A 70525-nucleotide genomic window follows, 5' to 3' on the forward strand; every position below is an offset into this window, starting at 1 on the left:
ATATCTGGGGGCAGAACACAGCAAAGGGGAAGAGTCAGTGCAAAGATCACTTGGACGGAGAAAGGTAGAGGGAAGAGGGGAAAGTGATTCCAAAAGAGCTCCCTGCCTGGATGTCTCATCCCTGTCCCCTGGGCCAGTGTCCTGCTGATTAATGGTGGCCATGTGGACCCTGTGACTGGGAGCCAAGGAGGGGTTTGGGGGCCCTCAGGCTTACTGTATCCTACTTTTTGCTCACTGTCCTGGGTGGCCCTATCTAGGGCTACTGTGAGGACGACTCTGGGTGCTCTAGTCATATGTACTCCATTTCCTTGTGCCAATCCAATTTCCACTCTTGCTCCTTTCTTTTTTTTTTTTTTAATTTTTTAATTTTTTTAAAGATTTTTTTTTTTTTTTAATTTGACAGACAGAGACCACAAGTAGGCAGAGAGGCAGGCAGAGAGAGAAGAGGAGGAGGAAGCAGGCTCCCCTCCGAGCAGAGAGCCCAATGCGGGGCTTGATCCCAGGATCCTGGGATCATGACCTGAGCCAAAGGCAGAGGCTTTAACCCACTGAGCCACCCAGCCACCCCCCTTTTTAAAAAAATAAATATTTTATTTATTTATTTGACAGAGATCACAAGTAGGCAGAGAGGCAGGCAGAGAGAGGGGAGGAAGCAGACTCTCTGCTGAGCAGAGAGCCCAATGGGGCTCGATCACAGAACCCTGGGATCATGACCTGGGCCGAAGGCAGAGGCTTTAACCCACTGAGCCACCCAGGCACCCCTCTTCACCCTTTTCTTGATTGGCTGATGGACACACCCACTTTGGAACAATCAGGACAGCCAGCAATGAAGACTCCAGGTTCAGGAATATAGAATTTCATGCAGCAAGTGTCCAAGGTTCCATCCCATCCAGCTAAGAAGATGGCAATCGCTGGATGTTACCCTGCCAAGCTGTCCTATCCTCACCCATGGGTGTTGCGTGGGCACCAAGAATTTTCTGGGCAGGTTCCACTCAGCAATGCTGGGAGGGCTCCAGTGCTTGGATGCCAAGATCTGAGATGCATATGTCTGAGACCCTCAAATGTCCAGAAGTGGGGCCCTGGCATCTGATCCTGACTTGGAATGAGCCAGAGCACTGGGCTGGTCCAAAGGCAGGCCAGTGGCTCCGGCTAAGAGGTGGACAGCAAGAAACTCACCCAGGCTGGCAGCACATGCAGGGACAGCGAGGATGCCAAAGAGCCCAGCATTATGTGTAGCCCAGCTACTCAGTCTCCCAAATGCAAGTCCCTAAGTTCTCAGGAGATAGCAAAGCATGATTGTTCAAAGCTTGGGAGTTTTGGTCAGTTGCCCTGGGCTCAAAGCCCACTTCGGTTATTTCCTTTCTGCTGGCAAGGTTTTCCCTCTGGGAATAGTTTCCTTATCTGTAGAATGGGTTTACCTCCTTAGGTCATCATAAGGATTTAGAGAAACAGAGCCTGTCATCAGTCCCTGTGTGGAAGTAATGATTGCTGCCCAGCTATCTAGTATTTGCTCCCAGGGGCCTAAGACCCAGAGCTCTTGCCTTCCTTTCCCTTTCTAGCTTCATTCTTGTTCTTTGGAACAGCCATCCAGGGCATGTGGACCCTCCCAATGGCACGATCATGCTAGCCCAGGGTAACATTCAACAGTTGAGTCAGTGGGGGGATGTTTTTAATGTAGGGCATAGGTTTTCTTGGGGTGTCTATGTAGTGCCATCCCAAGAAGAGGGTGAGACCACCTTGACCCTCAAGAGCCCTTTTATCCTGGCAACTCTATGAATTCACAAATTCCGTATTACTGTCATCGCAAGGCTATCACTGGCAGCTTCAAAACGAGCAAGTTCCTTGCAGGGAGATGTGCGGTACAGGCAGCACATACCACCAGGGGGCGCTGCCTGGCCGCTCTCCCGCGCACGCTCGCGCGCGCTCTCTCTCTCTCTCCCACACACATACATTTTCCAAAGACGCTGAGGGAAGGCAGAATCAGGAGCCTTGGGATGCAAGTTTACCCTGAGGCTGGGGGTCTATGGGCAGCTAGCCTGGGCCTTGAAGATCAGCCACCTGGTGGGCTGGGAATGACATTAACAGGGACCCTCCGCATCACTTGGGCCCTTTACAGTTTGCCTCCTGTTCCTGTTCCATTCCTGTTCCTGTTACAGTTCCTGCCTCCTGTTCCATTCCATCTTATGACGCATTCCATCTTATGACTAAGGGGATAATGCCCAGAAAATGAGCATCATGGGATTCCAGCGATCTTCTCTAGTTTAGAAGACAGCCGGTGAGGAGCTCAGGCAGCATGAGTGGAGCCCTCGATACTCAGCCAACATAGGTGCTTTTCCTAGAGCACAGCCTGATTTTTCAGTCCTGCCAGTGACTTCCAAGCTAGCCACCCCAACTAGCTATAGACACTCCAGCCTGCAACTGTTCCCTGAGTCTGGGGACAGATGCTGGGATGCAAGGAGCCCAGTCGGTCTGCAAACAGGAGATGCCTAAGGCCACTGCTTACTCTACACGGTCACTATGGGTAAAGCTGTACCCACAGCCTCATGTAAGCCCCGTGACTGCCCTATGAGGCACGATAGCATGATCTCTATTTTGTAGGTGAGGACTCTGAGGCTTAGAGAGCACCCCTACAGCTCTGGGTGAGGGTGGGGTGCCTGGTTTTGCTCCCATGTCTGCCATCGACTGACTAGACGCACAAGGAAAGGGCAAGCACGGATCTTAGCCTCTGCTTGAGTTCTGGAGAATGTAAAGGACAGGAGAGCTGGCTGTCCTCCAGCAAAGGTCTCCTGAGCACCAACTCTTGAAGACAGGGAGGAAGGAGACTGTGGGCTTCCAGGAGCTCACAAACTAGGGGGTCAGCCAGGTCCTCAATGGAGGACAGATTGCAGTCAGACTTGTGAGCGAGACTGTGCAGAGGCCAGGAAGGGCGACAGGGGGCTCTGAGGGTCGGCCCAGGTTTACAGGAGGAGGGGACACTGCAGCCAGTCATCAAAGGGTGAGGAAGAGCGTGCTCCACAGAGGGGAGATGTGGGAGACCTGTGAGCAAAAGCCAAGGTGTTAGGGTCCCGGGACTGGGTGGGGAGACAGCAGATGAACAAGGGCTCCTCTCTGGGGCAAGGTGCGGGAAGATGCTGGGTGTGCATGGAGGGGCGTGCCTCAGGAGGCACATGCATTATGAAGAGTCTTCTTAGTGGAAAGAATGAGGTTCAGGATTTACTATAGTCAGAAAACTGCTTGCCTCCGTGAGTGTGAATGTGTACACATGAGCATGCCTTTGAAGCCCTAGGTCAAAGTCATTTTAAATCTCCAATCTCTTTTTACTTTTCCAACTACCCTGAGAGGTTGGCTGGACAGAAATATCCTTAAGGACAGAGGAGAAAACAGAACTGAGAGTGATGAAATGTCTGGCCTATGGTCATGAGGCTCAATGGTTGAAAAGCCAAGGTCTATCATGGGCTCCTGGTCCCAGCTCTATGCTCCTGCCCCAGACTTCTGCCTGGACTACCATCCTATCTCCCAGGACCCTCCATGCCACAGGCCACCACGCCACCTGCCCCCTCCTGCATTTTCACAGGAGAAGCCCCACCAGGGAGCAGGAGTGAAGGACTGAAACAGAAAGATGAGGTCCCACTGGCTGCACAGGCCAGAGCCCAAGACCAGGGTAGAGGGTCCATCTTCTTCTCCCAAACTGCTCCATGTACCCATCATGGCCTTTAGGAGGAACTGCCGCAGAGAAGGGACCCAGGAGGGGTGAGGCCCCTGTGCTGGTCCTCCAGGACAGACTTGGGGAAATGGGCCTTGAGTAAGAGCTCCCTAGTTTGACCTCTTCTTTCCAGAATCTCCAGGGGGCTGGCACTGAAGATTGAAGGTCTGGGAAGTGGACATCTGCTCCCTGTCCATGCTAGTGGGCATGTGCAAATCTCTCCCTTAGCACCAGGCCCGGCTCTGAGCGTTGACACACATACTCTCAATTTCCACCCCCCTCCAGGGAAAGGTTTGATTGTTACCACCCTTTTACAGCCAAGAAAAGGGAGGCACAGAGAGGTGAAGTGACTTGCCCAAGATCACTCAGTTTGTAAGTGGCAGAGCTGGGGTTGAACCTAGGAAATCTGCCTCTAGGAGCTACTCTGTCCCTGTTATTAGTAACATTCATAAGCAGAGCAGTCATTTGACCAGTACCTCCTGTGTGCCTGGGCCTGGGACTTGGGCGCTATCCTCTGCACACTTCTCATTTCATAGATGAGCAAATCCAGGCTTAGCAGGCGGCCTGGGTGAGGTGCCTTCAGAATCTCACGGATGCCAGGTCTACCTGAATCCAAAGTGTCTACCCTCCCCAGCCTCTCTGACTCGCAGTGTGAGTGGGGAAACACATGCCTTTTCTGAGCCTCAATTTCCCTAGAGCCTAGGCCTTCTGCTCCCGGCCTCCCTGCTCCAGCAAGTGACCAGTGGGTGGGGTTGTGGAGCTGTGGCAGTGAGGGTCAGGGCAACTCAGGGCCTTTCCCTTCCCCCAGCAGGCCCCCTCATCTTCCCCCTCGCAGAAGTCCCTGCTCCATTTTTTGTTTTTGTTTTTTTCTCAGTTGGTCATTTGGGACGGGGAGGTGCTGGGTGCAGAAGGTCCCTCAGAGGTCAGCTAGGCTGGGTAGAGAAGGCCCAGCTCGGATCAGGGGAAGGGCCGAAGGGCCCAGAAAGCCACGTGCTCGGGGTAGTTCTGCGGGGGAGCGGACGGTCCTCTGGGGAAAAGAGCAGCGCCCCGGACTTGAGGAGGGGCGGGGAGGGAGAGTCAGAGGAGGCAGGTTCTGGACAGAAGGGATGGGGGTGGGGGGAGGTAGAGAGGACGCGGACAAAGGAGGCGGCCGGCAGCCCAGCTGTTTTGAAAAATGCTTCCTGTTTCTTTAAAGGCGCTCGCGGCTCGGGCGGCCGGGGCTGGGGAGGCGGCGGCGGCGGGAGCTGCCTCCTCTCCGGGCGGCGGCGCTGACTGATCTCGCGAACTGGGCTTCTGTGTAAACTGAGGCTAAACAAACACAGATGGAGCGCAGCGGGCGTTCTCCAGAAATGCTGGCAAGGCGGCAGCGACTTCAGATGACACTCTGAGCGCTCCGGGAACGGACAGCCCGGCGGCTTCGCGGAGCCGGCGGCGCAGCTGCCCCGGGCGAGGGGGAGAAAGGGAGGGAGGAGGGCGGCGCGAGCAGGGGGAGAGCCCGAGACTCCCAGGCGCTGAGCGCGGCGGCCGCCCGGGCAGAGCCGGCGCGCAGCGTGCAGAGCGAGCGCGGCGGGCGCGCGGCCCGGGCAGCCCCACGCCCCTGCCTCGCGCGCTGCCCGCGCCATGAAGCACATCCCGGTTCTCGAGGACGGGCCGTGGAAGACCGTGTGCGTGAAGGAACTGAACGGCCTCAAGAAGCTCAAGCGGAAAGGCAAGGAGCCGGCGAGGCGCGCGAACGGCTATAAAACTTTCCGATTGGACTTGGAAGCGCCGGAGCACGGCGCCACCGCCACCAACGGGCTGCGCGACAGGACCCAGAGGCTGCAGCCGGTCGCGGCCCCGGTGCCAGCCCAGCTGGCGCCGGCTGTTCCCTCAGGTGGGGGCGCGGACCCGGCTGGGGAGCGCCGGGGCGCTCGGGCGCCGGAGGTCTCCGACGCGCGGAAGCGCGGCTTCGCCCTGGGCGCAGTGGGGCCGGGACTCCCCACGCCGCCGCCGCCACCACCCCCGCCGCCGCCGCCGCCGCCGCCTCCGGCACCCCAGGGCCAAGTACCCGGGGGTCCCGAGGCGCAACCTTTCCGGGAGCCCGGCCTTCGTCCCCGTATCTTGTTGTGCGCACCGCCTGCACGCCCCACGCCATCAGCGCCCCCTGCGCCCCCGGAGTCTTCCGTGCGCCCCGCGCCCCCCACGCGCCCCGGGGAAAGTTCTTACTCGTCAATTTCACACGTAATTTACAATAACCACCCGGATTCCTCCGCGTCGCCTAGGAAACGGCCGGGCGAAGCGACCACCGCTGCCTCGGAGATCAAAGCCCTGCAGCAGACCCGGAGGCTCCTAGCGAACGCCAGGGAGCGGACGCGGGTGCACACGATCAGTGCAGCCTTCGAGGCGCTCAGGAAGCAGGTACCGGCTGCCAGCCGCACACCCTCACTGAGCCCGGGCACGGTTGCTGGAGTGGGTGGGTGAGTGGTGGGGAGATTTTAGGGAGGATGAGGGTGTGTGCGAAGAGCAAGTTATTCCCGCCCGGTCGGCCCAAGAGTCCAGACGGGTTTGAGCCCTCCTAGGGCAGTAACCCTCTCCACAGCTTTGGTACGGATCTTAGGGTGCAAAGTAGGGGCAAAGGGTTGAGATCTCTGGCCCAGGCACGACCAAGTTCTCCCGCCAACCCCCGGCGCGACCCTTCTGCACGTCTGACTTTAGCCCTCATAGTTCACTTTTATGGCAACAAGTATTTGTCTTCCTGAGTCCCTTGGGTTCGGTGAGGAGTGGCGAGAGGGAATGTGGGAATCTTGTCTTCAGGGAGGAAGCGGTGGGCCGGGGGGTACACTTCGTCTTCAGGCATTTAGCGTGGTCTGGGTTTTGGGAGGCCTAAGATGCTGCAGAGGGGTGGCCCTGGTTTTGCCAGCCCCCCTTCAGCCTCTACCTCCCAGAAGGATGCCCCTACACCCAGGCTGCTTTGGGGGATCTGCAGCCCATCCCCTGGTATCCTTAAGGATCTGGGTTACAAGCCTACATCCCCTCCCCAGGGTCAGCCTCAGGAGCTGGCTGGTGAGAGCCTTCCCAGGGGATTCTCCCCTGCTGCCTTTCATCTCATGGTGAAGCACCAGGGTCTACTGACAAGACCGGTGGATTGGGGGACCTTCAGAGACTAGTTCCGTGGTGGGTCAGGGCTTCTCAGTTCGGGGCTGGTGGGTGCTGCCCTCACCAGACAGCGTCCTCTAGGGGGTTGGAGAAGAACATTTATCTGAGAATTACCCGCAATGGGGAGGGGCAGGTTTTGCAATCACATTTTAAACAAGGCTGGGACTGCCCTGGGGTTCTAGACTTCTCATTTTCTTAGAGAGAAGGGAAATCTAAGAAGAAGGTAGTACGTGCCCACTGCCTCCACCCCCAAAGGGAATGGGGAAGGAGTGGTGTGGATGTGACAGGTTTGGATGGTCAGGTTTTTGCTTACTCTACAGCTGACTTCCTGTGTGACTCCAGAAAAGTTACTCAACCTCTCTGGCTTTAGCCAACAGCAAAGCGTTTTAGAAAACTGGTTCTTCTTTCTGGATCCCACTTTCTTTTTCCTTCAGTGGGCAGAATGGACAGATGCATGTGTCCATCCATGGGAAGGGAGTTGAGCTCCTGGGAGGAAAGAGACTCTATGACTTGGGCCAAAGTGTCTTGCTTGGGTTTGGGTAAGATGCTTGGTCAGGGAGGTGGCTAGCCATACCGGTTGGGACCCTGGGCAGTGGGCCAAGTGGAACATTCAGGCTTACTCTTGGGCAACAGCTCTGTGTCTGAATGCTTGGGGAGGGCAGCCTATAGAGCATCAGGCCACCCACGCCCAGGATGGAAGGCTGACAGCCTAGGCAGAAAGATGCCTTTCCACTAGCTTACCTTGCAACTAGGGAAGACTGGGGAGGCTACAAGCCAACAGCATCACAGCTGGTGGGTAGCCGGGTAAGGCTGACACCTAGGTCCTCTGACTGCCAGTTCAGGGCCCCTTTTGTCCCTCTGGCTGCCTCTTTCATTTCCGAGAAAGTGTCCTGGTCTCTGCGTAGTCAGCTCCACTAAACATCTCATTTACCCAGTGGTTTCTGCTTCTTTCAGTCATATTCTACCTTGCTTGATCTTAACATCCCGTCAGGTTGAATCACCCCAGTTAATGGAATGGAAAACTGAGGCCCACAGAAAGAAGAAAGAAGACTTGTCCAAGATCACCTAGTGGGTTAGGGAAGATGACAGCAGTTTCTGGAATGCCTGTCTGGCCAATTGTGTCCCACAGTGCCCTCTGTATCTGTCATGTTTATTAACAATCAGAAGCTGGTTTACCCATGACTGGATCCGAGAGGAAATTATTTAAATCCTGGTCTCCTTTCACTTCTCCCCTTTCTGTGGGGCAGTTCGACATAAAAAGGACAGATTCGGGGACGTACCTATGCCTGTACACGTGGTCATTACCCATGCCCAAGAGCACACACAGCACATGGCCACAGAGGGGCCTGCCCCCGTTTGTTTCCTCCTTGCTCATTCTGTTCCTTCCCTGGAAAGCTGCTGCGTCAGAGTGGGCATCTGCCTGCTGTCTGCCATGGAAGGAAATGTAGGTAGGGCACTGGTGATCTCCAAGCTGGGGGCTGAGGCCACACCAACCACAGCTCCCATCCATGGAGAAAATCCTCTGTCCTGAAGGAGCTCCTTCCTCCTCTGCGCCTCTGTTTCCCGCACATTTAAGAGGCACTTGCGAGTACACGTGTGTGTGCACACATACACGCTCACACACCCCAATCCAGACAACGTGTAGCCCTGGATCTAGATTCAAGTTTGACTGTTTGAAATGGGCCCTTAGCAGAGAATGGAAAAGCAGAAGGACGATTCTGAAATGAAGGCCTGACCATCATGGCACCAAGATCAGTTCTGGGATTGAAACTCTGGTCCAGGGTTTTGTTTCCCTGAGCAGCTTCCTGATGGGGTTAAAAGAGCACTGGGCAAGGAGTCCAGAGGGCAGGGTTTGAGTCATGGCTCTGTTGCCTCCTTTCTGCCTAACCAGGAAAAGTCACTTTTCCTCTCTGGGGCTTCAGTTGCTAAAGCTGGAAAATCACCATAAGTCTTACCCCCCACCCCCAACCAATAGCTTCTTTGCAAAGAGCAAACGAAGAATGGAATTGGGGCTGTAGGAGGAATGAATATTCCTTGAGCATTCGTAGTGTCCACAGTGCCAGGCAAGGCCTTGAGCGATGTGGAAATAAACATTCTGTAATCATTTTAATAACAATCATAGGAACTACCGTTTATCAGATACTTGCTTTGTGGCGAGCACCGTGTTGGGCGTGTTATGTGTGTTAGTTCATTTAATGAAATGGGTGTAATTATTATCCTCTCCCCATTTCACAGATAGTGAAACTAAGGTTCAGAAAGCTTACCTAAATTCGTCGAGGTCTCGCAGCCTTCCGCTAGTGCACGGGGCCTTGTGGGTTCTGTACTGCCTGGCTCCTCATCCCATCATTTGCTGAATGTGGGTGTGCTGTGCCTCCTGGGCCTGGAGCCGTCAGGGCCCGCATAGCTGTGTGTCACTGTCACTGTCGAGCCTGGATTCAAATCAGAGTCAGTGAGTCACTCCAAAGCCCAGGCTTTCCAGAGCTCTGCTTCTCAGCCTCTTGAATGCCCCGCAGCTGTCCACCCTCAGCACCCACCCACCAGGAAGCCTTCTGTTTGGTCCAACCCACTGTGCTCCTAACTGGGAAGGGAAGAGAGGGAGCTGCTTGGCCACAGAAGTGCAGGTGGGGGAGAGGCCCTCTGGTCTGGTGGAGAGGGGGAATGTGTGGGGCAGATGGTCAGGCCACAGCACATGCCACCAGCCCAGCTGCGTAGGGCCCTCCCTGCCGCCTCATGTGAAGGCCATGTGTGCACAGCTGGGCCTGGCCCTTGTGCGGGGCTGCTCCAGGGCCAGGTGGGAGGGGGTCGAAAGGAAAGTCTGGCCTTGCTGGGGGGGACGGCGGGGGGTAGGGGAGAGGCCAGCATCCTGGCTTTGGCCTCCGGACGGCACATTGGGACATCTGGTGTGTGTGCAGCCCTCCTCCTTCCCCTCAAAACTTGAAGCCCCTCAGCTTTGAAGGAGGAATGGCAGCCTTGTAAGGCCGAGGCCAGAGGAGGCTGTGAGGAGCCCTCAGGACCTGCTGAGGTGACTCTTTAGGAAGGGGGTGCCAAGCAAGCTGGGCCTGGGCCCCCTTCTCTGTTGCCCTTGGAGTCTCCCGGGGGATGCTCACAGAGGGAACTCACAATGGACTATGAGGGGGGATGGGGTGGTGCCCACCAGCCCTGCCCTTCCCTCAGTCACAACCTCACAGCCTGCCAGGAGCCCACGACCCCACAGCAGCCAGTGTGTGTCTCCCCAGGAAATGGGGACAGACCTGCTTTGGGGACTCCATCCACATGGTTGAGGGGTGAAAAAGGCATCCACTCTGCTCCCTCAGGACCACTCACCACAGTGGCTGGTTACTGAGCCTCATTGCACTGGGGGAAGTGCCCTACCTGAACCTGTTGTTACGTGTCTTTATGGTCCCCTTTCCAGGCCTGTGTGGCCCTGGGGCCGTGGCTCGCAAATACCAAGACCCGGGTTCTCGAGGTCCAGCCTCATGGCTGTGTGGAAAAGGGATTTTAGAGAACCTATTTCGGTAGAACTAGACAAGGACCTTGAACAGCTCTGCACCAAGGGGTTTCACCCCAGGAAGCCAGCCCTCACGCCGACACGAGAGGTTAGAGAAGACGTTCCAGTAGAATCAGGCGCTCAGCAGTGGGTCGTGCCCACAGTGCTGTGGGAGCTCTGCAGACCCAGGAGTCTCGACGGGCTTCCAGGAGGGCATCCTGGGCAGGATCTGAAGCAGGGGATGGCTTTGAGCACTTTGCTGCATGGGCTGGTAGCTTTTCGGCTTTGTTTCTCTGTAGCAACTGCCCGGGTTTGCTTCCCCACATCCCTTTCTCAGGTCGTGGGGACTTTGGTCATTTTGTTGGTAAGGAAGCTGAGATCCTTTAAGGTCATGAGACTGTCTGAGGTTACAGTGGACGGCCAGTGGTAGAGCCGGGTCCTTGAGCTCCCAGGACAGTGCCCTTCCTACATTTTGCTGTTTCCTGGAGCTAGGAGAGAGTCTGGCTTGCATGGGTGGGATGAATGTCTGGGGGTAATAGGGGACCTTGTGACAATCCCTACACCTTGTCCTCTGAAGCTTAAAAATCCTTACGGTACGGGGTGAGCACAAGGCAAGTCTTTACTTTCCTAGAAGTTGGGCAGTGTTAGGAATTGAAGACGCATGACCGTGCTGCTTCCTTTGCTCTATGTCGTTTGACTAGTGGAGCAGACCGCTGCTGAGGGGGTCCTCTGCAGGTGGTGGGGTGGCTGGTCATGCCCAAAGGCTAAAGGCCCATGGGATCATCTGTCCAGAACTCTCCAACTCCAGGTCAGAAAGGTGGGCTGCCTATCCCCCAAGGGCTATAAAGACTGATCCAAATCCACAAGCTGTTGCTTCCAACTAATAGGAAAGAGCCCAGCTAAGGCATCAGATGCTTCTCTGCAGAGTGGAAAAGATCATTTCTACCTCCCTGGGCCGTTTAAAGATAAATGTAGGCATTGTATTAAAAATACCCTTAGTAGGTCACATAAGCAGCCGGGGTGGCCTGGGTACCCAGACATTGCTGTTCCCACTCTGCAGATGAGGAAACAAAGGCCCCAGAGAACCGAAGGCACCTCCCGAAGTCGCTGGAAGTGCCTGCGGTTTCAGACTAGCTCCTTCCACCCTTCTCCACCTCCCAGAACTAGGACCTGTTGCCAGACTCTCACTTTGTGGGGGCTGGGCCAGGCCAGGGTGCTTCCAAACTGGGCTTCTGGGGGCACAGGACTGCATCCTAGGGAATGGGTACCAGGAGGGTCTGGAATTAACCAGGTGAGCGGAAGAGTACCTCCCACCCAGGGCAGGAGGATGAGGAAGAGGGTGGAGCCACCCAAAAGTTGCCCTTGGCATCCTACATGTGGCCATGTATGCTGGAGGGAGTCTAGGGAGATCAGTGGCCATGAACCTTCCTTGACCACTAGACAGACAAGCTCCTGGCATAGCTTCAGGTCTCAGTTCAGTGAACTGGGGCCCAGGATGTCCCACCTCTCTTTATCTTCACGTGCAGATGAGATAACCGTCTTTATTTGGGGGAAGGTTTTAAATGGGACAGACTACCTGTAAATAGCTATCATGATGCCATATATACCACCAGAGGCCCGATAGATGGTTTCCTTGTCAGACCTGGATTTTGATAGAAGCAATGAGGCAGAGTGACAAAACTCGGCCCAGACCTTGGGACTGGAGCCCCTAGGTTGGCCTTGGCCACTTCTGTTGCTCTGTAATCTGCAATGACCCTGGATTCTCATGCTCAGATCCTTCCCAAGATCCCTGGTGCCCACTGGCAGGAAAGCCCATCTGTTCAGGGGCCAAGGGCTCAATGAGCCAGGTAACTCCCAGTGTGGGCCCTGGGTGAAAACACCAGGAGGGACCTGTGTCACGGAGCTATGCCCAGTCCCCAAGGGCCTCTGGCAGGTAGGCATTCCCTCCTGGGTGCTGGGTTGGCTCTTGAGACACCCCCTTTCCCTGTGCCAGGACTCCAGGGACCTTTCTGTCCACTGACCTTGTTTATTTGTTCAGGCTGATAAAGCAGGATTCTCTGGACTCTGGTTGGAACAGGCAAAGTGCATTGTTCTGCCAGCTTTTCTTGGATGGGTTTTGAGCCACAGCCAGGACTGGGGGGTGGTGGGGGGGGGGTGGGCACTGCACAGGAGGCGGCATGCTCTCCGTCACTAGCCTGCCCCTCCTTCGGTTTCCTAGTCCGGTGAGTGGCGACTCTGTGGCTGCTGGAAGATTTTAAAAGGGGACAGCAAACCTTGCCTCTGGTGTGGGGGGCCATTTCAGGAGCCCAGCTGGTGGGGAGGGGGCGGTGATAAGCAGGCATCTTGTCGTGCTTCTCACCTGCTCCAGAACCCTGCCTCGGGGACCTTATGCAGCCCCACTCTTAAGGACTCGCTGACTTATCTCAGGCCTCACTCTCTGCGGTGTGCCTTGTGGTGGTGGGTGCGGTCCTCTGAGTAGATGGAGAGGAAGCCAGCCCATGGAAAGACGAGCTCAGTGGCCTGGGGTCTGCTAGCCCTGGACAGCTAGAGTCGGGAGTTGAGCCCAGATGGCCACAAGGTATGTGGGCTTCAGCTCAACACTGAAAAGCTGAATCTCCATCCTCTGGGAGAAGAAAGGGTTTTGAACACCTTTCCCAACATTCCGCAGCCCCCTGGTGAATGTGAAGGTAGGCCATTTGTTCATTCGCTCTCTCATTCAACAAACCCTTTGGAGGGTCTGTTAGGGGCGAGATCTGTGCCAGGCCCTGCAGACGTGGGCCTCTGCCCCTCAGCTCTCTGGGAGACTGCCTGTTAAAGGAGTCACAGTAATCAGAAGTTGAGGATGGTCGGGGGACTATTAGTGCACTCTTTTTTTTTTTTTTTTAAGATTTTATTTATTTATTTGACAGAGAAAGATCACAAGTAGGCAGAGAGGCAGGCAGAGAGAGAGAGGAGGAAGCAGGCTCCCCGCTGAGCAGAGAGCCCGATGCGGGGCTCGATCCCAGGACCCTGAGACCATGACCTGAGCCGAAGGCAGCAGCTTAACCCACTGAGCCATCCAGGCGCCCTATTAGTACACTCTTAAGGGCAGGGCCTGCTCTGGCTCTCCTCCCCACACCCCCTAGTTCAGGATTGGGAAGTGAAGGTCCGAGAGAGCTTCAGGACAACGTGATAACAAAGTGGACCATGCATTTTGGGTCCCCATCTGAGGGAACTCTCTTAGCCATGCTTTCTCCATCTCTGCGTCAGTGACCATTCAGGCTGGGCAGTTCTTGGTGACGGGGAACTTACAGGACCCTGTGCACTGCAGGGGCCAGTACCACCTTCCCTCCACCACTCCCCAGTACAGACAATTAAGAATGTCTGCAGGTATCGCCTACAGTCCCCGAAGGATAGAATCATCCCCGGTTGAGAAACATTGGCCCAGAAGAGGGGCTGGTATATGGGGGATACTCACCAAATACTTGTTGAGTGTTCGTGCTGGGGCAGCCCACTCTGCGGGATGGGGGTTAATGAGTCCCAGAGTCGGTGGTAGGGGTGGGTGCTGTGTCTTGATCTGGATGCCAGAGAGAGGAGGAAACTGGAGCCCTGGGGGCTGGGTAGGCACGGCCCAGCCATTCGGGTGAGCGGTACATCAGAGAGGGGGTAGGCTGTGTCGGAGAGCACCCATCAGATGGACGGTGTGGGGGCATTTCCACGTCTCAGCACAGTCTTCGTTGCTTTTTGCTTGTGCGGTTCCAGCACTGGCGGACAGTGTTAGAAAGTTAGATGCTTTGTCTCTTCACCCCGTACAAACCCCTGTGCAAATTAGTGAGCGTCTGCTTGGCGATGAGTCACTGACAAGCATGTCAAGTCTGGTTGTGGCTGTAAATATTTATTATGCACCTGTTGCCTGCCCAGCAGCACCTGCAAGTCCAGAGGGCATAAAGAAAAAGAGAAAAGAAAAAGGAAGGCCCTCCTGGCTAAGCACGGGTACTTTCCTTCCTGTACGTCCCCAGAGTCCGGGTCCCTAACTCTGTTATGACACTAACATCTCTCTCAAGTGTGAGTTCTCTGAAGTCAGGAAGCAAGTTATTATTCAGAGTGGGACCCGCGAGTGTCTAACAAAACAAGGTCCGCTGACTGAGCGAGGGGGTGGATGGAGTATCAGAGCCAAGAAAGAGGAAGCGCGTCAGTTCTGTCAGAGAGACTCCCTCTTAGGGACTGTGGGGGACAGAGCTCTGTCAGCGTGGGACCTCACATGCTTCATTCCTGTTGCCCCGTGGGTGTGAGATGAGCCTCTGTTTCTTCCACTGCAACTGTGGGAACGTGGATGCCTCCCGGAGATTGTGAGTGGACAAGTTGAGATGCGTGCAGGCACACAGTGGGTGCTGAGAACAGAAAATAAAAGCCGGGTCAAGGGATTCGACAGGCCACCTTCGCTGCCCGGGGGGTCTCCTCTAGGGCAGCGGGACATCATTGTGAGTGGCCCTGTCTGCCTGGCCAGGGCCCAGAGCCCCACCTACCCCCACCCCCCCACCAGCAGCCCCTCCTGACGCCTTCTCAACCCCCAGGTGCCGTGTTACTCCTACGGGCAGAAGCTGTCCAAACTGGCCATCTTGAGGATCGCCTGTAACTACATCTTGTCCCTGGCACGGCTGGCGGACCTCGACTACAGCGCCGACCACAGCAAACCTCAGCTTCTCCGAATGCGTGCAGCGCTGCACCCGCACCCTGCAAGCCGAGGGACGCGCCAAGAAGCGCAAGGTACGTGCCAGCAGCCACTCGGCAGCCTCCAGACGGGGCGGGAGAGGTGGTAGCGGAAGTTGGGCATACTGCTCTCACCCAGGCTTCTGATGGGGCCAGCAAGGTCAGCTTCCTGGAGGTTTGCTGGGGGTCGCTCCCTGGGATTACAGGGGTGACCCTACTCCTGGTCATGGGGCTGTCGGGTACCTTGCACAGTCACCCCGGGCCTCCAGCTCTGGGTGTGCTCCCTTCATGGGGAAGGTGGTAGGTCTGGTGCTCTTTTCTGGTTTTCCATGCTCTGGTGCCGATGTGCCCAGGTGGCCCCTGATAGATGTTGTATCAGAATGAGCCTGACTGAGCTCCCCTGAGCCGGGTGACAGGACCGGAGAGCTCTTCGGCACATTTGGGGATTGCTTTCGGCCGTGCATTAAGGCGAGTGACGTTTGTAATTCATTCTTTCATTCTGGAGAGATTTGCTGATCCCCAGCCCTGTACCAAGCCTGCCAGACAGGACTATAAGGGTGACAAATGTGGTCCCAGTGCCCATGAAGCTCACAGGATGGTCAGAGTCATTCTTCTGCCAGTGGATATGGGTGGCAGAGTATGACAGGGTGGTCGCCGGGGTCTGGGCTAGGGGCGATGGGAGGCCAGGTGGAGGAGGGAGAGCTTACTTCTGCTGCCCGAGGGAGTTTGAAAGTGCGTCTTAGGGTAAGAGGTATTTGATCTGGGCCCAGAAGGACAATCAGGAGGTCACTGGGAAGATGAAGCAGGGCCTAGCATCCAAGACAGAGGAACCAGCCTGCATGAAGCTTGATGTGTTTGGAAAAGGATGTGCGGGAGGAAGGGTGGTGGGCCCAGCTAAGGCCCCTGAATGGCCTGTGCTCCCTGCCTTTCCATTTGCGGGTCCGCGCCAGGCAGTACTGAGCAAGGCTTACGGCAACCCTCTGGATCTCTGCTCCTGCAGGGCCAGGGGAAAAGACACAGAGTGTGGGACCCCGTCTGTGTCCACGAGGTGGATGGAGGCTGGGGGAGACGCCTGCCCCCCTGGCCATCCAGGGCTGGAGAGGGTGGGGGATCCCGGTGACTGGCATCCTCCGTCCTTCCTTCCTGGCCTGCCTCTCCCTCTCATCCCTGACATTCCCCGCCTAGCCACCCCCGCCCCCTTGCCAGCAGGCTGTCTCTGGGTTCCCCAGGTTTCCCAGAGACCTCTGGGCCCAGAGCCAGGGAGGCCTCCCCATGGATGGTCCTGCCTCCGCCAGGGAGGGCCCCACTCTGTCCCCCCTGCCAGCCAGCCACTGCCGCTGCTGCGGTAATTGTACGTTGCATTCCTGGGAGTGATTTAACGTGGACCAATTAGATGAAATCCTCATCAAGTGGGTGAGAGAGGAAGCGCCACTGGCTGCTGGCAGGACCGCTTTCCTCTGGAAAGTGACACGGGTAAATTAAGGGCGTGATTGATGGCTCCATGCAGGGCTCTGTGACAAAGGAGGTTTGTAAACTCTGGGTGAACTTCCCGTGGCATTGGGGCAGCCCGGAGGTGTGGATGGGCAGGGTGGGCAGGCGCCCATTTGCTCCAAATCCACCTCTCATCCCCTTCCCCCCCCCCACCGCCCCGCGTGTCCCCCACTCACGCACCAAGACGGGAGGGCTGGCCCTTCCCTCCCCTGTTCCTTGATTGGAGCCAATTGGAGTCCTGGGCTGCGGAGGAGGGGAGGGGAGCGGGGTGAAGATGCCAAAGGGAGATGAGCTCATGGCTTCCCCTCAAATCCCCTCAGATCTGAGACACGTTAGAGACCATCGTGTCCAACTTCCCATCGCCCTGATTGGGAGAGTGAGGTGGCAGGTTGTGGTTTGTTGCTGATAAGTGGTCACCGTGGGAACCTCATCAGTGATTTCTCAGGCCCTTTCCAGCCTCCGTGTCCAAGTGGCGGTTTTGCTTCACCTTAGAAGAGCAGGGGACCACTGGTATCCTGCGTCCCCTCCTGCTGTGTGGTGGGCCCGGGGCTGCTGTCCCCCAGCAGTTGTGTCTGCAGTCAGCACTGCTGGGAGGACGTAGATGGCCAGGGTCCTGGAGGTGCCAGGACATTTAAGGACCTGTCCCACCCCGGCGTTCTGCCCTGGCTTGGGGGTGGGTGGGTTACAAGGCCACCCCTGTTTCTGTGGCTTGTGTTTTCCTGCATGTCTGTCGCCATGCGGGTAGGTGAGTCCTGAGGTGTCCTCGGAGAGGGTCTCCAGTGACCTGCCCAGTGGCCCTGAGTGGCTGGGGCAGGCCCCTGTTTCGTTCATTGGAATCAGGGGAGCTAGTGCCCCTGGAGATCCCCTGATGATTCGTTCATTCAGTGTTTATTGAGCATGTGGAGTGAGCTCCGAACGGGGGCTTCACCCTCCGCAGTCCCTGTAGAGGAATGGTTTAGGGGCTGAGATCAAGTCTCTGTTCCCCTCGCCCTTGGCCACTGTGGGTTTGGGGATGGGAGTGAGCCAGGCTTACATCCTAAAGAGAGAGGGACAGAGAAGGCAAAGAAGGGAAGAAACTAGAGAACGCATGCCAGGGTAAGTGAGTGGCTCAGGGGAGGTCCTCTGTAAATGGCAGCTGTGACGGCGGTGACCCTCACCAGCGTGACCAATAGCAATTTCAGCCATTCCCCTCAATGGCGCCCTCACAGTGAATGTGAACCCAAGAGGCCGGGCGACCCTTTCTTGGGATACCTCCATGAGAGACAGCGCAAAGTGTCCTCTAAGATCTCTTGTATCTCTAATGAGCTGCCTTGATGCCCCCCACCCCCCCCCCAAACCTGTGTTAGGAATGGGATATAAAGTGAAATCCCCCTGCCCCCGTCAGGCCCCAGGTGCCTCCTTTTGCCCCATCTCAAGCCCTTCCCTGGCAGGGCTGGAGACCTGCATCCCTTGACCAGTGGGTCCTCTGTCTCTGGGTCTCCCAGGACACAACTTTGAGGGCTCAGAGCCTCGTTAGGGGAGCCAGGTCGTGCAGGGAGGCCCATGTCAGAGACCGCCCAGCCCAGGGATGAGGGCAGGGCAGAGAGGGGGGGGTGTGTGGGGGGAGTGGATGGCCCTGGAGAGCTCAGTTCTGACTCTGCTGTAGCTGAGATAATGCACGCTAAGCACCTGGCTCGGGCCATGTTTCTGCAGCTCCTGTTTTTAAAGCAGCAACTCCCAGGAGCTTCGGAGGAGGAGGAGGAGGAGAAAGAGGAAGAACAGCAGGACTGTTTCACACCTGGGCTGGGGTGGGGGGGCTTGCCAGACCTGCAGAATAGCAAGGGACCAGTCTCCTACAATCCGGGGTGCTCCTTTCCAGCCACTTTAACCCCTGGAGTACTAACCAGAGGAAAATAACGGCTACTGACATTGACGGCATAGTTTCGACCCTGGTGCTAGACAGCCAGCAGCCAGTCCCTGCCTTCGGGTTGCGTGCAGGCCATTTGGGGACGGGGAGAGAAAAAAATGTCCTGTTGCACTGAGCGAAGGGCTCTTCCGGAAGCCTGGGCAGTGACTGGGCACCCCCCGGAGCTGTGCCAGCTGGGGGGTGGGGCTGGCTCTGCGAGGCTGGGTGGCTGGACCTGGTGGTTGCTGCTGTGTATGTGGACTGTGTGCCCAAGCCCCAGAGCACATGAGGCAGAGTCTCAAGGGCTCCTGCTCTGGCTGGATCCAGTAATCTGTGTGCAAGGCCTTCTGGGTCCCCAGAGTGTCCACTGAGGGGCATTGTCCTGGCTCTGCCCCCACCCACATGTCCATGGTCACCCCTGCTGGGGCCTCCATGTCCATTTCTGTAAGGTGGCTTACAGAACCTTACAGGCCCTTTGGGGTCAGGCTTTTCCTGTTTAATGACTGTCCAAGTGACCAAACGCGTCACTCTTACTTTCCCTGTGCCCCGCGTGGGTGTTTCACACAGACCTGAGAGTTGCTCCCTGAGAGACTGCTGGGACCCCCGGGCAGTGCGTCCCAAGAACACTGATGATACCTGAGCTTCTCAGACCCTGGATTACATGCTGGACACGAAGCTTAGGTCTTGTGATGGGTCGCCTTGTGATTTCCCGCCAAGTCTGCGAGGTGGGCACCGGGGCTGTCCCATTGTCCAGATAACAAAGCTGAGGTTCAGAGGCCTGAGGAGCTTGACCAAGGTCCCTTAGCCAGTGAGAGAGGCGTGCGGGGGGCCTGCCCTTCCCTGTCCTGCCTCCCACATGGACGTGGGTGCCTGAGAAGACGTTCTCTTTCCACATCCTCCTGGCGAAGTTGCTGAGTTAAATACCGTTTGCCTTCAAAGCCCACAGAGTCCGTCCTATGCTGGGATAAAAGGGGGGGGTGGGTGGGAAACCACCATCAAAATTCCCTTCTAGTCATAAAAAATGGACGCAATATTATTTTTTTCTGGCATTCCAATTACAGAGACGTTTGTCGCCAGCTGTTTGCTCTAACACAGAGTGTTCTCTCAGCTGCCGCTTCTCCTCTCAATTTGACATCATTAGTCCACAAGTCTGGCAGGGACTGGGTTGGAGGGATCATTGGCTGGGGAGCCTCACAGGTGAGCTCAGAGCCAGCTCTCCCCGGAAGGCAGAACTAAGCCCTCTGGAGTTCCCCAGTGGTTCCTGGGTAGGGCAGAGGTGAGGCGCTGCTTTCCTCTCTCCTCTCACACTCTCTTCATCCCGCTCCTGTCCCCTTTTCCAAATTGCACCCCTCCTGATATGCACTCACAGATCCCTCCTTTCTCCCCACAGCAAGGAAGAACCAGAGCCACAGAGACATGGGAAGCCCCCTCTGATTCGCTAACGTATCACCCTTTGGGATCCAAAGACCCTTCAGAGAACCCTTTCCCCCCAGAACACCCCTTTGAGCCAGGGTGGTCCTCTGGAAATCCCTGCATAGGCTCGGTGACCCTCAGTCCAGGACACTGGAAAAAGGGTGTCTGTGTAGGTGCGGGTTGAGTTGAACCCTATCATTCCTGCAATTCTCTTTGGTGCTGGCATTTAATTCTAAGGCACGTGAAAGCATGACAAGCAAGACTGTGAAGCAGGAGAAATAGAGAGCTTTGGAGCCAGAGACCTGGGTTTGAGTCCTGACACTGGCACTTTGTAGCTGTGTGACCTTGGGCATGTCACTTAACCTCTCCGATCCCACCCCCCAATCCTCTCTCATCTGTAAAGTGAGAACCTATATGCCTTCCTTGCCACCTTGCTGGAAGGATTAAACGAGGTCCCATGTGAAAAGGGCTGGCATTTTCTCTGTGAGTGCCGGAGAGGAAATCTCAGGAATCCACAGCAATAAGGTAACAACTTCCTGTGGAACCCCGTGAAGGAGTATCTCAGGGTTGAGGCCATGCCAGGGGTGCTGAATGACTGATCAGCAAAAAGGCAGATAAGGATAAATAGCTCCGATAAATAGTCCGTCCCTCTCTAGCACTTCAGCCCACAGCCCTGGTCCTGGACCCTAACGGGAGCGTGAGCGTGCAGCCCACCCAGAAATTCCCGGGCTTTCGAAGTTCATGGATTCATAACCACAAAACATGCCCAGTGTTTGGTTGCGCACACTACTAATGCTGACAAACTGTCGCCAAGAGCCGTGTCAACCACGTGCTTTAGTGCCCATTGCCTGCCAGACACCCACGTACGTCATCTGTACCTCACGTTTCACTGACCTTGCAAGTGAGGACCACTTCCCCCGTTGCACAGAGGGGAAACTGAGGCCAGGGCGGGGGGCAGGTGCCCAGGGCCATGTGGCTAACAAGCAATGGAGCCGGTTCAAGCCCGTATCTCTTGGATCCCAAAGCCCCCTGCTCTTCAACCCTGGAGGCCTGCCGGGCCCTCGTGCTCGCACGCTGCCCAGCGGGGTGGCCCGCACCCAGAGGCCCCCCGCAAATAGCGGGGTGGCGTGTCTCACCCGGAGCAGCGGCTCTTATGTAAGCAGCCGGGGCAGCAGCACGTGGAGGTTCCATTTAGCCACAGGGAGCCAAGAGCCGCTGGCAGTGGCGTGGGGGGTGGCGCCGGGTGGGGTGGGCTGGGGGTGTCGTCGGCCCCGAGCACCCCCAGTGCTGCACCGCCGGCGAGGCCTGACACCGGGTTAAGTCGCCTGGCGGCCTCTGGCTGCAGCTGGGAGCACGCCTGGTTCCCATTCGGGGCGCTGTGGTTTTGATTAGCTGTTCTGCGAGGCAGGCCTGGTGGCGAGTCCATGGGAGCTCCGCGGGAACAGAGGGTCCCCCGCCCGGCCGCCGCGGCCCCCCCTCCTGGCAGCCCCAGACTCCAGATGTTCCGAGCGCTCGCTGGGAAGGCCTGCTGGCGCCACGGAGGGCAGAGGGCAGGGAAAGCACGCGAGCTGGAAGCCCAAGCACTCAGTCACCGCGGGCCCTGGCCGCCCGCCCAGCCCGCTGCTGGCACATTCCCCAGCTCTCCCCTGGCCATCTGTTCCCAAAAAACCCTTTCAGAGCCTCATCATCACTCAGGATACAACAGCGCGAGCAGCTGGTTTGGAGGCAGAAGGGAAAACCGTGCAAAAGGTCCTTTGTGAGAGAGGAAACTCACTTATGAATAACAGGGCTGGACGCCGTAAAAGTTGGTGGCTGGGATCCTTGTTTCTCAGGCGCCGCTGTTTTCTCTGGACTTTTTATCTCTGGTTTTTTTCCCCTTGTTTTCTTTTTATGCTGTTTCTTCCTCCTCTTACACCCCGTGTGACTTTTCTTCCTCCTCGAAGGTGCCCGAGGACCACCTAATTGGTTCTCTTGGATGCTGCCAGATTCTCTTCCTTCTCGAAACTGTTAAAAGTCGGGGATCGTTGGAAGGGACTGTTTTTGTAAAACCTCAGCTGGAGGGGACAGACGGGAAGGAAGGTGCCTGGGAGGGCACGTTGTGGGCAGGGCCCAGGCCGTCAGGGTTCAGGTCTTGGACAAGAGGCGCAGAGACGCCAATAGCATTGGGGCTGGTGGGGGTAAGACAGAGATGATGCCGAGACCCCTGTCAGCTCCTCGGAGAACAACACGGAGGTGCTTGGGGAACACAGTGACGTTAATAAACACCCTTGTGCTCGGGCCTCTCGGCTGATTGCACTATGACATGAAGCCTTTTTTAAGAACTGGCTGTCTCTGCCAGGAAGCTTCTGGGAGATGTCTGCCTGGAATCTGGGCACCTCCTGGGAGCAGTCACCGGGTGGCCTGTCCAGAGCCCGTGGGGTGTTGGGGCAGGGCTAGCAGCTGGGACACCAGCAACAGGGAGGAAGGGAGATGGCAGGGTGTGGCTTGCCTTCCTCACACCCCCTGGAGCCCTGATGAGGAGCTGAGAGTCAGGCAGGGGGCTGCCAAGTGGAGGTGGCGAAAGGGATGCCTCCTAAGCGTCAGAGGCTGGTGATTTCGTGGCGGGGGGAGGTACGTCAAGGCCAGGGTACTGGGGCTCTTCCCATTCCTTTCTCAATTCCCTGCACCCCTTTTCCACTGCCCCCATCCCAACAGACCCAGAAGCTCTGGAACCCCTCACAGCCTCAGTGGGGAAAGCCTGATGTCCCGTGGTGGGGTTGGCCGGGGCGGGGGGCTGGCTTCTTGCAACCCAAGGCCTCGGGAGTTGGAGGGCGTCTCTGTGTCTCATCTGCATTGTACCCAGGCCCCTGCTCTTCCTTCCTTTGCCCTCCGTTCCTCGCTCCTTCCTTCCCCATTTTAGCTGGAGAGAGGCAGCTCCAGAAGGGCCAAATATTTATGTTGATCGCAATTTCAGGGCCATTAATCTCACCGTCTGAAGGGTTCAGAGAGGACTGAGATCTACCCTCCCGCTTGGTCTCCACGGGCAGGTGTCTGGGTCTGGACTCTGAAGCTCACCTCAGCTCTGCCCTGGGGCTGTGTGACCAGCGGACTTGCTCACGTGTCCTATCTGGAACACACCCAGCCTGCCTCCCGGACCTGCTCAGGGATGGAGGCACAAAGTATGCGAAATTGTTTTGTCAACTCCCTCCTTCTTCCCTTGTCTTCTGCCTGAGAATTGGGCTTCGTTGGGCCAAAGATGAGGACAGCCTGGGCAAGGAGGAGCGACCACTGGCCCAGGCCCCTGGTTGTACTATGGAGTCAGCCCAATGACCAGAATTTGTTTTCCAGCCTGAGGCCTCCAGAGGACAAGGGAGGCAGGGGGAGGACAAGCCTTCCCACTGCCTGGCTCTGAGCCCCTGGACCCAGCACAGTGGGAGGCCTAGATGAGAGGGGTGTCAGCAGGCCCCGGTTCTTCCCTTGCCCGGGAGCCCATTATCCCCTTTCCACTAGCCCTAGTCGACCAGAAAGCTGGTTCTAGGGGAACATATCAATCCCTGCTTTCCTTGAGCTCCTAGTAAAAATATTCCTGGAGGGAGAAGTAGGAAGCCACCCCTTCCTTCAAGACCCTCCTGCTCTCTGCCCAGAATTCACAGCCACCTGGGACCTGGCCCAGCTGCCCAGACGCTCAGCTGGGCCCCATCTGAGCTCCTCCTAGCCGCTCAGCCACAATCCAGGTCTGACCGCCTCGATCCCTGCTCAGGACCACCAGGAGCTCCCCACAGGCCAAGAGTAGAGGCCACACCCCTCCCCCAAGTGACCTGGCTCCAGCCAGGTCACTCCCTGTGTCCCAGTTTACACTCTAGCAACAAGGAACTCCTCGCCCAAAGGGGTTATTTTTGGCCTCTGTGCTCATGTTGTCCCTTCTGCCTGGAATGCCCTTTTCCCCTGTCTGTCTAACTCCTGCCCATTCTGGAAGGCTCTGTTCCTCCTGGAAGCCCTCCCTGACCCCTACCCAGCCTCCTGCTCAGGGCTTCATAGTGGCCACTCGGCGACCTTTGCCACAGGGGTGTGTATAGTCTGCTTCAGGAGCGCGTCCTGTGATACACTGTGAAAGTAATGATATAAATGTTCTGTGATAGGATCTGCCGAGCTCGTGTTACATCATTACCTTATACTTTAGCTGGTAAGTTTCAATGATATATTACATAGTATTTTAACCCCGTGCTACATTACATCATACAGTTTTTGTAGTGCCTGCTTCTCTAGCCAGACTGGGTGCCCTTTCATTTTTTGTGCCCCCAGCTTCTTAGTGCACAGTAGGCCCCCAAATAATGACGCACCATTCCTTCAACTAAAATCTGCACAGCGAGGACTGTTATCTTCCTATGCTGAAGGCAGAGACTCTAGGCAAGGATAAACTAGGAGCCTCAGGACACAACAGGGAAATGCCCCCAGGTTCCCTATGTCCTTATCCCTTCAATCATTGAACAAGCTTTGCGATGCAGATCACGGAACTCCCCCAAGCAGCAGCTTAAACTAAATAGGGGCTCCCGTTTCTCAGGAAAGCTGAAGGGAGGCAAATGTTTCCTGGGCTCCAAGGCTTCTTTTGATGTTTGCCTCCTGGGCTGCATAGTGGCTGCCACTGCACCGAGCATGTCATCCTTTTGCTGCATCCAAAAGGCCGGACAGGGACCTTGCTGGAAAGAGCATTTCTCCTCCTCAGTTCAGTTGCCCTGCCAGACATCCCCTACCTGCCCTAGAAGAAGGGGCACTCCCCCTGGAAACAGAAAAACAACGGGATCGCTATGCTGGGAGTGCAGCAGGCTTAAACAGCCGCATGGCTCCTCCCTGGAGAATTGACCGTTTTGTGACAGGGTGGTTTTCTTCTTGGTGGGGCTGACCAGCGTCACCACATTAACCACAGACTCTTTACCATGGCTCCATGAAATCAGTGCCAGTACCTCCATTTTTCGGCTTCCTACACTGAGATTCCAAAGAAGCTAGAGGGCCAGTCCAGGCCACTAGCGATCTTGAACCTCTCTGCACAGTGCTTTACAGTTTGCAGAGCCCTCTCGTGCCCCTTTTTCACTTGACTCCTACAGCAGCCGCCCAGGATGCATGTTTCTAACTTTGGCAGGTAGATGGGGAGGCTGGGACCCTGCAGTGAAGTCCCCCAGCTCACACAGCTGGGCAGGCCGGGCAGGGTGAGGCCAGCTCCTCAGCCCTGGGACACAAGTTGCTTCTGAACCTAGACCATCTCTGTCCTCTGCTACCCCCCAGGGTGGGAGTGTGGAACTGCACAGGGAGTCCACCCTGGAGGGTCGGGTGGGTCTGAGGGTCAGCCCAGTCACATCTCCCCACCCAGTGATTTAGAGAACAGATACCGGACTGGGCTGCCCACCGAGGACTTGGTTCCGTTGCACAGACGGAAACCCTGTTTGTCCCTCTTATGGTGTGTCTGTGCACACGCGTACATGTGCAAGAGTGCGTACATGCATGTGCACACATGTACACAGGTGTCCTGGTGCATCTGTAGGCACCGTCTCTCAGGGTCGCATGGGGGCCTCCCACATGGTGGGTTGCATTCCTATTCAGGGGGATAGCAGGTGAGGCTGAGAACCACCCACCTGCTGCGTGACCACCACGCTCCCCTGCCCCCACATCCCCGCCACCGCGCACACAGCATGTGGCCGGGCGGTCAGTGGAGTTATTCGCAAAAGGTTGACCCACATCGCCCCCCTACCCCCTGCAGAGACACACAGTGATTCTTACTTGTTCTGTGTCTTTAATTCCGTAAGCAGAAGACGATGAAGGAAGCATGAGGGCCCCGCACATTTACTAAGGAACACATACTTCAGAGTGTTTACTATGTACCAGGCGTTGTTCTGGGTGCCTGGTCACTTCGGAGAACAAAACAAAGGCCCCACCCCTTGGAGTGCAGAGCTGGGGACACAAAGGCCACGCATAAAAGCTCATAGGAGAGCCCCAGGGGGGCCTTCTCCAGAGCCCACGGCCCTTCATCTGTGCCCACTTCTTACAAGCTTGATTCTCTGGAGTCTCAGATCGGAGCAGCTGAACAGAAATAACCAATTCAAGTGGGAGGCCAGCTCCTGGAGCAGGTGCAGGAACGGCGCCTGGAGTCACAGCCGGTGGCCTGATGGTGTGGGAAGAAACAGAAAAGCAGAAAGAACAATGCCAGACACTCTGGAGAGCCAAGAGGCTTGTGCCATGTTGCGCCTCTGGGGGAGGGGGCCCCAGAAGCCTCAAGGACCTGGGGAGGCTCCTGTAGCCTGATGTTTCTGGGCTTGACCTTGGGTTGTCAAGAGGAAGCTAAAGTACATCCAGTAACGTCTGACTGAGAATGCAGGGAAATGCATCAGTTATTGGGAAGGGACCTGTCCAAGCTGTTTGGCACAGAAAATGTGAGGCTTCCTTTCCCTAAGGAAATCTGCTCCTGGGGAAGGGCCAGTTCTAGGATGTCAGCTCGGGGAGGGCAGGGCTCCTGGTCCCCTGATCTCACTGCTGGATCCCCAGTGCCTCAGAGGGAGCAGGCATGGTCTGAACACACAGGAGAGAGTTGCTGAATGAGTGGGGGAAATGAAGCAGAGGGAAAGGAAGCAGAAAGAAAGGAAAGGTTTCCAGTTGTCGCCCACAGCATCGGACAGGCGGCTCCTCTGTGCCCAGTACTGAGTGGGACCCTGGCAGTCTGAGGTGGAGACATGGTCCTGCCTCAGGAAGCTAGCGGGCCAATGGCAGGGAGCCACAGCCACACACCCATGTGCCCTGACGTGGGGCTGCCCAGTGCCCAGTGCTTTGCCTTGCCACCATTGTGTTCCTGAATCTTCCCTACAACCTCGGGTAGTAGATCACTGTTACTACCATTTTATAGGTGAAGAAATGGAGGCACAGAGAGGTGAAGTAACTTGCTCAAAGTCACACCGCTGGTAGAATGGGGGAAGTCAGGATTCAAACAGAGGCTGTGAGAGGCACTCCTGCTGCAGGGCTGTGTTGCTTGTGAGTAGGTGTGCGTGTGCACATGCGTGTGGACAAAACACTCAATTCTCTTCCAGTCTTGGCCTGTCCCTGGTGCAGCTGGAAGTTACTTTTAGGTTGTTGCTGATAGATGGGGGGGCAGTGGGTAAGGAGCTCTGATCAGAGATACCACTGCACCTTGGCCTGGATCCCATGTTGCCTCCAGGATCTAGCTGTGAGGGGCCAAGGGACTGTGAGAAAGGGTAGGGGAGGTGTTTTTCCCACCTTAAAACTGCATTTGCATAGTGTTTGTGGAAGTCATTTGATTTCGGGGTGCTGTCCAGGGACCTTATGACCACCCAATATTTCCCACACTGGTCCTGGGGGTCTCCTGGAGACGACTGCGGTCTTTGCAAAGGCTTGCTGGCCAGCACTTGGGCGAGACTTGGCTTTTCTGCTCGGTGCCCAGTCACCCCAGCCGTCTGCCAGCTGCGGTAAGGACTGCCGAGGAGGGTACTGAGAATGCAGAGGCGTGGTGGCGGGGAGATCCTCAGCTGGGGAAGAAGCAGGCCTGACAGGGATCTGTCGACACGGCGGTTAGGTGTGAGTGTATGTGTGTAGCGTGTGTGGGAGTTGGGGGGGTGGGGGGCATGGGTCAGGGCCCACCGGGAAGTTGCCAGGGAGCAGAGCCATCCTCACCTGGCTGGGCCACCTGTCTACCCAGCTGTCTGCTTCCCTTTAGTCTGAGTGCCTCCTCTGGTTGTGGGGGCAAGGTCATGGCTCCCTGGGCTCCCTGGGGTCTGAAAGAGCAGTGTGCAGCCAAGTAGAATTGGCTGGACAGCGTCGCAGAATGGGAAGCAGATGGGAAGCTGCAGCAGCTGGGCCTCAGGCCGTCTCTCGGGCCAGCTCGACCCTCACAGTGCCCTGTGCTCTGGGCCCGGTGGGGTGGGGGCCAAGAAAGACAGATAGGCTGACGGACGGGGAGAGATAAACAAAGGAGAGGCCAAGAGAGAGTTGGCACAGAGACACACAGGCGAAGCATGGAGAGAGAAACCGAGAGACTGGCAGCCAGAGAGAGTGGCCTGGAGCCCAAGAAGGCGTCAGCACGGCGGAGGCTGTGGGTCTCGCTGGCCGTCCTTTGCAGGCTTAGTGGGGTCCTCATGGGCTCTGGCCCTGACTCTGGGAGTGCCAGGCCTCCCAGTTCCAGCCACCTTTAGGCTCAAGGGACAAAGACTGAGATTTTCTTAGAACCCAAGAAGGTGGCAGCTGGGGGGATGGCTTGGGGACTTGCCAATCCTGCTTGCCAGCAAAGAAGCTGAGTTCTCCAGAGGTCAAGGGGTCTGTCTGCCTTGCTGCCCTGCATCGTAGCGGGGTGACCTGGAGAAGCCAGAAAACTGTGCCAGCCTCGATTTCCTCATCTGCAAAATGGGAGCAGCGACGGCCACCTCCCTGGGAGGGTGTAAAACAGCACACGCAAAGGAGTGGAGTGTGGCGCCTGGCACAAAGCCACCCTCGGTAAACAGATAGCAGCCTAGCAGGACAGGGGTGCTGAGGACAACATGACCTCTTCCTTCCCTCAGGAGCTCGTGCTGGGGGTGCTTGGGGTGAGTGAGGGGATGATGGCCATCATACCACCAATAATTCGTGGCATGGAGGGATGTAGGGGTCCATATGAGGTACGTTGGGAACACAGAGAAGCACAGCTTTCTCAGCCTGCAGTGGAGGTGGGATGTGGCGGGTTCAGAGACTGGACTCCAGTTAGCTCCGATGATCCCGGATTCGGGAGACAGCAGGAACCCGGCCAGGAAACCCCGCCCTCCCTGGAGCTTATGGTCCAGGTGGTAAGCCATTAGGACAGTGTGGGGTATGTGGACAGGGCCCTCTCCAAGCTTGCCTGCACACCTGGGGTCCAGCTCCGCCCCTCACAGCTTAGCCCAGGACAGGCCCCAGGGCTGCCGGCTCTCATCTTGGCATTGTCTGATGCAGTCGGTCATTCTTGCTTACTGGTAGGAAAGTGCTTCTGTATGTCATGGGCTGACTCAGGTTTGAACGGATCCACTGGCCTCAGGAAATGAGGGGCTTAGATTGCTAGACCCACCCATGCTTCCGGCCTGGGGGGCTGAGGCGTGCCGGACAGGGCAGCCCCTGAGCTTCGTGGACAGCTGTCTGCACTGCAGCCTGGAGCCCCTGGCAATCTCAGCCGCTCCTCTGGCGAGTAGCCAACACGACAGCAACCGGGCACCTGACAGCGCAGACCAGCCCCAGTGACTTTCAGCCTCACTCTGGAGTCACGGTATCAGCTGCCCCCCAGCTGGGACTCTGACCCCATGCCTGTCACACGGCTGGCACCCAGTAGGGACCTAGTGTATCTTTGCTGAGTAAATGAATTCTCCCAATCCACGGTCCCCAGGAGGATTCTCCTGGCTCACCAGGGCCTCTGGCCCTAACTTTGCAACTCTTAGAGGGCTGGGACCTCAGGGGGCCCTCCCAGCCCAGACACAGTGGGATCCTTGATTCACACCATGTTCCCGCCCTCGGAAAATAGCAGCCAACTCCAACTGCTCATAAATTTCCTGCCTGTCACCCCTGGCGCCCAGGCCAGGCGGGGCGGGAGGCGCTGGGGTGGGCTGGTCCTTACCTGCTTCCAGTTCCCTGGGAAGCTGGGAGGCCAGAAGCCCGGGCCTGTGCTTGTGCCCAGAATAACCTCCACAGCGCCTGGCCCACGGAGAAGATAGGAAAACACATGCGCCAGAGGCAGAGGCGGACAGGCCGGAGCGTTAGAACACAAACCCCACCTTCCCGTGCAGTTGGCACAGCCCGCTTCCACTTCCATAAAATTCTATGTTGGTGTCAGAGGATATGTAAATAATAAACATTAAAAAAAAATAAGCCAGTGAATAAATAAATACCCAAGCAAAGACCCCCAAAATACTCTATAGCTGTGTCTAAGCCTGAGAAAAGTAAAGGAACAGTAGTCACCCCATGGTCCCCGTGGGGAGATTGAGGTGACTGAAATTCTTCCTTCTGTTCACTCTTCTGTATTTTTTTCTAACCTTTCTATAATTAACATTATATAACTACATAATTTTTAAAAACTTAACTGCTTGACTGAGCTGACGTCAGTTCCCCCACTGGAAGTGTACAGCTGAGTGGTTTCTAGTATTTTCACTGCTATGTGCAGCCATCACCGCAGTGTGTTTTAGAACTTTCTTCTCAGGGGAGGAAGACAACCCCTATCCTTTAGTTCTCCCTTCCTACCCCACTGTCCTCCCTGCCCACCCCGCCCGGGGGGCCGCTAGTCTGTGGGTTTCCCTGCTCTGGACACTTCATGTGAATGGAATCCTAGAACATGTGGCCTTTAGTGACTGGCTTCTTCCACTTAGCACACAGCTTTCCAGGTCCATCCATGTTCTGGCATGTGTTAGTACCTCCATCCTTGTTCTGGCCGAATAATATTCTCTTGTGTGGATACACCACATTTTGGCTACCCATTCATGAGGTGATGGACATGCCTTGCATAATTTTAGAAATTGTGTCTATTTTTTTTTTAAATCCATCAAAAGCAAGGTCAAGATGACAGTTGGTTCAATGTGACTATTTCTGATTACCTGAGACTTTTCAGACTATGATGCCTTTTTTATTTATTTTATTTTTTAAAGATTTTATTTATTTATTTGACAGATTACAAGTAGGCAGAGAGGCAGGCAGAGAGAGGAGGAAGCAGGCTCCCTGCTGATCAGAGAGCCCAATGCAGGGCTCAATCCCAGGACCCTGGGATCATGACCTGAGCCGAAGGCAGAGGCTTTTGGCTTTCCGAAAGGCAGAGGCTTTCCCAGGTGCCCCAAGTGATGCCTTTTTAAGTTTCAGACACCAGTTCATCAAAGGAAGGACCCAGCTTTTTGCAGGGAGGTGAGCCAGCACTTGGAATGCGAGGCCCTGGTGGGGCATGGCTCCATTGTCTCATTGATTCTCCGCAACTGGCCTGGGAGGCGGGTACTATTACTGGGTTCACTTTAAAGATGGGGAAACTGAGGCATGGAGAGATTAAACCCACCTGCCCAGGGCCCCCGCGGTCTGCTGACTCTGGAGCCACAGTGGACCTCAGTGTTCTGCGTTTAGAACCAAACACAGGGGGGAGGGGGACCGGGAGAGAGGGGTGGGGTTATGGACATTGGGGAAGGTATGTGCTACGGTGAGTGCTGTGAAGTGTGTAAATCTGGCGATTCACAGACCTGTACCCCTGGGGATAAAAATACATTGTATGTTTATAAAAAAGTAAAAAAATTAGAACCAAACACAAACCCCCTTCCCAGCCCACATGTTAGTGTACTGAGAAGTGAAAGCTAAAATAATATCTAATAGTGTGGGGGTTGAAAATGCATCTTTCGTGTACTCCCTGCTCATCTTCCATAGTTTTGTTTTAAAACAACATTTGAAATCTGACTGTTGTTTTTAGGAGAAACAAACAAACAAAGCTGTCAGGATTTCCATTCCATTGGATCTTTTTTTGCATCTGGAAGGCTATCTCCAAACTGCTAAAATATTAAAAAAGGATAATTCTAAAATAGTAAAAAATGGTTAAGGAGGTGGAGTGGATTGAAAATGAATATGCAGATGATAAACTGAAAATGTATTTAAAAGGCAAAACACCTTAGAAGGCAGATAGAGGGACGCCTGGGTGGCTCAGTTGGTTAAGCATCTGACTTCGGCTCAGGTCATGATCTCAGGGTTCTGGGATCAAGCCCCATATCGGCTCTCTGCTCAGCGGGGAGCCTGCTTTTCCCTCTCCCTCTGCTGCTCCCCCTGTTTGTGCTCTCTCGCTCTCTCTGTCAAATAAATAAAATCTTAAAAAAAAAAAAAAGGCAGTTAGAGTCATTTTTTAAAAAGGCCCCTAAAATGGTAAAATTGTGCTGTTGTATACAGACGTGATCGAGAGAGGAAGCCAGTCCTCATAAAGCCAGAGACAAACTTGGTAAGCGGAGGAGGTATCATTAGAAATTAAAAAAAAAAAAAAAAAGGGAATTGAACAAAAGTGAAAAGGTGCAACGTTACTCCAGGATTCACAAAAATTACCCGAAGTTTCCCTGAAGCACAGGCATATTTACAAAAATGCTAAGTTACATTTGAAACAGGAAACATATTCCGTGGTATATAAAAGCTATAGTAAATAAAATGCCCGTGACTGGAAATATTTATTTCCTGGTTCAACAAATATTTATTGAGGTGCTCCTGTGTGTCTAGACTGTTCTAGGCTCTGGGGCTACATCAGCAAACAAAACAGACCCTGTCCCTGTCCTCGTGGAGCTGATGTTCTGACCACAAATGAATGGACAGATCAAAAGACGATTTCAAATTTGATGAACTCAACCGCTTTACCACACTGACCAAATCCCCCCTTCGCACTTAGGCACAGGCAGATCCATAGAAAGAGACCTGAGAGGCCATCTTGTCTAGTCATGTTCAAAGTTTATTTTCACATCAGACCCTCTTTAAAGGACATCCTCTATGGTAAGGGGCTAGAGTTTAGGGGGTCCTTAGGGCAGTGAGCCAAGAGCCTTTCCCAGCTGTACCCAGAGCCTTGGCCCAGACAAAACACCCCCCATAAAAAGCCAGAGCTGGATGGGAGTCGAGAGGTCCTCTCAAGCTGTGTTTCTCACATGGGGTGACACAAGATGTTGCCCCTGCTTCCATGAGAAGGGCTCTGTGGTATGGTTGTCACAATGTGGAATATTTGCCAGCCCTTTCCTCTGTATTTACAGCTACCTGCCTGTAATTAACACACACATACACACACCCTGCCCCTTCTGAAGGGGCATCCATGGATTTGTCTCCTATCCCTCAAGCATAGCTGGTCTCTGGAAGAACTCTGAGGCTGGACCAACCTGCAGCCCCCACTGGACATTGGGGTTGGGATGCTGAGGCAGGAAAGAAGCAGATACTTGAAGTCCAGGGAAGGGCCACAGATCACCTCAAAGTGCAATTGTGATCACAGGATCAAATGAATTCAGCAGATAGTGGATAAATAAAGCCAGGCAAATTTCTTCACTGCAGGACTTTTCAGAGCCTTTAATATGCTAATATATGTAGTGACTTTCCAAGATGAGGCCTAGGTTTGTGGTGTTTCCCAGACTCATGGGATATACCTCACCCGTTTAGTATTCTACAAAGGACCTTTTGGGGGAAAGCACATGTCTATGTCTATGTACTTGTACTTGCTGTATAAGTGAAGGAATTAAAGCACAGAGAGGGGCAGTAAGTTCCTCAGGGTCACAAAGCTGTTTAATCTCAGAGGAGGTGCTAACACCGAAGACCTCCTTGTATTCTTCCCACCGTGCCCCATTTGACATAAGACTTCCTTGGATGGTTGGTGCATGTGTTGGGATTCCTGCGCGGAGGTAGGCGGTGGGAACCCAGGTCCAGCGTAGTCACCAGGGAAAGGGTGGAATGGAGTCCTGAAGGTCAGGCTTTGGCGAGAGGAAACTGTTCCATTGCTTTTGGTTGCCCTTGGGCAGTGGTCATGGCTTCCGCAGGGTTCAAGAGCCAACAGAGGGCCTGGGACAGGGTCCCGGCGCCTTGATGGAGTGGCCAGTAAGACAGCTTGGGCGGCTGGCCTGGCCGGCTTTCTGCGCCTTTCCCCAGACCACAGGCGGCCCAGCCCGAAAGGGCCCGCCCAGGCAGTCAGCGCCCGGCTGACGCGGGCTGTAAATCACCCCTGGACCACAGACCCCGTGCCATCCCCATGGGTTTCCTTCCCGCCTCTTAATCCTCCTCCTCAGACGCGGTAACAGAAAGCAGATTCCTGCCGGGGGCCAGCGGCACAGCGCGCAGAGGAGGTGAGCCTGGACCTGGGTGCACGCAGCAGTGCTCCCTCCTCCCTTCTCCCCCTGCCTTTCTCCTGCCTGGTCTCTGCTAGCTGGGCGACCCCTCCCCTTGGACACCCTGCCTCCAACCCTGCCCCCACCTCGCCCCTGGGCCATGGGCCAAGCCCAACGCCCCAGGCCTGCAAGGCTCCCCAAGGCTCCCCAGAGCCTGCGGTTGGCAGCCCCCCAGCCCCGTGGTTTGGCTGCGACCTGGCTCCCCAGGCCTGCAGTTCAGCCGGAGCAGCTTCTCTGCGCCCGAATAAACACCACGGGTCCGGATTCAGATCCTGCTGTGGCCAGTTTCCTGCACCACCTCTGAGAGGGGGACATGAGCAAGACCCCTGGCAGGGTGGAGGGGCCCCACAGATGTTTTACTTCAAAAAGAAGCGTCTTAGCTGTGTTGTCTGGGGTGGTTGCAGGAGTCCTGCTATCGTAGGAGCAGGCCGCACCAGGTTAAGGCACCCCTGTTCCCCTGACCTGTTATGGGAGGACGTGTCCTGACGGACCCACCCCCACTGCTCTGACCTCCCCCAAAACCTAAAGTCCCAGTGGTCCCTGTGACCTTTCTCCATCTCCTGCCCCTTCCTGATAGCAAGTCACACCCTATGGTCCCCGTTCTCAGGAGCAAGAGCAAGGCCAGCGGCCAGAGGGAAGGTTCCAGCGCTCAGCCCGGTGACGCCCTTACAGATGGTCTAACCTAGTGGTTTCCAAACTGTGCTCCTTAGCACCCTGGGTTCTCAGAGCTGTCCCAGGCCTCACACTGGAGGGAATGTACCCTGCAACCCTCTCTCCCTGTGTCCCCCCTACCCCGCTGCTGCAGATACACCAGACCAGGTCTCTGTGTTCTGGGTAGGCCTCCACAGTTCAGACCACATTTCTATGGCTTGAAAGCAAGTTTGGCAATTACTGAGCTGGTCCAGTGGTGTTATTTTCTAGATGAGGACACTGAAGCCCAGAGAAGTTAAGTGACCTCTCTCAGGTTCCCCCAGCGGGCGGGTCGATGGGCCGCACCTCTAGCTGGCCTGGTGACTTGGGAACAGTGCTCTTGTCTGAACAGTGGAGGGAAGAGGAGCTGTGGGCAGCCATCCCCATGGGGTGTGAGCTGGAGGGTTGTGCGATCAACACAGGTATCTCCGAGCTCCCTCGAGCCCCTCCAGCCTTTGCCCATTTCCCCAAACCGATAAAATCAGTAATGGTTCTAAAATGCAGTGTGGGCTCTGGGGGCAGCAGGTCCTGGGTTCAGATGCTGAGTGCGTCCCTTACTGAGCCCGTCAAGATGCAGTTGCCTGCTGGGGCCACAAGAGTCCCTCCTGGGGCAGCAGCAAGGAGTAAATGAGAGGAGGGGCTGACAGTGCCAGACCCTGCGAACAGCTGGCCTTTAAGAAACAGGAGTCAGATATGATCTCCCTGATATGAGGAAGTGGTGATGCAACATGGGGGCTTAAGTGGGTAGGAGGAGAATCAATGAAACAAGATGGGATTGGGAGGGAGACAAACCATAAGTGACTCTTTTTTTTTATATAATTTTTTTTTTAAAGATTTTATTTATTTATTTGACATTGAGATCACAGGTAGGCAGAGAAGCAAGTAGAGAGAGAGGAGGAAGCAGGCTCCCCGCCAAGCAGAGAGCCCAATGCGGGGCTCGATCCCAGGACCCTGAGATCATGACCTGAGCCGAAGGCAGAGGCTCAACCCACTGAGCCACCCAGGCGCCCCCCATAAGTGACTCTTAATCTCACAAAACAAACTGAGGGTTGCTGGGGGGTGGGGGGTTGGGAGAAGGCGGGTGGGGTTATGGACATTGAGGAGGGTATGTGCTTTGGTGAGTGCTGTGAAGTGTGTAAACCTGGCGATTCACAGACCTGTACCCCTGGGGATAAAAATATATGTTTATAAAAAATAAAAAATTTAAAAAAAAAATTTAAAAAATAAAGAAACAGGAGTCAGCTGAGTAGGGTTTCTTCTGACTGTTGGTTGTTTCTTTCAGGAGTGACTGGCCCCAGGCTAGACCAAGGATGCTGCTGTGCGCCTTCTTTCTGGTCAAGCCTGAGGAGAAGTTGAGCTCTCCAAATCCAGCCTTGTCTTCTTCTCCAAGATACCACCAGATGCTCAGACCACTGCCTCTCAGGGTGGGGCGGGGGTACACCTGCCTCCCTCTCACCCTCCTGTCCCCCCTCGGCCACTCCGGTGACTCCGCACTTTGCCCTCTGCCTGGCGGGGAGGGGGAGAGCAAAGCCTCCCCCTTGCCCAGGGCTGCAGAAATTCATTGCCAAAGATTCCACAGAGACACTGAACAAATTGTGAGAACACCCCTCAATGGGAAGCCGCACCATTGCTCTATGACTTGTGCTCCTCCTATTGCCAAAGCCATCCCAAGCCAAAGACGAGTCAACAGCGATCCCACTGGAAACTCATGGAAGGGATGGCTGTTTGGTGACCATTGGAAGGGCTCGGCCCTCTGACCTGGAACTCTCTTTCTACACACTGGGCCCTGAGCCGGCTGGCTACAAGATAAACTTTCGGGGGGTGGTGAGAGAGGGCTGGGGACACTTGCATGGAGTGGGATATGAGATCCTGGCCCTCTTCTCGCCCTCGCACTGGCTGCCTAGGCCTCTGACCCTGATTCTCAGTGTTCCCTGGGTCCAGGCTCCTTGGTCCCTGAGCATCAAGGCAAAGGAGGAAGGGAGGAAAGAAGCAATATTGTATTCCACCCCAGGGACTTGCCCCACCAAGGTCACCTAAATGGTCTCTGTTGCCCAGCCAGGCCAGCCAGCCACGCCTTGCCTGTAGCCCTCACTCCTGGCTGGGAAAACAAGATGGTGCCCTGCACGAAGGCCAGTAGTCTGTTCCCGGTTATGCAGCGGGGAGGGGGGTGCAGAGGGGAAGAAGGGACCAGGGGAACGGGCCAGTAAGTTGGGGAGGGGGGAAGGCATGTTCAAAGCCAAGGCCTGTTCTTCCTTGTGCTCAAAAGGCCAAAGCTGTTCACATCTGTGCTCAACCATCTGCTTCAAATTGAAGTAAAAGCCCCAACATGTAAAGAAAACACTTGCTCGTGTTGAATGGACTCTGTGGGCGATCAGGACTGTGGCTGGTCAGTTGAGGGGCAGTTGTGGGGGAGGGGAGAGGCTGGTCTCGGCCTAGAGGTTGAGAACCCTTCAGGAAGTGGGCAGTGTGTGAGTGTGTATGTCTGTGTGTGTCAGGGGGTAGGAGACCCGCAGCATGACCTCAGCCTGGACTAGTGACCAGGACGCCTGATCAGAAACGTGAGGAGCTCTTTCCACCTCAGACCTCACTCACTTTGTTCAGCCCCAGGACACCTTCTCTTGTCTGTTCTTCAGGCTCCTGGGCTGGGGCTGGAGTGTCTGCAGGCCCAGTGGGCTGACCGGAGCCTCCCTCCCTTGCACAAGCATTTCCCAGGCACAGCCCTTGGGCAAGAACCAGATTGTTGAGCTGTTCTGGATCTGGGACAGAAGCAGGGGACCCAGAAGTTCATAGTGTTCCTCAAAGCAAAGGTGCCCTGGAAGCCAGATAGACAGCGTGGGCTTGGGATGGAGGTGACAAGGAGATGGTTCAGAAAAGGGGCACCTGGATGGCTCTGTCGGTGAAACAGCCGGCTCTTGGTTTTGGCTCAGGTCATGATCCCAAGACCCTGGCATTGAGTCCTGAGCTGGGAGTCTATTTGGGGCTTCTCTCTCTCTCTCTCTCCCTCTCCCTCTCCCCCTGCTCATACACTCTCTCTCTAAATAAATTTAAATACATCTCTAAATATAGAGACAGAGAGGTTGGTCACCTAGGACTCCAGGCACAGGTCACAAAGCCACTCTCTTGTCTCTCTGAATTTCTGAGTAATGCTTGTGGCACTTCCTAAGGAAACAGGAAGTGTGGACCAATCAGCATCAAACCTATTGACATAAGAGGACCCTTTCTGTTATTAAAACGTAGGGAGGTACCCCCATCCTGCTCCCAGGGGACCAGAGTCATTGCCTTCCCACCGAGAGAAACCCACGGCCTCCACTCCCCACCCCTCTTGTTCCTGGCCTTCATTACATACTTCTATTTCATTCTGAAGCTTCTATGGATCACCGGCTGCGTATCAGACATGGAATTAGGTGTCGGCAATAGACAGCTCTCACATAGCACTTTTCTTCACAGAGGTCATGGTTCTTATAGACAAGCAAATCATTATGATGCAGTCAGATATCTAAGATGGTGTTGGGAACTTCAGGAAAGGAAAAACCAGCTCTCCCCGGGCAGTTGTCAGGAAGAGCTTTCCTCCAAAGGGGACTTGGGAGTTGGGTCTTGAAGGATGAATAGAAGTTTTCTGTGCAGAGGAATGGGAGAAGGGCTTTTTACACATACGAATAACTTAGCCCTGGAAGGACATTGGAATCACCTCAGGAGATGATTAAATATTGATATGAAGTATTTATGCCAAAGTCCCATCTCCAGAAATTATAATGTATCTGGAATGTTCCCGGGGCACTGGGATTTTTAAGAAATTCCCTACGTGATTCCAATGTGCCAGCAAGGTGGACAACTACTGGTTTAAAGTGGGCTTGGGTCTCAGACCTAAAAGCAGTTTATGGGGATGCAGGCTGGGCCAAAAATGCGGATGGATGGATGTGCGTGTGTGTATAGTTCTGTGTGCACATGCACACACATGCGTGTGGGGAATGATTAAAAGTCCATGCTTTTCTTTCTTCTTCCAGCTTCCCAACCAGCACAGCAGCTTGTGTGTTTTTGCACGTACACACACAAACATACACTCCTCCTCATGTTCCCATGCACACCCGTGTACACACTTGCATATATTCCCCGGGAAGGGAAATCTGTTTAAGATAGGTTCAGATCTCTTTGACAGTCTTTTAGATTGTTTTACATAAGCAACCATGCAAAAAGACCCTCGCCCACGTAAAAACAATGAAGAGCCACCCTCTTCATGTGTCCAGGTCCAGCTGAGGGTTTTGGTCCCGGAGCCCCTGCCAGCTTGTTTGTGACGCAACCTCCTGCTTTGTTGTTTGCTCTGAGTCCCGGCCCCAAAGCCCTGTAATGGCTCATCGGTCACAAGCCACGGGGGACCCAGGGCACCTGCATGAGAGTGCACGCACACGTCTGCGCGCGTACCTCTGTGTGTGTCCCCGGTTCCTGCAGTACGCATGCTTCCTGCTCTCCGCAGGACAAAATCCCAGACAGCTGCTCCGGGATTTGGGGCTTCTGGCTCCACCAAGCTTCACATGACGCTTCAAAAACTCCATGCACGGAGGCTGCAGTGCTTCCTGGTTCCAGCCTCATACTACCCCAGAAGTGAGGCTTAAGTTCTGGGGAGGGTGGTCCACAAGTCCCCGGGCCCCTCTCTGGGCTCACAGCTTGGCCAGGGCGCCCCAAATGGACTCTGTCTCACCACTCCGTACTCCCTGGGGTCCCTATGCACCCCCAACTCTGGCCTGAGACCTCCTCCTAGGCTCCCTCCACCACCCCAAGACCTCCAAGGCCCTGGACTGTCCTTTCCCTTTACCCCACCTTCTCCCCTTTTCCCTTTCTCATTGTCCAGTGAAGAGGAGGGGTAGGCCCAGGGGTGGGGAACTGGGTGGCTGTGTGCGGGGACTGTGCTGGGAGCTGGAGGGACAGACAGAGCCCCTTCCTGCCCACAATCCCCAGGGGCCGAGGCCAGCGCTGTGTTGGGGTCAGCCATGGGAGGCGGCCCCCTGGGGGCTGGAGCGGGTACTGCACTTGTCTCCCTCTTGCCATGCTGTTTCCTGAGTGACAAAGTCATCGCCAGTGTCCAGGGGCAGAGCAAGACTTGGACATCTTTAAGTGTTTCCTCGAAAGGGTTTTGTACAGCCCTTCTCATTTGGACCTCTTGCTGCCGCCCCACTTGCTCAGCTGTGGTCTGTTTCCAGGCTCCAGTAGGACAGGGAGGCATGGGGGGGTGGTGCTCTCCTTGGGAGGCACAGAGAGGGGGCAAAGAGAAGGGCAACTGGCTTCATCCTCCGCTACCCACCCCCATCCTGGTTCTCACCTTGGCATCCGTCTTCCCTCTGAGACCCTAGACCCTGGACAAGCTCTGTCTGCCTTCCTGAAGCCAGGTACCATCAAGGAACTTGGATTTGTACGTAATGACCTGGTTTTACAGATATTTGGGCACATATTCTAGCCTCCAGATGGTGCTATGAATTCCTAGAGGGCAAAGATTGGGTCTAATCCATTTCCAAATCCTCGAAAAGGCCTTGCAAAATGTATATATTGGTTTCTCTGTTAAATGAATAAAAAGTGGGAAATACGGTGATTCACGCCTTTCTTTTCGTCCTTTCACAAATAACTACCGAGCAGCTAATTTGTTCAAGACCCCGAGAGAATGGGACGCAGGCCTTTTCCAAAACCTTAAAGAGGCTCCGAGGGAGAAGGTCTAGAGCGGAGTGGAGCCTGGCCTGGAGCTTTTTGCTCCTTGGAGAACGGAGTGCACGCAGAGGACCAGGGCAGAGCACAGGGGCCTGCGAGGAGCAGGTGGACAGCTATGGGCTGTGCGAGGATGAATGAATGGACGCTGCCACACCCCCGGGCTGCCCCCACCGCAGACAATGCCCATCGGTATCAACAGCAGTGGCTCTTCTCGCGGGCCTGGAGGCCACCTGACAGAGTTCCTGATAGCGCTCCGGGCAGTCACTATTAATCATTCAAAGAGACGCGCTCCTTTTGGCCTTTTGGAGCGAGTTTCAGTGGGAACACCCTTAGGCCAGCCTCCCCGTGCACCCCAAGGAAGAAGTGACTGAGGCTAGGTTGGGGAGATAGGCTTCCTTATTGCCCATGGAGCTGTGTGGCGCCCCCTGGCGGGCCTCTCTGTCCCTGATCGGCTACCGCTGACCTTTCCCTTGCGGTGGCCCACAGAGGTCTATTTCTGAAGTCCCTTCCCTGCACCCACCTCAGCCAGGTCAAAATCCAGGCTCCCTCGTTGCCCATCGGACCCTCCTCTCCTCCAGAGTCTCCAACGTCTCCGCAGTCTTTGTGATCCGCATCTTGGCGACCCCGGGGTGCTGGCTGAATCCCAGGTTCCTTTTCTCTGGCTGCCCATGAAACAACATTCTTTCTGAACCTTAGTGTTTGCTGCAATGGAAACAGTTCCTTTTCAATCTAACTTTGCTCTGCCAAGATCTACCCAGCTGCCCCCCTGCCCCCCGACACCCCAGTTCCTCCCAGAGCACGAGTTCTCTCAGTCCCAGAACTTGGGCAGCCAGAGGGACCCTGCTTTACCCAACACCATGGCCTAGGTCCTTCCATCCTAAGAGCTCCTTTCTCTCGCTCAGATATAAAAACAACTCGACCACCACCTCAAATTCACAGAAGCCCAGCATGACCCCAAGTCTCCCAGGATTCTTAGGGGGAGGGTTGTAGCCCCATGGTTATGTTGGCTTTGATCTCTTGGGTCCACCGAATTCATATTCTCTCTCCCAATTGCCTCCTATGGCTGATCCCATCTCTCTAACCTGCTTCAGCTCAAGAGAACACAGACACTTTTCCTTGATTTCCCCCAAGCATCATTTCCATAAGGGAGCTGTATGTAGAGGAATTATTTTTCTCTTTCTTGGTGATTAAAAAAAAAAAAAATGTTTATACTCACAAAACCAAACAAGACCTTGCTTTTTTCTTCCCAATTTATTTAGCTGATTTCATGTATTTTTGACAGGTTCATCATGTTTCCGGCAGTTATAAATATTTTCCCCTCTGGCTTCACTCCCTGACACTACATTTCTGGGCCATGACTCACCCTAAGTTGTCCCACAGCTGGGGCTTGAATCCAGCCTTTTTTCTTCAATTGAATATCCCCCTAACCAGCCCTAGGTCCCCACCAAAGCCAGACCAGAAGAGTGAGACTATAAAATACGGTATCCAATGGAAAGGTCACAGGCAAACAAGGCAGCAGCCTGGGGCTCTCACCCACCCTTAGCTGAGCAGGTATCTAAGGACTTGCTTCCAGGAGGAGGGGCACATGGTCTGGAGAAGACACATTCCTCCCTTCAAGGCTTCCTGTAACCGAGGCATGTCTAAAGACAGCTGACTGACAACACCATCAGGAGCAGGGAAGAGGACAAAGCCTGCCCCCTCCCCCAAGAAGCAGACAGAGCCCTGAACTTAGCCCCGTGCCAAGCTCACACCCCAAACCACCTTCAAAGCCATCTGGCCCACAGACAACAGGCGTTCATCCTCTGGGGTTTCATCTCCAACTCCATACCAGAAGTTTCTAGAGAATTTTCCTCTTGCACACACATACATGCTTGCAACACACACTTCGTCTTTTTTTTTTTTTTTTTTAAATGAAGAACTCAAAATGCTTCCAAGTCCCAAGAAAGAAATCTCCATTTTTGGAGAAGAAAATAAAACAAAAAGGCATTTTTTGGACACCCTTTGGGCTAGTTCTGTTGACCTTGGTTTTCTAAATAAATATCCAGGTTTGACAAAGATTTTAGTGCCTCTCCCAGGTCTAAGGAGCAGCCTCAGAAGCCAAATTTGTAATTTGGGGAACAACTCTATGATGAACAGGACTGAGCCTTCTAAGAACAAAGGGTTGGATGGTCCTCTCCATTGGGGGCCACAGCGTAATAAAGGCTCTGAAAAGTCCTATGTAAGAAAACAATTTAACTCTGAAAACAAGGGCTCTTCCAACTTATTTCAACACTTATTCTTTTTTTTTCTTTTAAAGATTTTATTTATTAATTTGGTGGACCGAGATCACAAGTGGGCAGAGAGGAAGGTAGAGACAGAGGGAGGAGGAAGCAGGCTCCCTGCTGAGCAGAGAGCCAGATGCGGGGCTTGATCCCAGGGCCCTGGGATCATGACGTGAGCTGAAGGCAGAGGCTTTAACCCACTGAGCCACCCAGGCACCCAGCACTTAGTCTATTAAGAAGATTTTTTTTTTACTGTTGTAAAATATATGTAACATAATATTTGCCGTTTTGACCATTTTTAAATTCCCAATTCAGTAGCATTAAATAAATACACGCACAATGCCATGTAAGCAACCCCGCTATCTGCATCTTAACCTTTGTCATGATCCCCAACGAAAACCTTTCCCATGTCCCCCAGCTCCTGCTAGCCTCTATTCTACTTTCTGTCTCTATGAATGTGCCTATTCTAGGTACCTCATGTAGGTGAAATATACACTATTTGTCCTTCCCTCTTGGGCGTATTTCACTAAGTATACTGTTTTCAAGATCGACCCACGCTGCAGCATGTATCAGAACTTTATTCCCTTTTATGTCCAAATGATATTCTATTGTTTGTATTTACTACATTTTGTTTATTCATTCTTCTATTGATGGAGTGCATTTAAGCTTTATTTCATACCCTTATGTCTTACGGGACACTAAGGGGGTTCCCTGGAACACAGTTTGGAGACTGCTGGTGTATGGAGTCACTAAAATGTTTGGATTTGGGATGAGCGAGGACTTTCTTACACACGTGGTTGGCCCGGTCACTGCCAGAGGGGCTCTGGTCAGCTCAGTCTCCAAACTCAAGGTGGGTCTGAGGCCCGAGAGGTGAAGCTGTCTGGGAAGTATCTTGGCGGGGTGGTCCTCGGTTAGTGCTTGGGGAAATGAAGGAGAGCCTTGCCCTCCACCCCTCACCAGACACGTGGCCCTGCTGTGCCGTAGGGACCCACTGGGATGACTGACAGTTCAGTGTCGGTGACATCTGTCAGGGCTGCCTTCCCTGGCTTTGATGATAGGACTGGACAGGAGCCAAGCTGGAGGGGTACTGTTGCCTGAGAGGCCCCGGCCCCCTCTTGGCAGCCTCGCAGGTGTGCCCTGTCCTGTTCCTTCAGGGAACTGGACGAACTGTCCTGAACCACAGCCCTTCCCTGCCCTTCCCTGTCAGCACTTTCCACAGAGACCTCTCTCTAGCACGCAGACATGCTGGGCTCACTCCCCCTTTCAGAGGGTCTCCACGGCAGCTCTCTCCTCCCACGGAAACGGGTCTGGGAAAGGCAAGGGAGGCAGCACCCAGAGTAGAACCTCCTGGGACTTCAGGGAGAACATGGGCCCCTTCAGGAACCTGGAGGCCTGGAGTCCAGCTTGGCCTGAGCTTCGACTCAGAGCCGGTGGCTCTCTCCAAGGTCCCTCATAACGATGTCCAACCTGAGTCCCAAACTGAATGGGTTTTGCCTGCATGCTGGAGGTCAGTGTTCAGATGACAACTCCCTGCACAGGCTCAGCCTCTACGAAGAGCTGGAAACCCGGCCTTGTTCTTGCCAGCCTTGTTCAGCTGTATTTCTCCTCCTGAAAGATGATCTGTTAAACCAGAAAAATTATTTGAAGGAGCAAAGGCCTGCCAGAGCTGTGAAACAGATCACAAAGAAAAACAGCATCTTTAGAGAAATCACAAGTGAACGAGCAGCCATCTTGCTAATCTGGGTACTCACCTCCCCAGCCCCCAGTCCCGCCCCCTCAACTGAAGGTCCTTCACCCTTGGTCCAAACGCCATATGGCTCGGGCCTCCCAGGACACCTCCTTTCCCCTCATGACACTGTTGCTTGTCTCTCCCTCTATCTTCCTGGCTCGATCGTGGGCTCGTGAGCTCTGGGAGGTCGGGGAGGGGGTCCAGCTGTCTCTCCAGGGCAGAAGGGCCCTCAGGACCCGAGACCTTGCTAGAAAGCACTGCCGCTCTGGGATGGGAGGGCTCCTTGGGGTTCTCTGCCCTGGTGAGGGGCTGCAGGGGGAGCCCCGAGGGTCCTGCCCATCCCACTCCAGCCTGCCGGATGTCCCGCAGGGCCAAGCAGAGATTCAGGTGAGGGAGAAGAGTATCAGTTAAATGAGTGTTCCCCGGTGTGAAATGAGTAAGAAGCATGAGCCACAGGGACCGTGCAGTGAGGGAATCGGTGACTACTGAGCTGCTCCAGCCCAAAGCCGTTCAGAGGATTGGAGGGAACTTCCCTCAGCCTCAGGACGAGCCAGGAGTGTGTGTTCATCCTTACCAGGGCCTGTGTGCACCTGCCTCCCGGGTCCTGAGCCCACCTGAGGCCCTGCCTCATCACAGACTTGCCGTCTCCCTCTCTCACCTGGGCCAGTCTGTTCTCAGGATGTCTTCTCCCCTGCTCCCAGAGCCCAGCCCTGCCAGAAGAGGCCTGCCTCTCTTGGTTCTTCTCTGTCTTCTGGAGAAGCCCCTTTTGCCTCTCCTGGCTCCTGTTTGCCCCCCTTCCCAGCCTGGTTTGCTCTAGGTATGGGTTCCAAGGCAGCTTCAACGCCATGGGTCACCTCTCTTGAGTACAAGTAGCCAGTGGCTCTGTGGTCTCTAAGGTCCCTTGTGTACCCACCCCAGAGACCTCCTGGCATGCAGGTTGTCCCAGGTGCAGAGGCTCTGACTCTGTTGCTCGGCCCTGCTGCTCACTCCTGTGTGACCCGGGGCAAATCACTCCCCTCTCTGAGCCTCAGTTTCCATCCACAAAATATGTGGTTGGACATGATGACTGACGCTCCTTCCAGCTACATAATTCTATCGCCCTAGAAGATCATAGTCAACACCAGGCTGAGTTAAAAATCTACTTATATTTTTTAAAAAAAGAATCTACTGAAGTTCTATTCCAAATTCAGCAATTTAAGCCTGCCTGCCCCACCAGGCATCACCCACTGTAGGAAGGAAGAGGCATTTCATTCCATCTGCTTTTCTCATTCAGGACTGGCCTCGGCTGGCCTGTCCTGTCCCCTAGCCCTCTGGGCCCCTCCCAGGGCTGCAGCCTTCCTTTGGCCCGGTCCTCAGTCCTCAGTCAGGGGCTCATTTCCTCCCCTGGGCCTGAGCACTTTCCCGAGGAGCCAGTGCCTGCCCCTGCTGCCTGGACGCTTTTTCAGAGGCAGGGTGTGGACCATCTTGGCAGACACAGGCCTGCTCTAGATGAGACTCCATTAACACAGAGATCTGCTGGGTGATAGGCAGCCACCAGGCAATTGCTCAGGGACACAGCAGAGTGGCCCACTGTTGCCTGCAGAAGCCCAGCTGCCCCTGGCTACTGGCAGGGTCTGTCAGCTGCTGCCGTCCTCTTGCTCCTTCTTGCTCTCGTGGGTTCTTTCTGTTTCCCTCCCTGAGGGGCCCATACAAGGAAGCGCCCATCCTCAGTGACCAAAGTCCTCCCCTAAAGCCACATCTTCCCGTCATTCTCACTCAGGATGTTCATGATGCTAAGTCCGGAGTCGATCCTCAGTCCGCACCAGAGCGGACCAGTCCACACGGTCGGTGAGGTCCCTTGGGGCTGCCCCCTACCTCTCTGGCTGCTTCTTCTCAGCCTCTTTTGCTTGTTGGCTGCCCTGGGGTTCGGTACTCAGGCCTGTCATTCTCTCCCCTTCCTCACTCCAGGGAGCACACCCTTTGCAGGCCACTCCTTGACTTCCAAATTCGTATGTGCCTCCCAGAGATGGCTACATCCCACCTGGAAGTAAAACCAGGTTCTTACGGTGACCTCCAAAGCCTGCGCCACCTGTCCCGGTTACCAACCTGACCTCACCAAACCAGCCCAGCCCGCCTCTGGGCCTTTGCACCAGCTGTTCCCCAACCTGGAATGCTCTACTCCAGAATATCCCCATGACCGGTATCACCTTCTTCAGTTCTTTGATCAGATGCCACCTACTCCGTGAGGCCTTCCCCGATTACTCTGTTTTAAACTGCAATGCTCCCTCACTGCACTGCCCCTGGCATTCTCTGTCTTCTTCCCTGTTTTATTTTACTCCCCAGACTCTTCACTGACTGACATGTTATGTTTTATAAATGTATCTGTTTGCTTATTGATTTTTTTTTTCCTCCCTCTGAAAGGTTAGCTCCATGGGATCAGGGATTTTTGTTTGTTTCATTCAATGTATCCCTAGCATCTAGAACAGTGCCAGGCACATAGTAGTAGAACAACAAATATTTGTTGAACAAATGACTTGGGAGCTCTAGCCAATATCCCTGCACATATAGCTTCACATTCTGAGCTTTTTATTTCTGCAGAATAAATCCTGGAAGTGAGGTTGCTATGTCAAATGCACACAGTGTAGAGTATTTTTAATTTTAATAAACAATTTTAGATTATTTTCCCAAGGGGTTGTAGCAAGTCATGCCCATTTCCCTGCCTGCGCTGGATGTCATATGACACTTGAATTCTTGCCAATGTGTTAATGAGGGGGAAGGCATCTTATTGTTTTAATTTTCATTTTCCTAACTAATAGAGAATGCTGTGTTTCTTATTTATTGACTACTTGAATAATTCTTATTTCTTCTGTCTTCCTCATAGCCATTATTCACTTTTTAGTGTTGGTTGGGGGTGGGGTGGGAGAACGGCTTACTTTTCTAATGAGTTTTTAGAGGGAATCTTCATTTCTTAAGAACAACAACAACAAATCCCAGATAATTCTGATACTTAGGAAGGTTCTAGAGCTGTTATGCTAGAGTGAGTATCCCCCTGGCTTGCCACAGGGATGCCCTGGGAGTTTTAGAATTAAAGATGTTTTACAGATTGTTTTTTTTTTTTTTTCTGGCTTGTTCTCCATATTTTCTACAATGTACTGTTGTTACTTCAAAAAAGACTAAAAACAATCATAGGAAAGTCCTTGTGCTGTCATGCCAAGTAGAAAAAGCATTTACAATTGGGATGTACTTTTAAAAAAAAAAGATCTTATTTATTTATTTGACACAGAGAGAGAGAGAGAGAGAGAGAACATGAGCACAAGCAGGGGTAGCAGCAGAGAGAGAGGAAGAAGCAGCATCCCCACTGAGCAGGGACCCTGACAGGGGGCTGCATCCTGGGACCCTGAGATCATGACCTGAGCGGAAGGTAGATGCTTAACCAACTGAACCACCTAGGTGCCCTTAGGGATGTACTTTTTGATGACAGTTAAATAAAAAGGCTCTCTCTATGTAGAAACTCTAGCAGTGAATTAGCCCAAATGAAAAGGAGAGGGATTATGGGTAATTTTTCTCTACATGGGAGGCAGGAGAGTGAGGCAGGGAAGAGGTGAATGGGAAATCCTCGGTGGAAAAGGATAGGTCGGAATACTGGCACTCAGCCCACAACACGCTCTGCTGTGCCTTGGTAGACATCACTAATCAGTCCCTTCAGTGATTTCACTGAGGTCCAGACTCTGTCTTAGAATCTTTCTCAGCCGGGCAAGCCAGGGAGCTTCCAGTCACAGATCAGAGCTGGCAGGCAAGATTAACCCATTCATCCATTCTTGCCCAGGCAGGAGGCAGGCCAGTCAACACCAGCCCCATAGAGGCCTCTCTTGCTGGGGCAGCAGCACACTCCCCAGGGGCCTCACAGTTGCCCTGGGACCACAGTCCAGTTGGCTGCTCCTGCCGAGAAGGCCCCCTAGGATTTTTCAATGTGCATGGGCTCTCATCACTGGTACCTAGCACTGCTTTCTGGAATCCCTTTTCCTCTGGACCCGGGGCTTGTTGGAACTCAGCCTGGATGCTAGGACTGTCACTTCATCCAGCCCCAGACACATCCCCTCAGGTACCACACCTTGGTCGCTCCCACTATTGGCCTGACTCTCCAGCCTCTGACTTCCGTTCTCACCATTCGTGGCCTGCGCCTGGCCCCGCCCCGTGGTCTCCGCTGTGATTTCATGCCTTGTGTCTCCTGGCACAGCCTATCTAACCAGATTCTCGGCCCCGCCTGACTCTCCTTCCTGTTCTGCACTTGACTTGCCTGGGAGCTGCCAGATTCACGGCAGATTCACAGGGTCACAGACTCACGGCAGGACACCCAGAATTCCTCACTGTGCCTCCTCCTCCAGACCAGGTAGGTTGATTAGAAAGGACTGAGGAAATATTTTTTACAGCTTTTTCTGTTTCAGGAAAAACAGTAAATGATATAGAAAAACTACATAGAAATGTATGAAAAAAGTTGGCAATAATTTAACCACCTGAAGATAACCATGCTTATCAACTAGGCAAACACCTTTCCCAGTCACCTCTCTGCCTTCACACCCGTTGAGATATGTGTGTATAAATCGTCTTAAATGAGATCATGCTGTTATTCAACCTGAGATTTTCACTCATCCATATATCATGAATATCATAAAGGACACCATTGATGAAAAACGTGTAAATTACATGCCACCGGATTCTTTCTTTCACCTGGCACATCTGCATTTTTGCTTCTTTTGAGTCAGAAACGTAATTTGTGTCCCTTTTCTTTCCCATAGTAACAGACCACCAGTTTTTAGTTGTGTGTACCGCCACTACAATAGAGACCACACATCCCAACTCCCTCTGGACTATGTGTGGTCATGTGACTGAATTCTAGCCAATGGGGTACGAGCGGCAGAAGTATACAGACAACTTTCCGGATGTGTCCTGTGGTGGAGTTTTATATGTGTCCACAAATTCTTTGGCGCTCCTTCTTCCATTAAGGTGAAGCCTAACTCCCCTCCCTTGAAGTGTATGCTGTGCTTTGTGACTGGATTCGATCGAACAGCATGTGGCAGAAGTCATGGTGTGTGACCTGCAAAATTAGGACAGAAGAAGCAGTTGGCTTCCTCCTTGCTCTATCTTGTAATAACCACTCTGGGGAAGCTAACTGCCAGGTAAGGAGGACAATCAGGAAGCCCAGTGGAGAGGCCCACATGGCAAGGAACTGAGACTTCCTGCTGACAGCCACATGGGTGAGCCCTTTTGGAAGACCATCTCGAAGCTTCAATCTAGCCCTCAGATGACTGGCTGTCCTCCTTGACATCTTGACAGCAACCTCTGAATTACTGACTCATGGAAACTGAGATGATAAATTTTTATTGTTTGGAGCAACTAAGCTTTGGGAGAATATGTTATGCAGCAGTAGACACCCAATATATATTCTTAAGAGGATGAGTGGGTCTTCCCTTCCTCTTTAGCCTCTTTCTGGATGGAAGGTGGACGTGGGGAGTGCCATCTTGGATCTTGCAAATGAGAACAACAAGCTGGGGATGGAGGAGCAACAACATGGATGGGGTCTGGGTCCTCCATGGCTTCATAAGCAGAGTCAGCATAACAACTCACTTGTCTCTCCGAGAGGGAAATCAATAGCTGTAGTAATAAAGCCAGAGCTTCCCACTGTTGGGCCTCCTGATGTGTGCAAATGGGTTCCAGGTGTGTGAAGCTACTGACGCCTCCATCCCTGGGCCAGTGGCCTCTGCACACGAGCAACCTTGTTCTTTCGCATCACTGAGCTATATAATTACCAATTTCTCTCCCACAGTGGAAATAAAATTTGGGATGCTTTGGATCTCTGTCACAACAGCCAAATTTTACCCTAACAAAGACATTCTGCAAAGTGAGATGTCACTTGGTATGTTTAACATGCGGTCTCTGTAATAAGGCCCCTTGGTTGTCATCCCCTGAAGGGGTCTGTCACACCTTGGCTGGTGAGGCTGGTGCGTGTTGCAGGTGGCCAGGCTTTCCCTAGATCCAAGAGGCCCACCATGCTTGTGGTCACTCCCCCTGTCTGGGCAGAGGGCCAACTCTGCAAACAACAGGAAAGACCTCTCTTCTCCTCAGAGAAGAGAGAATCACTTTTCAGCTGCCTTTGATTCTGGCTCTTTCCCCTGACTGCATCCATTCTCTAAGATCCCTTTCCTTCTTGGGCTCTGCCCACCTCAGGAACAGGGATGGCAGCAGGTCTGAGGTGGACGCATTCCTTCTTCTCATGTACCATGTCATTGCTCCCTGATGATGGCCATGGGTCACACATCCACACAGAATCAGCCTCATTTAGACAGAATACTTTTTTCTTTTTAAGATTTTGTTTATTTAGGGGCACCTGGGTGGCTCAGTGGGTTAAGCCTCTGCCTTCAGTGCAGGTCATGATCTCAGGGTCCTGGGATCGAGCCCTGCATCAGGCTCTCTGCTCAGTGTGGAACCTGCTTCCCCCTACCTCTCTGCTTGCCTCTCTGCCTACATGTGATCTCTCTTTCTCTGTGTCAAATAAATAAAATCTTTACAAAAAAAGATTTTGCTTATTTATTTTAGAGAGAGAGTATGCAAGTGCAGGGAGGGGTAGAGGAAGAGCGGGAGAGAGAATCCCAAGCAGACTCTGTTCTGAGCATGGAGCCTGATGCGGGGCTCCATCCCAGGACCCTGAGACCATGACCTGAGCTGTATTCAAGAGTGAGACACTTAACTGACTGAGGCACCCAGGCGTCCCAATTCAGACAGAATTCTGTTAAGAGAAAGGGGCCTGATTTTCCTGATTTTGCCTACGCAGAACAGCAGAATCTCAATTTTGGTCACTAGGTAAGGTTCACCTGACCCAGGTAACCAGCTAAAGGGTCTTTCCCCTGTTTAAGGACTATAGGAAGTCGGGAAAAGGATTTGTTTTAGCATGAATGACCTCATGTTGTGACGTGAAAACCATATCCATGTTATGGCATTGCTTCTGCAAACATAAACTCAAATCTCCATGACTATGAATATTCTCCAGTAGCATTCGGGGGTCCCTGCTCAGCAGGTCCTCACTCATGAATGGTGGGAGTTCTGAGCAGTGTGACCAGGAAAGGGTGCTGATTTGGCTCTAGCGAGCTCCTCTCTGGCCAAGCCCTGCTGCTCCGATAAGCCATTTACACACTCACTCTCCACTGCTGCTCTGGGGCAGGGTCTTTTGTTGTTTCAGGGTCCTTATTTTCCAGTTAGTTTCAGGACTTGCCAAGGTGATTGCGTAAAAGTTGGCTTTAGTCAATAACTTTTTTTTCTCCCCTTTTTCAGGATAGTGTGTGTGTGTGTGTGTGTGTGTGTGTGGTAAAATACATGTCACAAAAAAATTTACTATGTCAATCATTTTTTAAAAAGATTTTATTTAAAAAAAATTTTTAAAATAAAGATTTTATTTATTTATTTGACAGACAGAGATCACAAGTAGGTAGAGAGGCAGGCAGAGAGAGGAGGAAGCAGGCTCCCTGCTGAGCAGAGAGCCCAATTTGGGGCTCAATCCCAGGACCCTGGGATCATGACCTGAGTCGAAGGCAGAGGCTTTATCCCACTGAGCTACCCAGGCACCCCATCAATAATTTTTTTTTTTAATTTATTTATTTATTTATTTATAATAAACATATAATGTATTTTTATCCCCAGGGGTACAGGTCTGTGAATCACCAGGTTTACACATTTCACAGCACTCATCATAGCACATATCTTCCCCAATGTCCATATCCCCACCACCCTCTCCCGTCCCCGCTCCCCCCAGCAACCCTCAGTCTGTTTTTTGAGATTGAGTCTTTTATGGTTTTTCTCCCTCCCAATCCCATCTTCTTTCATTTTTTCTTTTCCTACCTCCCAAACCCCCCATGTTGCATCTCCACTTCCTCATATCAGGGAGATCATATGATAGTTGTCTTTCTCCGATTGACTTATTTCGCTAAGCATAATACCCTCTAGTTCCAGCCATGTCGTCACAAATGGCAAGATTTCGTTTCTTTTGATGGCTGCATAGTATTCCATTGTGTATATATACCACATCTTCTTTATCCATTCATCTGTTGATGGACATCTAGGTTCTTTCCATAGTTTGGCTATTGTGGGCATTGCTGCTATAAACATTCGGGTGCTCGTGCCCCTTCGGAGCACCACGTTTGTATCTTTAGGATATATACTCAGTAGTGCAATAACAAATGGTGCTGGGAAAATTGGACAGCCACATGCAGAAAAATGAAATTGGACTATTTCCTTACACCACACACAAAAATAGACTCAAAATGGATGAAGAACCTCAATGTGAGAAAGGAATCCATCAAAATCTTTGAGGAGAACACAGGCAGCAACCTCTTTGACCTCAACCGCAGCAACTTCTTCCTAGGAACATCGCCCAAGACAACAGAAGCAAGGGCAAAAATGAACTATTGGGATTTCATCAAGATCAAAAGCTTTTGTACAGCAAAGGAAACAGTTAACAAAATCAAAAGACAACTGACAGAATGGGAGAAGATATTTGCAAATGACATATCAGATAAAGGGTTAGTGTCCAAAATCTATAAAGAGCTTAGCAAACTCAACACCCAAAGAACAAATAATCCAATCAAGAAATGGGCAGACATGAACAGACATTTCTGCAAAGAAGATATCCAGATGGCCAGCAGACACATGAAAAAATGCTCCACATCACTCAGCATCAGGGAAATACAAATCAAAACCACAATGAGATACCACCTCACACCAGTCAGAATGGCTAAAATCAACAAGTCAAGAAATGACAGATGCTGGCAAGGATGCGGAGAGAGGGGAACCCTCCTACACTGTTGGTGGGAATGCAAGCTGGTGCAACCACTGTGGAAAACCAGTGTGGAGGTTCCTCAAAAAACTGAAAATAGAGCTACCCTGTCAATCATTTTTTAATTTTTTTTTTATTTTTTTAATTTTTTTTTTAAAGATTTTATTTATTTATCAGAGGGAGAGAGGGGAGAGAGCAAGCACAGGCAGACAGAATGGCAGGCAGAGGCAGAGCGAGAAGCAGGCTCCCTGCGGAGCAAGGAGCCCGATGTGGGACTCGATTCCAGGACGCTGGGATCATGACCTGAGCCGAAGGCAGCTGCTTAACCAACTGAGCCACCCAGGCATCCCTCAATCATTTTTTTAAAAAAGATTTTAATTTAGGGACTCTTGGGTGGTTCAATCAGTTAAGCAGCTGCCTTTGGCTCAGGTCAAGATACCACGGTCCTGGGATTGAGTCTCGCATTGGGCTCCCTGCTCAGCAGGGAGCCTGCTTCTCTCTCTCCCTTTACCTGCTACTCTGCCTGCTTATGCTCTCTCTCTGCCAAATCAATAGATAAAATCTTTTGAGCCACCGAGGCACCACCCCCCATGTCAATCATTTTAACTGTACAATTCAGGGACATCAAGTACCATCACAGTGTTGTATAGCCATCGCCTGTCTCCATCTCCAGAACTTTTTCATCACTTCAGATTGAAACTCGGAAGCCATTCAACACTTTCCCCTTTTTCCGCCAGGCCCTGGTAACTCTATTCTACTTTCTGCCTCTACGAATTGCCTATTCCATATACCTCAGATAAGTGGAATCATACAGCATTTGTCCTTTCGTGTCTGGCTGATGTCACTCAGCCTAATGACTTCCATGTTGTAGCCCGTGTCCAGGTTCCATTCCTGCTTATGGCTGAGGATTAAGTTTTTAATCAACAGGTCTTCACCAGGGTTTGATGTTTCCAATACATTCTGCAAAATTCCCCTGGACATTCACTAAATCTGGAATTGACTTCGCTCTTTCCTGCATCTTTGTTCTTTTTATCCTCTACATGGCATCTGACATCTGGTAGTGTCTGGGCAAGGTGTTTCATTTGGTTCTCTTGGATGAGAAGAGGTGCTCCCAGGTTGGAAGTCTACGCTGGGAATGGACAGCCTGGGGCGCAGCACCAACAAAACACATGAGAAGCCTCTCTCTTGCATGATGGCTCAGGAACATCTGTCATCACATCCCACACCCATGTCCCGTAAGCCTGTGTAGCATGCTTTGGTGTGTTCCATGTGTCTTCATGTTTCTTATTTGATTTAATCCAAACCCCATGATATGGATGGGTGTCAGTTACCCCTTTGTACTCCAAGGAGACTAAGGCCCAGGTACGTGATGGTTCTTGCCTCCCCAGGCGGTCAGTGGCTTCCTTGAGACTGGACAAGAACACTCAAGTCCAGGAATTCTATTACCTCACGGGGGAACTCGAAGGCAACAAAGGCTTCAGCCTCCCTTTCTCTTGCATGGTCCTTCCTCTTCCTGCCTTGCGGGGTTCGGATGGATGGACACGGTTAGGAAAGCATGGAGAAATAAGGAAGACTAAACACTGGCCCTTCCCATTCATTCCTCAGCTCCCGGCAAGCCCAGCTTTCTTTGGCGATTCCCTTAGCGCTGAGTCTGGCGCCCTCACCAGGCGAGGGCAGGAATGTGGCAAATGGGGCAAACAGCATAGACTTATTCCTGGGGACTCAGGGCTAACACCATGGGGCTGGGAGACTTCTCCTTACCTGTGTGGGCTCCCTACAAAAAATGCCATTAACTACAGCCAATGTGAGAATAAATGATTCATGCAGTAGTTCAAATATGACGAAAAGCAAAGGGAATGCTGTGAAAAATCTCTCTTGTCACCAGCACCCACTTTCTTCCTTAGGGGCATCAGTGTTTTCTACTTTTGTATATTGTTCCTGAAAAATATTATATATACCTGTGAGTACCTATATACACGTTACACACATATCAATGTCTGCTTGGATGTGTGTGCATATGCATATGTATACATATTTTTATTTGCTTTTCCCCCCCACAAACTGTAGCATATTGTACATACTGCTCTGTGCCTTGCTCCCCCCCCCCATTTAATAGAATAGTAATAGCAATAAGCATAGATTGTGCTTACCAAGCACTGAGGACTGTTCTAAGAATTTGATACTTGTTGATTGATTGTCTTAATTCATTTACTCCTCACTGCAACCCCATGACATAACATTATTTTTTCAACACTGCTCATAATAAAAACCACACAAATTAAAACAACACTGAGATATTGCTTTTCCTCCATCACACTGTTAAAGATCAAAAAGCCTGCTAACACACCATGTGGGGAAGGGTGTGGAGAAACTGACAGGCCATAAATGGTTGGCATGCCATTTAGCAATATCTATCAAAATTATAAAGGTACAGGGGCACCTGGGTGGCCCAGTGAGTTAAGCCCCTGCCTTCGGCTCAGGTTCTGGGATCAAGCCCCGCATCTGGCTCTCTGCTCAGCCAGGGAGCCTGTTTCCCCTTCCAGCTCTGCCTGTCTCTCTGCCTACTTGTGATATCTCTCTCTCTCTCTGTCAAATAAATAAATTAATAAAATCTTTGAAAAAAATATAGTGCCACCCTGGCTTTAAAAAAAAAAAATCAAAGGGGCACCTGGGTGGCTCAGTGGGTTTAGCCTCTGTCTTCGGCTCAGGTCATGATCTCAGGGTCCTGGGATTGGGCCCCGCATCAGGCTCTCTGCTCAGCAGAGAGCCTGCTTCCTCCTCTCTCTCTGCCTGCCTCTCTGCCTGCTTGTGATCTCTCTCTATCAAATAAATAAATAAAATCTTAAAAAAAAATAAAAAATAAAAAATCATAAAGGCACATAACTTTGAGCAGGCAATTCCACTTCTAGAAATTTTCCCTGGAGATATACTTCACAGGACACTGAAAGACTTGGACACAATTTGCTCATGCAACATTGTTTGTGATCGCAAAAGTTTGGGAAAAAACTTAAATGCACATCAGTAGAGACTGGCTAAATAATTATGGTATATTAACATCCATTCATTGGAATATTAGGCACTTATTCTGAAAACAGGTCAACTTTTTACACACAGAAGTGGGACACTCCCAGATGGGGAATGTCTTAGTCCATTTGGGTTGCTAGAACAAGATACCATAAGCTGGATAGTTTATAAACAACACAAATGTATTTCTCCCAGTTCCAGAGGCTGAGCAGTTCAAGATCAAGATGCTGGCAGATTCGCCATCTGGTGCAAGACTGTGTACTGGTTCATAGATGGTTGTCTTTTCCCTGTGTTCTCACATGGCAGAAGGGGTGAGAGATCTGTCTAGAGTCTCATTCAGAAGGTGAGCGATTCCTTTCATGAGAATTCCACTGCCATGATTGAATCACCCCACAAAGGCCCCACCTCTAAATACTATCAAGTGGGCAATTAGGTTCCAACATAGGAAGTTTGAGGGGACACAAACATGCAGTCTGGCACAGAGAGGTAGTGCAAGATCATGGTTAAGAATCCAGACTGAAGGGACGCCTGGGTGGCTCTATTGGTTAAGCGACTCCCTTCGGTTCAGGTCATGATCCTGGAGTCCCAGGATCAAGTCCCATATCAGGCTTCCTGCTCAGCAGGGAGTCTGCTTCTCCCTCTGACCCTCCCACTTCTCATGTTCATTCCCTCTCTCACACACTCTCTCTCAAATAAATAAATAAAATATTTTTAAAAAAGAATCCAGACTGAAGCCAGGCCCACTTGCTTTCTATTCTGGCTCTGCTCCAGCAATTGTGCAAAATTGTACTGTTACTTAACCTCTGGTTTCCCCATCTGAAACATGCAGCTTTTAATAACACCCTTGTAATACTCCCCACCAGCCCAAAGACAGGTGAGAAATAAATGCTCATGAGTATATGCCATTGGGATTTTGTGGGTATTTGTTACACAGCATATAACTAACTGATACATGCTCATGGTAGGTACTCAACTACCTTCTTTTTTTTTTTAAGATTTTATTTATTTATTTGACAGACAGAGATCACAAGTAGGCAGAGAGGCAGGCAGAGAGAGAGGAGGAGGCAGGCTCCCTGCTGAGCAGAGACCCCGATGTGGGACTCGATCCCAGGACCCTAGGACCATGACCTGAGCCGAAGGCAGAGACTTTAACTCACTGAGCCACCCAGGCGCCCCTCAACTACCTTCTTAACGACTCTGAGATTCTTTTGGCCTTTTCCTTGTGGCTGTACAACACTAGATATCATGGTCACATTCAAGGGAAAAGAGACACAGAGAGATGGTCAGAGAGGGGGACACGTCAATTGAATCTATCTTTTTTTAATCAGGAAAGCAGAAGATTGACTTGACTTGACGTGCACGCGCGCACACACACACACACACACACACACATGCATGCATGAGGACTGTATCTTCTGGTCCAATCCTGGTTGCAGGGGGACTGGGAATAGAGGAACAGGATTGTCATGCCTGTCTTAGACCAGCCATGAATTATGTCCTTGGGGCTAGTTGCATTTCTTTTCTTTTCTTTCTTTCTTTCTTTTTTTTTTTTTTTAAGATTTTATTTACTTATTTGAAAGATAGAGAGAGAGAGAGAGAACAAGTGGCGAGAGGGGCAGAGCGAGGGAGAAGCAGGCTCCCCACTGAGCAGGGAGCCTAATATGGGACTTGATTTTGGGACCCCGAGATCATGGCCTGAGCCGAAGGCAGACGCTTAGCCACCCAAGTGCCCCCAGGTGCATTTCTATCCCCAACAAATTGAATTTGTTAGTAAGGAAGAAGGAAAAATGGATGTTGGTAAACAAAGGCAGAGTCTGCTACAGGGACTCAGGCACATCCTCAAGACATAGACTAAAATGATGTGTTTTCTTCTGGCTTTCTGTTTTGTTTTGTTTTGTGAAATGGAGCTTCCGGCAGGTGACAAGGCAAGCATTCAGAACCTCTGCCTTCTGGACTTGGCACTGTGAAGTCCTCTTGGTCCCTGGCTCCCATTCCAGGCCCTCAGCTCAATGGGTCCCAGTTTGCCTTCATCGCCCTTCAAAGCAGATCCAACCCCTGTGTTGGGGGGAGTGACCAGTGCTAAGCTAGTGGGGAGGGCTCCATGGGTCACTTGGAGGACCACTGCTGAATTTCCTGAGGGCCTTTCCAGAGCCAAGCTGGGGCAGGCACTGGAGTCTGATGTTTTAGTAGCCGACAGGACTCCTAGAGAACCATAAATTCTTTGGCTGGTTTCCCCTCATAATAAGCACATAGTGCACTTACCCTGGGTGAGGGGGACCTGGATTCTTCTAAAGTCCAATCTGGTGGCTCTATCGGTCAGAAGAAGCTGAGTTGTGGTGCGATAACCAACAGGCTTAAAAGTGTAATGGCTTAAAGACAGAGTTTATTTCTTATTCATTGTAAATATCCACATGAATCCACTGGGGGCTCCATTCCATTTCTCCCCACTATGGGATGCAGGCTGATGGCATAGCCGCCATTCTGAGCTTAGTGGTTGCTGGGACAGAGGGAAAGAAAAGATCTGGAGGGTCTCACAGCAGCATTTCAATGCTCCAATTTGGGAGAGAACCCAATAATTTCTACTCACAGCTCCCTGCTGAGGACCAATCACATGACCCCACCCAACCACAGAGGGGCCCAGAGGTGTGATGCTGCCATGTGCCTGGAAGAGAGATAGCAGGAAATGTTTAGTGAGCCACATTCATGATCACTACAGAAATTTTGGGAAAGTTGCCTAATTTCTCCAGGTCTCCTTTATTTCATCTAAAAGTAGTGTTTCTAAGGAGAAAACTGGGTGTGGTCAAAGTAGCTCTTATAATCCCTTTAGCCATTGGATATCCATAGGCAAAAAAAAAAAAAAAAAAAAAAGAATTTCAACTTAACCTCACACCTTATACAGAAATTAACTAAAAAATGGATCATAGCACGGATTGCATGGAGCACTGGATGTGGTGCAAAAATAATGAATACTGTTATGCTGAGAATAAAAAATAAATTAAATATATATATATTTTATATATATTTATATATATATAAAACACAGTGCTCAATTAGATATATAATATATATGTGTATACATATTATAGATGTATGTATATGTATACACAAACACACACACACAAACACACACACACACCCCTTTACATCATCCCAATGCTTTCATCCATTGATGGATACTTAGGTTGTTTCATATCTTAGCTATTATAAATAATGCTGCAATAAACATAAGGGTGTGTATATCTTTTTGAAAAAAAAATGGATCATAGACTTAACTGGGCTTGAATCCAAACTATAAAACTTGAAAAAAACATAGGATCTAGGCCTGCGCATGATCCAGAAAAGGAAACATTAATAAACTGGACCTCATTAAAATGAAAACCTTTTGCTCTGCAGAAGATCCCACTGACAGTGTCAAAGACAATTTACACAAAGTTACATGTGATAAAACTGCCAAGAGCCACGCACACAAATAAATACATGTATATCTGGTACATTCTAAAGATTGTACCACTGTGGGTTTCTTGGGTTTGAGATCCTACTACTGTAACACATGACCTTAACCCTCGGGGAGGCTCAATGAAGGGTGTGTGGCACCTCCTTGCACAGCTCTTTGCGCTTTCCTGAAAATTTATAATGATTTCAAAATAAGACCAAAAAAAGGTCATCCACCCATAAAGAAATGTGCTCTGGGAGCCATATTATCCATAACATCCTTCTATTTAAGAGCCACTTGTTCATCTATATGCTCCCAATATGGTGGCTTCTGGGATGGGCGTGTCAGTATTGGGAACGCACGATAGAGCCACCAGAATCATTGCGACTACCATTTCTTTTTCCCTGCCTCTTTGTTTTATGGCGTTCACAGGTCTACAGCTTTTTATGGGAAACCCTTGGGGCCAGGAAGTTTGAAGTTTATTCTCAAGGGGGGTTAGAAAAGTAGTATGTGCTGCGACATGTAGCCTGTAACTCATGCTCACCAGCAGGGTGGGGGGCGGCCTCCCTTACCAAGCACCCTAACATTCATAGTCATTGTATTGCAGCACAATGCATTGAATGCACTGTATGAACATTCCCAGGAAATGGCATACGCACAGACTGAAATGGCCAAGTGTCAGTTCAAGTCATCAAAGGAGCCCATCAAGGTCCGCTTCAGCCCCACACATGACATACCCCGAGAGGGCACACATGTTTGGCCAGAACTTTGGGCCTTGGGACTGACAGAGCAGCCACTGTGGAGTGCCACAGGGAGTGGCTGCTGTGACTTCTCCATGTGTGGAGCTCTTTGTGACCTGAATTGTGTCCACAGATGCCGCTGTGCTCAGGGTGTGAGGGACCCCGCCCCCGAAGGTCCATGACCAGAGCCCAAGTGGGGGGCCCTCAGCTGCCTCTTCCTGGCCCTAAGACATCGCCCTCTCCATACAGGCCGGTAGTGGAGGTCACAGGCCTCGGAGGAGAGGCACTTTGCCTGCTCCCCAGCCTGCTCACAGTCTCCTCAGGTGGCTGGAGCTGGGCCCAGAGCTGCCACGGGTCTGCGAGGGAGCCCCACCAGTGCCTTCTCACAGATGAATGAATGGAGGTCCAGAGAGGGTGAGTGACTTGTGTAGACTCACACAGCTACCCAGGGAACTGAGATGGGGGAGTGGGGAGGATTCAGACAGGGGCAGAGGTGCTGGGGGCATGTTTAAAAGCTGGGACTAAATAAGCTTCCCACGCCGGCTCAAGACCTCAGAAAAGACCCCTAGCAGCCTGCTAGCAAGGGAGCGCCCCCACCCCTAGCACATCTGAGAGGTTCCCCCACCTTCCAGGCGTGGGGGTGGGGTTGGGGGGGGCAGAAAGGGTCATTAAGCCGCAACCGGCATCCCCCATTTAGTGTACCCCGTCCCCAGGGCTGTGGGTGGGCACTGCCGGCCCAGGCGGGAAGCCCTGGCGGGGGGTGTGGGCACCCCCGGCCCCCCAGGCAGACCCCGCGGGCGCCCGGTCCCTGTGTGGGCTGCTTTGACTCTGTGCCCGAGCCGAGCTTAGGCAAACCACGCCGCACTGGACGCCATTCAAGCTTTTACAGGCCCTCAAATTGGGGCTGGAGCCGGAGAGGAAATACTAAAATCCTGTGTACACAACTCTGTCTGCGCGTGCCGGGCTCCAGCAGAATCAGGCGCACGGGGCACGCATTTGTACTGTTCAGGGGCTCCGCTCCTTCCGCCGCTCTGTTTCTAAGGGGATCCCTGATGTGCCGCCCAAATCCAGGGCTCCTGATCATGGGCCCGGTGAGGACGAACGGGTATCGGACTGCATTTCTCTCCTACCCCCAGGGCCCCAGCACACAGAGCTGGGCTCAGAATCCCTGTGATCCTTAAGCCACACATGCTGGGTGGTTCAGGCCCCTGGCCCTTCGTGCCCAGCAGAGAGAGGCCGCTTAGAGGTCCTCCGAGCCTGGCCCTCGGAACCAGGCAAACCTGGGTGGGAAGCAGGCTCACCCCGGACGATGGGCACCAGCCTCCCTTTCTGCATCTGTAGGATGGGCCCCATCGTGGTAAGCATCCTCAGGTTTCCTGTGAAGACTCAAGAGATGAGGGCGATAGGGAAACAGCCTAGAGTCTGACCCATCATAGGTGGTCACTAAATGGTAGCCATTGTTATTATTTGTGTGGAGTAATAGTAAGAGCACCATTGAGATCCAGGTAAACTCTAAGTGCTACGTACAGTTTTCATTTTGTGGGGGAGAGATCAGAACCCCAAGGAGAAGAATGACTTACCTAAGGTCCCACAGCCAGTGATTGGTTGGGTCAGGCCTTGAATCCAGGCAGTCTCTTTCAGTCTTAGGAGCTTTGCTGCCCCCTTTGAACTGCTGGTCGGCCCTATGTGACTATGGCTTCCTCTGCCTGGCCTGAAGCTCCCGCATTTAGCCCCCAGTTCACCCTAACCGTTTCATCCCTGCCAAGCATTCTCAAGCGCTTCTTCGGCCCCTGGCCAGTCATCCCTCCCGGGGCTTCTGAACCAAGGCTCCCCCTTCCAGCTCGCAGCCCAGGCTCAGCCCTTTCTAGTGCAAAGCTCTGTCTGCTGCCTGGGCCTTTGGTCCTCCTGGATCACGCCCTCCAGAGAGATCTGCTCCCTCTCTGAGCCACCCCAACCCTACCCTTACCCTTAACCCTCCCACCCACACCTTCAGGTCTCCCATCCCCTTGAACCTTGGGCCGCTGGGTGTGTGGATGTGTTTGTTACCCTTGTTTTGGTCCCTCATTAAGATCTCTGCAGGTCTGGCCCAGTCTCCTGGGCAGAGCAGGGTCTTCCATTTGAGGAAAGTGAATTTTTTACCGATGGCAACTCGGGGCTGATGGGTGACATCAGACTGGTGTCCTGCATGAGGGAAGGAATAGCAGGACCCAAGTCCACTTGCTTTGGGGAGGTGAGGGACAAGATGGGCATCAGTCCCATGTTCCTGGCATCTGCTACCAGACCAAGAAACATCCAGACAATGGGAGCATGGTCTGGGCTCCCCTGCCCACAGGTGTTTGTGGGGTTCTGCCCAGCCCTGCCTCTCCCTCCCCCCGCCCCCCTTAATTGTCCTGTCGTCAGGGCCTCTCAGGAGCCCTGCTCATTCTCAGGTAAGGACAGATGCCTCACAGGGGTCTGAGCTCCTTCTGGCTGGACTCCCCCACACAAGCAGCCCCCAGAGGGCATCTGTTCTCCAGCCTGTCCTCAGCTTGAGCCAAGCTGACCTGCACCTCCTAGGGGGTCTTCCAGATTTCTGCAAGCGCCCCCACCCTGCTTCCCACAAACAGCCCAAGCCCCCAGTGCCAACACTCTAGAGCTCCACGGTGCTGTGGAGATCGCATGGCTTTGGAATCTGGAGGCCGGGTTTCAGTACCAGTGGTGGTTCCATGAAGTCTTAGGCACTTCCTTTAGTATCTCCTGAGCCCCAGTTTCCCCGTGGGAGCCATAGCAGTTGTCTCATTTCCTTGATAATAAGCGGCCTGAGAGGATGAGAGGGCCTGGCTGAAGTGTTCGTTGTTTAAGTTGGGAGTCACAGCACTGGGGTGACCCGGGAAATCCCGGTGGTCTGGGAGCCAAGCCAGAGGGGATGACCCCGTGACCCGACCCCTGCTGTGAGAAGGCGGGAGTTGCCTCCCTGTGGGACTCACAGCAGAGTGCTCCCTCCTCCCACGGAGGAGCCAAGAGGGTGGTTCTTCCTGAGTACCTCTCAGCTTTGACCTTTAAGGGTGGTGTCCATGTATGGGGCGAAACTGCTGCAAGTTTGGGGGTGCCACGGGTGCCATGTGGGGACCCCCCCTGAGGCCTAGCAGAGCTGCAGTGGTGCTCTGTGAGTGCAGACTGGTTCGGGACCACACACGAGCCTCCCCAAGGGCTTCCAAACAGGGCACAGGGCTCAGGGGCTGAGGACCTGTGGGTGGGAGAACCTGGATGCCTGTCACCTTCGCCAACAGGCTGTTGAGGCCCAAGGGTCCTGGCGTCTGGACCGCTTGCTCCCCTGAGAGGGGGATGGAGGCTGGATGCCCCATCCTGCTCCACCCAGCCTTGAGAACCGATGGCCTCCTTATGCAGATCCCTGGCGGAGCGCCGTTTGCACGGCACGATAGTGCCCTCTGCTGGCCATGCTGGGCCGCCACGGGCTTCTGGAGGCCAGGGCCAGGGGACCTCATGCCCACATAGGCAGTGCCTCCATAGCCCCTCAGGTGGGAGGTCTGGGAGAAAGCCCCATAGGTGGGAGGCTCATTTCCATTTTACAGATGAGGAAACTGAGGGCTGGAGAAGCAAAGTAAGGTGCTTAGGAGGCCATAGCTATTGAATGGCTGAGCCAGAGCCATCCTTCCACGCTCTTTCCCCACTCCAGCGAGACTCTTCTAGTGTGAACGTAACAGCACTCAGGCATGTTGGAAATTCCACTCTTTCTTCATTATTATTTCATTAAAATCAAATTATTTATTATTTGCTTCATTAAAATCAAATTAGATCTGACTCCACCTCTGCAAGGATGGCAGAAACATGCATTCTTTCTTGCTTTTAGAAATAGAAGAGGGGCTCTTCCTCCCCAGGCCTGTGCAAGAGGCTGGAGCCTGATGTGATGCTGGAAATGGGAGGAGGGCAGGGGGGCTCTGTGGCTTCCCTGCCAAGGCTGGCAGCCCTGGGGCCCAGGCCCGTGTTCACTCCCTCCCCTGCTGCCCTACACAGCCAGCTGTGTCATCTGAGGTCCTGTCCCCTCCATGGAGGCAGGGGACGCTGAGATCCTGGCCATGGGGTTCTCCCAAAGCCCCTCTCTCTCCTCTCCCCAACTCCCACCCAATCCTCTTAAATTACTTGAGATCCTGAAAATAAAAGTGGGAAAGATGGGTTGAATAGGGAGAGGAAAATCTATCAAAAAAAAAAAAAAAAAAAAGAATAGCAAATGATAATCTCAGGACAAGGGCCTGCTTCTCTAAAATCAGCTGGGTAGCAACAAAGGCCTGTGGAAAAATGCTGTGTCCTTGGAGTGACCTTCATCCTCAAACAGTGAGTAGGTTGGCTGAATCCAGGGGAAGAAGCCTGGGGCAAGGAGTTGGGCATGGGGAATGGAGCATGCCGACTCCTCAACGAAATCCATGAAAGTTAAAAAAGAGGTTATGGGAAAGTGGTGAAGGCATGAACATCGAGGGAGCCTGGGTTCTGGGTGGCAAAGCCACTGCTGTCTGAAAGGAATAAACATAGGGTTCCCTGTTGTCATCACAGTGGGCCTGGTAGGTCGAACTGTGGCCCTTGGGACTCTGCCTCGCTCAGATACACAATCCTCAGTCTTGACTCTGACCCAGAAACATCCACATCTGGGCCATAAACCGCCAGCTCGGTGTCACCATGTCCCTGAAGGTGGTAGCCTTGACCTTCTGGAGATGCATCTGTGTCTTTGAGGGCCCTTTCCTAACCTGGCAAAGTTCAGGTTTAAACATGGAGATGAGGAAGCCAATGAAGCTGATACAGTCAAACTGTCATGTTAAGTTTGGGAATAACCTGTGTATAGTTGTTTCTTTAAAATATTGTAATTTATGAGAATCTCACATAGTAAAAACTGACATATTAGCCTGATGCTTCCAGGTTTAGATGTGTGATAAATATAGACTTGTGATTTTAAGTTGGAAGGGAGAAAAAATTTTGACTTTATTTTTTGTGAATACTAATAGGATTTTAAAGAAAACTGGTGTTTCACTATGTTAATACATTCTAATTTTTCCTTCTTTTCTTTCAGTATGTTAATACATTTTATTTCTTAGGCACATAAGAATTTATTACTTGCTTGTTAGAGTCATTAGTTTGCTTTGTTAGGCAACCGCGGTGCTTACAAAGGAAATGTAATATATTAAATTTATAAATGCAGTTCAGAGTGTTTAGAGGAATTTAATTAAGTTTACAGATGATCTCTAAATGGAGCTTAGGGTCTTCAAGTTGAGTTAATAGATCATTAATCAAAGAAAATTGAAGGTCACTGTTCTTATCTTGCCATTTTTATAAACAGAATAACAAGATTTATAAACTGAGGGTAACAGCTTAAGGATAACTAGGTTATTTCTATTTTAATGAAAGGAACATTAATTTAAAACCTAAGTAACTGTAAGTAGTCCTTTCTGGACTGCCCTCCAACATAAAAAAAATAATTCACAGTGACAGCTATTCATGCTAATAGCTAACGTTTATGGAGTGCTTTACCCTGATTATCTCATTTAATCTTCCATTCCAAATGGGAGACACTGGGAGGGCAGGAATTTGCTCAAGGCCACGCAGTTAGGAAGTAGTACACGATGGACGTGGTTGGCTCTTTGACTCCAGAGACTACGCAATCAACCACAGCTCTGGAAGACCCAGGGGTTTCTAGGTTTCTAGGATGAACCCTGGGGTTTCTAGGATTTGCACTGAGCTTCCTGGAGAATGGGCTCACTTTCCCTAACTTATACCAGTACCAACCCCCACACACACTATGCCCAACCACTTCAACCCTCACCAGAAATGGGGAGGGGACTTCTGAGTGCCTGGATTTGAACCCCAAAATACCATTTGTAGAACCACCACATATTCATGTCCTAGGACACACATCATCTGATACCAGCCACGCCCTCGTGACCAGTTACAGGCGTGAAGTATGGGAGCTGGCATATGCTCTTCCTCATTGTATGCATCCGACATCTTCCCTTGCTGTCTTTCTTCTAATGATTTACATGAAAAGTGTTGGTTCACATTACAATACGGTTTCTAGGCAACCAAGTTCAGGTGGGATGGGGGACTGAATTTTAAGAGGAATTGACCTTGCCCAGAGGAGGCTGTGACTCGTGGGACTTGGTGTCTACTATTTTGCAGACAGAAGGAGTGAGCACGTCCTCGTTTGTATGAGTAATGGTTGCATCCTTTATAGGTTTACCATGAGGATTACAATAATGTTTGCGAAGTGCCTCGCCCAGGACTCGGTAGAGACTTTTATGGCTAGTAGGCACAGTTTCAATGCTCTTCTGTCTGTCTGATCTTATAAACCACCAAAATGCCCTGGAAATTGACTGGTTGGCATTTCTTTTAGGTTCCTGGACCCAATTCCAACACTGGGGAGTAGGAGAGGGGTTCCCCCCCACATGACACGAAGCAATTCTCAGACACCGAGAACACAACTCAATTCCAATATGATCTCCCCGGAGACTGCATCTGTTTCCATGGGTTAAGGGCTCAGTCCTATAAGACTGCCCTCTACCCCCCACTTCAGATGCCAGGCATGATCCCCCCTCCCCAGCCCCCGGCTGTTACCAGTGCTTCTGACCAAACTTGCTAAGGATGGGAGATTCCAAAAACCTCCTCCTTGGGTTCACATAATCTGCTAGTGCGGCTTATAGAACTCAGGGCAACACAATGACCAGTTTATTAAAGGATGTGGTAGGTACATATCAAACGGTGAGACACAGGCAAAGGGGCAGAGCCTCCAGGTCCTTCCAGGACAGCCAACAGCCCCAGTCTCCAACTGTTTGCCAACCCAGAAGCTCTCTGAACCCTGTGTCTGGCATCTGAATGACCAAATATATATTTTCTATAAATCACTATGTAGCAGCATCCTACCTGCACATTGAAAATAAGGCACCCAGAGCCTTCTCATGCTTATGCCCCAGGATCTTCTGAGTTTGTGAACCCTCTTTCAGAATGCCATATGTGAACACCAAGGCTGTTGTCTGTCCCTGGTACTGGGGCCACAGACCCAGGGTCCCTTCAAAAATTCCTTCCTTGTTCTCTGTCCCTATTTCTAGCCCATCTTTATTTCCCACACTTCAAGGGCAACCTTTTTGCTCTCCATCATACATAGATGAAAACATTTCATCTATGTGCATTTCCAAGGGCAGCCAGGAGGGGCTGTCTACACTTTCCCACCTTTTAACTCCTTCTGGCTCAGAAAAACACATCTGGGGGACCCCTGTTTCAGCTCCAACATGTAAAAATCCTGGAAGTTGTCACTCCCATCCCGACACGAAAAAAAGCTAAACAAAGTGACAGATGGAGGAGGCAGAAAATCAGTAAATACATAGCCGAACTGAACCGCACTATCCACTTTTCATTGTCTGTGTCTTTGACATTTAGGGAATATTCCATCCAATATGAGCAGAAGGCACATTCTATTCCAGCTCACGTCGAACATTCACCAAGGGTTCGTGTCCTCTCCCCGAGATTCATACGGGGAAGCCCTAATCCCCAGTGTGGCCCAATTTGGAGATGGACCCTCTAAGGAAGTAATTACGGTTAATGAGATAATAATGATAAGGCCCTGATCTGGTACACTGGGTGTCCTGATGAGAAGAGATGTCATGTGAGCACACGGCAAGATGGCAAACCTCGGGAGGCCAAGGGGAGAGCCCACACCAGACACCTGCCCTATGGGTCTCAGACCTCCAGTCTCCAGATGTGTGAGGGAAGATTTCTGTTGTTGAAGCCACTCGGTCTAAGGTATTGGTGTTAGAGCAGCCCAAGCCGACTAAGACATCGAGGTAGATGACAGTCTGGGCAATAAAACACACATTAGCAAATGATAAAAAATAGAAACCATACAAAGTATGGTTTCAGATTACAGTGAAATTAGAAAGAGCCAGTACAAGTGAAGACGCTGGACCCTAAGTTCCACTGACTTAAGGCAAATCTCCTCTGGATGGTGACCCCACTTCAGGTAGGCAAAGTCAGTCTCCCTGTGTATGGCTGTGCTTGGCAAACCTTTCTCTCTCTCTCTCATTCTCAGTGTGTGTGTGTGTGTGTGTGTGTGTGTGTGTGAGAGAGAGAGAGAGAGAGAGAGAGAGACACACACACTATGAGGATCTGATGAGGAGCTAAGCCAGGCTTCAGGGTCCAGCCAGGTCTGCTGCTGGATTTGGTGATGGGATAACAGAAATTTCTGTAGCCAGGAAAAAAGAGAAGTGGCAGTTGGCTCGCAAGATGATCCTGGAGACATTAGAATCTTTCATCTGGCCTCATGCAGACAGGTGCATGCAGACTGGTGCACAAAGTCCTTTCTCGTCTAGGGGACATGATGCGACCTCCACTGACCTCCTGCAGGGGAGTGTCCACTCAGCCTCAGAGTGAGCAAGATTCCCAAGGTCTTCCCTTAGCAGTGGGGCTGTGTCCTGCTGTGGCAGCTGTAGGATTAGCTATATGTCATCTTTGAGGCTCCCGAATTCTCTTTAGAAGTGGAACCTGGAGGGATTTTGTTGTTGTTGTTGTTTTTGGGTTTTGTTTGTTTGTTTGTTTATCAATGAGACATCCCTCTTCACCTGGGGAGAACAGAGTCCACACCAAGGGAGGGGGACTGGTGTCAAATAAGGATGATGTTGGAAGGATCTGGCAGTGGGGTTAACACCCTTGACGTTGAACCTGTTGAAGCAAGATAGTAAGTTTATGACACTTACGCATTTTTTTTTAACATGAGATGCAAGAAAATCTTGCTTTCAGATTACTTATGTCAGGGTTCATAAAAATTAGTAAAATTTCTAAAGCATAACATTTTAAATCTGACATTACTAATTTAAATAAATATGGAGCATAAAAAAAAAAAAAAAAATAAATAAATATGGAGCATCAAACCCTTAAAAAAAAAAAAAAGTGGAGTCTGGTCCAGGCGGCAGAAGGGACAGCTGGACCCATGCTTTGGGTGAGGTAGGGTGTGAGGCTGGGAAATTGGCTACAGCTGGAAGCAACTAGAGCTGATTATCTCTGATGCTTGACCTTGAGCACCTGAATGGCCACTGAAGGATGTCCTGGTTTCTGAGAAGGCTCCTGAGCCACTAGCTTTAGTGTTTTCAGAAGGATGAAGAAAATACGAAGGGGCCTGTGGGTGGCTCAGTGGGTTAAGCCTTTGCCTTTGGCTCGGGTCATTATCTCAGGGTCCTGGGATCGAGTCCCGAGTTGGGCTCTCTGCTTGGTGGGGAGCCTGCTTCCCCCTCTCTCTCTGCCTGCCTCTCTGCCTACTTATGATCTCTGTCAAATAAGTAAATAAAATCTTTTAAAAAAAGAAAATATGAATAAGACTGCTTAATGGCTTTATTGACGTTTAATTCATAGGCCATATTATATTCATCTTTTTGAAGTGTACAATTCAGTAGTGTTTAGTATATTCATAGACTTGTGTATTCATTCATTACTGTAATTAATTGTAGAACATTTTCATCACTCAAAGCATAAAACCTAGCCCCCCTGAGCCATCACTTCCCAATCCTTCCCTATCGTCCCAACTCCAGGCAACCATTAATCTACTTTTTGTCTCTATCAATTTGCCTATTCTACACATTTCATATAAATTGAGTCATAGACTATATGGTCCTTTTAGACTGGCTTCTCCTAATATGTTTCCAAGGTCCACCCATGTTGTATCACTAACTCATTCCTCATTCCTTTTTGTGGCTAAATAATATTCTAACATATGGTTATGTCACAAGTTATTCATCTGTTCATTAGTTGCTAGAAGTTGGGTTGTTTCCATGTTTTGGCTGACATGAATAATGCTGCTATGAACATCCACAAAAAGGTTTTTTTGTGTGTGGACCTACGTTTTCATTCCTCTTGCATGTGCACTTGGAATGAAACTGCCGGGTCATATGGTAACTCTTTGCGTAACCATTTGAGGACCTGCCTGACAGTTTTCCAAAATGGCTGCACCATTTTATACTTATGCCAGCCATGAGGGTTCCAATTGATCTCCATCCTTGCCAATACTCATTATTATCTTTGTAATAATAATAATTTTGAATTATTATTATTATTATTGTTATTGTTATTACAGTCATCCTAGTGGGTGTGAAGAAACATCTCATCCTGGTTTTGATCTGCATTTTTCTGATGGCTGGTGCTATCAAGCGTTTCTTCATATGTTTATTGGCCATCCTCTTTAGAGAAAGGTCTATTCGAATCCTTTTGCCCTTTTAAAAATTGGGCTATTTGTCTTTATTACTGAGTTGTAATCATTCTTTACATACACTAGCTGTAAGTCCATTATTGAATATATATTTGTAAAATGTTGAATAAATGTAAATGTATTTACATTCACATAAATGTAAAATATTGCATATATATTTGTAAAAATGTCCTCCTATCCTGTAGGTTGTCTTCTCACTTTCTAGATAGTATCCTTTGAAACATAAGTTAATTTATGATTATATCCAGTTTATCCTTTCTTTTTTTTGTTGTTGCTTATGCATTTGATGTC

The 70525-nt window shown here is 52.0% G+C and overlaps 1 protein-coding gene across 2 annotated transcripts; it reads left to right on the forward strand.

The window, feature by feature from the left end:
* Window positions 1–4587: 4587 nt before the first annotated feature.
* ATOH8 (atonal bHLH transcription factor 8) lies at window positions 4588–36662 on the forward strand. Of its 2 annotated transcripts, XM_032352663.1 has the most exons (3): window positions 4604–6100; window positions 14879–15071; window positions 35602–36662. In XM_032352663.1, exons 1-3 carry the CDS (start codon window positions 5324–5326, stop codon window positions 35673–35675), a joined length of 1044 nt encoding a protein of 347 aa, XP_032208554.1. In that variant the 5' UTR covers window positions 4604–5323; the 3' UTR covers window positions 35676–36662. The 2 variants fall into 2 exon arrangements, with proteins under 2 accessions (XP_032208555.1, XP_032208554.1); XM_032352664.1 differs by lacking the exons at window positions 14879–15071; window positions 35602–36662 and adding an exon at window positions 7830–9055 and having other exon boundaries at window positions 4588–6100.
* The last annotated feature ends 33863 nt before the right edge of the window (window positions 36663–70525 follow it).

This window comes from Mustela erminea, chromosome 7 (assembly GCF_009829155.1).
Source record: "Mustela erminea isolate mMusErm1 chromosome 7, mMusErm1.Pri, whole genome shotgun sequence".
NCBI lineage: Eukaryota > Metazoa > Chordata > Mammalia > Carnivora > Mustelidae > Mustela > Mustela erminea.

Excerpts from the sequence above, each read along its gene's own strand:
- ATOH8 (XM_032352663.1), top strand. The coding sequence starts at position 5,324 with ATGAAGCACATCCCGGTTCTCGAGGACGGGCCGTGGAAGACCGTGTGC. Across the intron at positions 6,101-14,878 it reads TCGAGGCGCTCAGGAAGCAG|GTGCCGTGTTACTCCTACGG; the intron begins GTACCGGCTGCC and ends CTCAACCCCCAG. Across the intron at positions 15,072-35,601 it reads GACGCGCCAAGAAGCGCAAG|GAGTGACTGGCCCCAGGCTA; the intron begins GTACGTGCCAGC and ends TGTTTCTTTCAG.